Here is a 72,089-nt window from a genome sequence, read left to right as displayed (position 1 = left end):
TGAAGCCACCACTTTAACACTGCAACAACTCAAAAATGTATAGTTGTTATGTGAAAGGCACACAAGGAAAGGGGGCTAGAATGGAATGGAAATGTTTAAAAATAAAATTGTTATTCACACAACAGGGAATGCACGTAAACTCCTGCTACATAAAGGTATTTCCACTATCCAAGAAAATACAAACATTTATCTCTCTGCTCTAAGGCTACCTGTTTGAATGCACTAAATACCTACTTCTGCCTCCAGGCTACTGGCACAGAATCAGGTCAAGAGGTATGAGCACTTATAATTTTTTCCTTCCTGTTTAAAGAAAGTGCAGATATATTCAAAAAATCTCCCTCAGACTCCAGTTTTTTTCATCTAAACTTAGGTTAAACCTGAAAAACTGGTTTCCTGTCACATATTACTTTCTGCCCAAATGCTGGTTTACTACATCATGTAGGTGTTCAGATTTGAACTCTGAGGAGAGAATGTAATAGTCTCTAAAGTTTAGTCAAATAAAGTTTTCATGGGAAAAATTAGTGGAGGAAATATGAATATAATAAAAACAATTATGGGTAAAAATCTTTGTGACTTTGGAATGAAGAAGGACTTGTTAAGATCCAAAAAGACCAGTAGGGCAAAGATTAAACCAAAATTTAGAATTTCTGTTTGTCAAAATTACCATAGACTAATGGTTGACAGACCAGAAGGGTGGAAGAACTTTTCAAAACCAAGAGTTAATTAGGAATTAATATTAGCACCCCAAAAGAGTTTCTTACAAGAAGTCAAGGAAAAGACTGGAAGCCTGATAGAAAAAAAAAATGAGCAAAAGACAGGAAGAGGAATTCAGATTGGAATGCAAATAGCTGAACAAATATTGAAGAATTGCTCAACCTAATTACTAGAAAAAAGTTCAATTAAAATACCCCTTTATATCCATCAGAGTCACAAAAATTAGAAGTTGAGTAACACCAAGAGTTAGCCAAAATGTAGAAATGAAACTAGCACAGTCATTCTGGAGAACAATCTGGCAGTATTTAGTAAAAATCAGAGTGGTGTAACCAATGACCTAGTAATTCGTCTCCAGAGTATATCCAGAAAGAATCACTCACAAGGTTGCCTAAAAACACACAAGTAAAGTATAGTAAATGCATACCATAAAATATTATGCCTTGCTTAGAAGCAATGAACTAGAAATACAAATAAACATGGAAAGATCTTAAAAACATAGTTTAAGCAAAAGAAAAAAGGAAATAAAAGATCTAAACTATCATGCCATTTATACAAGTTAAAAATGCATAAACACATAAAATGCGGTGTATAAAAGAAAAAAGTGAAATCTATGGAAACAAATGAGTGGCTTTAAGAAAACTCCAGTACTTAAATATTGTAAATTTTAATTAAGGTTAAGCTCACATTTAATCTTAAAGCACTATAGTTATTATTATATTTTCTCATATTCCCTACTGTAGAGTAAATGTAGGGTGTTAAGCTGTATTCATTTATAGAGCACATTCTTTCTTTAGGGAGAGGTCACAGCTCTTCCAAGACCAGGATTTCTGGGGTCCCACCTTTTTCAATTCTGCTATAGGAAAGCAAAAGCTAGAGGCGATCTGAGTCAGGGACAGAGTTGAACAGAAGCTTTTACCCCTACTTTCTGTGAAAATTTATCACTCTGAAAATTTTTCTAAAAGTTAGTAAAACTTATTAAATGTCCATCATAAATAAAGTCTGTAAAATAGGGATTATGTCACTTTGTCAAAACTATCTCTGTTTTGACAAAAACAGAAAGTGTTTGGCACTACAAAAGTTTTTCACATCCAATATCCAAATATATAACAAAATTTTATTAAAATTTATTAAATTTATATTAAGTCAACAGTCTATATTGTAAGTAGACATGCCATAGAGTAGAAAGCTGAAATGCAATAAATAAAATTAAATACATAAAGACATAAAAGAGCCCACACAGAGAAAGCATTTAAGTGCAATATAGTCCAGTAATGCTTAGAATGCTGACTGCAATGCAATAAACCTCTTCTACAAATCAACTACATAGAAATAAAGCTGGTTTTATGACTCTATCCCATACTTTATGCACATCAACTCCAAAGAGGTATTTGAGCTTAAAGAAGTTTGAAGCAATATCCAAATTCATTCATATAAAGTGAGGTAAAAGGTGCTATATATTTGGAAAATAAGAAGTACAATAAAATTTAATAAGAAATTTCCCTTGAACATTGGTGCTTAAGGTAAATTAAATTAAATTTTTAATTATAAGAGGAAGAGACAGTAGAAGATGTCATTATAGATTCTGAAGAGGACTCAAGATATTTTAAGGTTGATGTCATTGCTTCCCTATATTGTCTAATTTCACTACAAAAGGTAAAACTTTAATTTTATTTAATGAAGACATATCATTAGCTCTATTCTTGTACTCACTTGACTTGACCGGGATCATATGGGATTCCCAACTAGCAAAAGGGAGAGAGAATAAAAGAGAGATGAAATTTTTCTGTGGCAATAACTGAGAAAAATCCAAAGGAAAAAATGGAGAGATTGAAAATGCTTAAGAAGTAACAGTGTTTTAGAAAGCAGGTCCCTAAGTTAAAGGGCCAACCCCATCCTGTCTCCCTTGCTTATTGATGATTAGAACTTCGGCAAATTATTTAGCCCCTAGTGCCTAGTCCTGCAGTAGCTGTTTCTAGAAGATGAAAATGCAGGCTGGGAGATACCTTTCTTTTTTCTTTTAAATTGTAACTAGATTGCAATTAGTGTGGCTGAATCTAAATATCTCATCCCCTTACAGAGTGTTAGATAATTTATTGATATTACATTTTCTGACTTACTGTACTTCTTAAACATAGTGATCATAGGTCATTTTTACATCAATATGCTATAAAATAAATTTATTTAAAATAAATACGAATAACTAAGAAAGAATAGGCAATCAGCAATTCAAAAGCAATTAGAACTTAATAATATTATAAAATATTTGGCAAGCATATACAATTGACTTGGAGGAGAGTACTTTTAGAAACTAGATTGTAATTAGTGTGGTAATTTTGTTGGTCACAATTTGGGCATAGGAAAGGAAAAACATGGTTGAGCAGTACTCAAAAACATGTACAGGACAGTGCTCTGTATAAGGCACTCGGCCAAGAAAACAGGGGAGCTGAGTGCAGCCCAGATTTCACTGGCCAAATTGCACATATCCCTCAAAGGTGCTTCATTTTCTAATTCATTCAAAGGTATCACAGAGTGCAATATATGCAGTACAATATATAGTACAGAAGTCCTGTTTCCAATTTAAATTCCAGAAGACAGTTTCTAAAATTCTCTTTTTCTTAAAGAGCTAGTAAACACTTAGCTAGAATATATCCTCCCTTGCAAAAGAAGGATATTCCCAGAACCTGATGGAAAAGTATACCAGCTGTGATCCCTTTTCCCCAGATTAAATGCATAAAAGTATACCACCTGGAGATCCTTTTCTCCCAGATTAAATGCGTAAAACTACAACACCTGAAGCCGTTTCCCCAATGTAGCATACACTCCACAACACAGGTGAGCTGGGTCACAGCGTGATTATTCTCTATAATTAGGCCACCTTGTTACTCAATCCTAACTCAATATTACCATCAAATCAATCATGTTACTTTCCATAGCAACAGGCATTAAATCTGAGTATGTAAATAGACTTTTTGTTCTACTGTAGTTACTGTTGAAAAATGACACAGTTTTCTTAGGCTCAAGGATGCCCCAGCCCATCAGATCTCTATCACATCAGCCTCAGTTTCACTGTTGTCTGAAGTCATTGAACTGTACCTTAGGCTCTTACTCTGCGAGAAAAGACAATAACCACTCCCAACCACTGGAAGATGCCATTCTGACAATGGGCCAGTTCAAAGTAATGGTACCTTTCGCACCCCAGCTTCTGGGAGTTATTCCCAAAAGTTTTATTAGTCATGATTTTGTTTGATAGCTGATAAAATTTCTCAAATGAATTTATAACTTTCTTCTCTCAATATTTTAACTACGTTTTGGAACTTGGCTCAATGTAAACTCTGAATCTGCCCTCCTCTTGATCCAAATAATGACTCCAAGCTCAGCAGTCTTCCAAATCAAACTAAAATAAATACTAAAGTTTCATTCTTTCCCATAAAGATGTAGAACTGTGTATTTTTATGTTATCATATTTCGATATCTCTACCAATGTATAATATATGTAATTATTTTAAACAGAATATTTAACCAATCCAAATATCCCATTCCCTCACAGAGTTTTAGATAATACACTGGTTTTATGTTTTCTGATTTATCTCATTTCTTTTCATTAAAGCTTTTGGTTTTTAAGGACCTATTTTTCCTTAGCTAATTCTCCAATATGGTCACAGTATGAAACACACTACAGATGATCAAGCAATGCATGACACAATGGCTGACAGCAGCAGATGCTTTGGAGCCAGAAAAACCTCTGTACTTAATAGTCTAGACTCATAATTGACTTAAATAAGCAAGTTAATTAAATTTTCTAAGCCTCAGTTTCCCTTTCTCTAAAATTGAAAACATAATACCTTGGAACAGGTCTTGGCACAGTTTGTAGCTGTTTTACCCCTAGAGACAAACACCCCATCTGGGCAACCGTGGCTATAAAGGGTACTGGCAGAAGTGGGAACAGTGGCGAAACCAAAAATTATTTTTAATCCTCAATAATTTGGAGAATAAGTCATTCAGTAAATTGATTTTTAGCAAATTAGTTTTAGGCAAATTGGTCATTTGGCAAATTGGCTTTCAGCAAAAGAGTTGTAAGCTAATTGGCTTTCTGTGAATTATTTTACGTAAATTGGTCTGTTTCCTCTCTAAAGTAATGTTTGAAATTAGTGGGCATTACTTCTCACAAAAGAAATATCAGTGACCTCAATAGGTTGAGGTTTAATAAAAATAGTATATGTCAATAGCGACAGCTCTCTAGGGATATCACAAAAGAATCCAGAAGTATATCTGTTTCCTTTGATTATCAGTAACAAATTTTGAGGGGAAGGTTCTCTCCTGCATTCCCGAATGCTTGAACCTGATGGAAAAGTATACCAGCTGTGATCCCTTTTCCCCAGATTAAATGCATAAAAGCGTACCACCTGGAGGTCCTTTTCTACCAGATTAAATGCGTAAAACTACAACACCTGAAGATCCCTTTCCCCAAAGTAGCATATTCTCCACAACACAGGTGAGCTGGGTCACAGCATGATTATTCTCTATATTTAGGCCACCTTGTTACTCAATCCTAACTCAATATTACCATTAAATCAATCATGTTACTTTCAGTAGCAATTATTAGGATGGTCAAAATAAATGATTTCCTCCATTTCTCCCTGGTAGAAATAGCCAGTCTATGTCCATTTTTATTCATTTGTTTTGCTCCTATTCTGTTGCCAAACTAGCTACTTTAAGCAATCAATTTCTGAATTTAAAGTACTTGGGGGAAACACAAAAGGGAATCAATCTTCAGGGGAACAAATATTTAGTCTCTATTGTAGTGAATTTTGGTTTTGCTTTCTGAAAAGTTATTAAAGATTTTCTCTTTTTTTGTCAACCAGCAAAATTCCTCAACCTTCCTCTTCTTTTTCTGGTCCCAGACCTTCTCCCATGTGTTTGGAACTGACCCTCAGCAGTGATTGTTCCAAGACATACGCCATGACAAGCAAAACTGACAGTACTGTCCTAGAATAAGTAAATGAAAACTGAGGCAAATAAACTTTTTACCAGGAGAGCTAAGAGAGACTATATAGAGAGTGCAACCAAGCAGAGAGCTGCAGAGATGGGAGATGAACGGAACAGGTAGTACTAGATCAGGTAGTACTGGATTCCTGGTTCCAGTCCTTACTGAATATTCGTCTTTGTATTAGTCCGTTTTCCTGTTGTTATGAGGAAATACCCGAGAATGGGCAATTTATAAAGGAAAGAGGTTTAATTGACTCACAGTTCAGCATGGCTGGAGAGGCCTCAGGAAACTTGGAATCATGGTGGAAGGGGAAGGAGAACGGGAAGGGGAAGCAAGTCACCTTCTTCACAAAGCAGCAGGAAAAAGGAGTGCCAAGCGAACGGGGAAGAGCCCCTTATAAAACCACCAGATCTCGTGAGAACTCACTCATTATCACGGGAACAGCATGGGGGAAACCGCCCCCATGATTCAATTACCTCCACCTGCACTGTCCCTTGATATGTGGGGATTATGGGGATTACAATTCAAGATGAGATTTGGGTGGGACACAAAGCCTAACTAACCATATCAGTCTTTGAAAGAACAACTATCTTAATATATTTCCTGGCTACATAAAACAATTCCTTCTTCCTTATTCTGGTTAAGTTGGGTGTCTATAAATGGCATTTAAAAGATTAATTAATACTATGTTTATCTATGAAGACAGAGCATACCCTGCACCCCCTCCAAAGCTGGTAAAAAACCTGATCACAGAAAAATCCCCATCTCCCATTGAGCAGAGTACACGAAGCACCTTCATCAGAGTGGAGCCTCAGAAAAGGGAGAAAGTTGGTGCAACGTGTCAAGTCCCATGGTTTGGAAGGGACCAAAGATGACTATGTTGCATAGCTATACAAACATTAGTCAAGATTTTAGTTGATCTGTCTTTAGTTGATCTTTTTCTGGCTGGAAAAAAAACAATTTTCCCTCCTCACTATGACAAAATCCCTCCTTTTTCTGCGCAGATAGCAAGAAATATGGGTATCTCACTGTGATACAGAAATGAAAGGATTTCCCACATGGGTCAAAAATATAAAACTCTTCTACATATGTGTACAAGGTGTATGTGTATGGAGGTTTGGGATGAGATTATTAAATGGTTCTCCTGTGGAGGCTGCAAGTCATGAGCCTGCTTCTGTGGAAGGTGAGTTCTATCCTGAGGGTTCCTCTGTCAATTAATCACCAAGAAAAAAGTCTTTAAACAAGAAACGTGAAAGCAAAAAGAGGCAACTTTATTTCTGCCTCTAGATTGTTCTGTTGACTTTGAGAGTTCTAGATGTTTGTAAAGGTGTTTCCATGAAGCAGTGGTCAAATATGTCTTCTGTCATTTAAGGACAGGCATATAGGGAGCTACAAAAGAGCTGTGGTATCCTTGTCAGAAAATACAAGCTGAAGTTATGTTCTTTCCCAGAAGCCAAATAGTCTAGTTTATGCTATTTAAAAAAAATTATTTCCACTTTGTTATCCTTTAATAAAGTTCTGTCTGACTGCCTGATTTCAACTGCACTGCAGGTTATAAAAGTAAAGATTACACATTCACAGTTGGATCAGAGTGGAATACCCAGAACAACACTACACCCTCTTCTCAGGACAAAATTCGGGTAAGGGTTAGAGTTAGGAGTAGAGTAGGGGTAAATATGGAAAAAATCCCCCAAACGAAGACCATAAAATCCACCTTCCGCTATTCAATAACTGGTCTACTTCTTTATACCAACCTTGAGAAAACTTGGTTTTCTTTTATGTAAAAGAGAAAAATGGGCCATTATTCTAAGTGAAGTAACTCAGGAATGGAAAACCAAATATTATATGTTCTCACTTATAAGTGGGAGCTAAGCTATGAGGACACAAAGGCATAAGAATGATATAATGAATTTTGGGGACTTGTCGAGGGGAGGGGAGCAGGGTAGTGAGGGATAAAAGACTACATATTGGGTACAGTGTACACTGCTCAGGTGACAGGTGCACCAAAATCTCAGATATCACCACTAAAAATCTTCTCCATGTAACCAAAAACCACTGTAGTCCAAAAACTTTGAAATAAAAAATTTAAAATCTATTAATTCTTGAGACACAATACCATGCAAGTTACTATATACTCCACAATACCATGCAAGTTACTATATACTCCACTACTATTTGTTAGACTATAAAGGACTAAGAAAAATACTGGCTAAAATTTTGTTTAAAACATTGTAATTATTTTAAACCATTGTAAAATAACAAATAAAAAGCCTTTTAATGAGTTCATTATGTTTGGGGGTACGTTAAGTGTTATTTTCCAATTATATGATTAGAATGAAAAAGTCAAGTTTCAATGCAGTTACTCCATTATTATAAATGAGAGCTAGAGTTGCCATTGGCTTTGGCTAAGGTCTCTTTAAGAAATAATCTTCTAATGCATCATAAATTACAGTAAATTCCTCTATAATTAATACTTGAGGATGAAAAATTGTATGCATTCATTAAATTTGAGTAAATTATGGTATATTATACATAAATTTCCCTTTCTGTTATTGTTTTTGAAAGGGAAGAAAAAACAGCTGAAATCTTGCTACACTGGGTTTTTAACTCTACCTGCTATGCAAACATGCACGGACATCTTTAAAAAAATGAAATGAAAACAAAACAGGCATTTTCTGGTCTAATGAGCCATTTCCTTCAAAATAAATTCCCCAAATGGAAGTATTACATGTCTCATGCTAAGCATAAAAATAATGCTTTATGTATTTTCACGGTCATTGCAATATCTCACTAATATACGAACTTTTGAGATTCAAGCATAAAGCCACAGCAAATGTTCTAACAACTGAATTCTTCACTTCTAATAATAATAGCCCTTTAAACAAGCAACGTGAATAAAAGCTTGGGGAAAAGAGAAGTTTAGCAACAGTGGAGTCTCTCACTGCTGGGAATAATAGGTATTTTCCATGGGTTGGGTTTTATTTGTTACATAATGTCTCAAATTTTGTTACTTCAGTAAGTTAGGAGACTTTCAGGTGGATTTTCTTTAGGTTACCCACAAAATACCTTGCCCAAATGTCATCATGAAAGCAGCAAAAGATGGTATTGAATAAAGTAATAGTGTTTACCTGATTGACTACCTGGCCCTACCAATCTCCCAGTGTTGTTGTAAGGATCAAATGAAGCAGCATATACTTACAGAGTTAGTAAACATTTCAGAAATGCAGTCAAAACCAGGGCCAGTGAGACATCAGGATGCTGTCGTTGGGGGTAGTCACTGGAAGGACACAGAAGAACATCTGAGATGCGCACAACATTTTATTCTTAATCGTGATGCTGATTACATGGGTATGTCTGGTTTGTAAAAATTCAATGAAGTGTACATTAATGTGTGCACACTTTATGTCTGTTATTCTTCATGAAATTTTTTAAAAACATGATTACTAACATGAGTTGATCTTGTCTTTCAATTGTGTCAAAGTTGAATGCCTACAGGGGCTAGTCAGGACAAGTGAATGAACATGTCCAGCTGGCCTCCTTTGAATGGATGAACAAATGTCCTATCTAAAGGAGCACTATGGCTCAGCTCCATCCTTTGTGGTCGTGTGGGACTCACGTTCCCTGTGGTGCTAGGCTTTCAAGAAAGGACCCAAATTCAGATTTTGCACTGTGAGCACCCAGGGACAAGGATGCTGGCTGCTCTTGACCTCAGTGTTGTCAGCACTAAGAATCAACCTCCATGGTATAAGTCATCAAGTGTGAAGTGGCAAAAAGGGAGAGTCATTGGCAATATCCCAACACTGATCAGTTAGCAGCCAGTGAATTTCCTGGAAGCTATCTACACAATCACTCGGACAATTGTTCTGGCAATATGATAAATGGAAAACCATTGTCCCTGGGCTTATGTACTACCACTGGACAAGAAGACAAGACAGGTAACACTAGATGATTTCTCATCCTACCCACACACACAAAAAATGTTTAAGTTGCTTTTGTAATGAATCTCCTATGATTCAGAAATATGCAAAGCAATATTGTACAAAGACATATTGTGAAGTAAGGCATCATTGTTCCAACAGTTCCTTTATTCTAATGGCACATGAATTTGATGTTTGAGATGATAAGGATGTGATATTGACAAATAAGAAAGAGAGGAAGAGGAGGAAGGAAGGAAAGGAAGGAAGAAAGAAGGAAGGAAGGAAAAGAAAGGAGGGAGGGAGAGAAGGAGGGAGGGAGAGTGAGAAAAGCTGACCCTAATCAAGTGTATTCAGAGTGTGGTTACAGAAAAGGGAATTAGTGTAATGCCAGGCTCTCAAACAGGGAAACCTCAGGAGCATGCTTGAAGAAAGTAGTATATCAGATTTTGGCCCATCACTTGTGAAGATAAGGAAAATATACAGTATTCGCTCCTTGTCCATGGGAGATACTTTCCAGCTACCCCCAGTGGATACCAGAAGCCCTAGATAATACCAAACCCTATATATAGTCTGTTTTTTTCCTATACACATATACGTATGATAAAGTTTATTTTACAAATTAGTCACAGTAATAGATTAACAACAATAACTAATAATAAAATAGAGCAGTTATAACAATATATTATAGTAAAAGTTATGTGAATATGGTCTCTCTCTCAAAATATCTTACTGTACTATGCTCACCTATTTTCAGACCACTTTTGATCACAGGTTACTGAAACTGCAGAAAGCAAAACCACAGATAATGGAGACTACTGTATTTTCTGTAGCTGTTGTCAAGTTCCACCCTTTCCTGCTCTACACCACCCAGGCTCTCTGCGTGCTTTGCTCAAGATGATGGAACTTTCTGCACTCGGGGCCAATTTTTAGTTAGATTAGTTTTCCCTAAAATCATTTTTGTAGCAAATAGTCACTTCCATGTTTTATTTATTTAAGGTGTGAGAGTTTGAACTTTTCAGCTATTAAAACAATCCTTTGAAGATAAGCCAAAATTTTTGTAAAGGATCCTGTGAAAGCCAAATAAAATAAACCTGCTTTGTTGATCTTAATTACTGTACTCTTTGAGAAGATGCAAACATTCCAGGCTCCCTTCTTAAGTTACACAATGCTCCTTTGCCCTATTCTTAATATAATGGGGAATGGTTGAAGGGGACTGTAGAGAAGCCATCAAGTGACCTCCCTTCCCTACTTTTAAGACTAAAGTGGTCATCACTGTATTTCACAAATATATACCTACTGTTGAACAAAAACTTGTTGAATACTTATGTCAATAACAAATATTAATATTTATGGCATCTTCCAACTCAGAGCTACCACATCACCCTACCAAGACGTTTTTATTTATGACAAATCTCTCATTTTGTTCTGTCTCACCTTCAACAAAAATTCTTAAAAATGACTGTATTTGGGTTTGTATGTTTATTTAAACCACAAGTAATGTATGGTGAAGAGTTGAAAACAGAAGAAATTAGGCATATCACCACAAATTTTGATGTATAGCCTTCTTTAGTTTAAGGAAGTATACAACGGGCACGGTTTTGCTATTTCCTGAAAAGAATTGACTCTGGTGGTTCTGCTCAGCAGCGTTTTTTTCCAGCTCAAAATAGAGGATTTCCTGAGGGAAGGGTGGATGAAAGTCTCTCCCATGCTGTAGAAACAGTAAAAGAAGGCTGTGTTGGCCACTGGAGCCTATGCAAATACCAAGTGGGTATGTGGCCATGAGAGAGCCAAAGTAGTCAAACGTGTGAAGGAGAAGCATCTACCATGGGATCCTGTTTGGGAAGAAAACAGAAAAACATATTTTAAAGTGAAAACAAATTCCACTAGAAAATAGTGATTCATCAGATTATAGGATTTGCAGAAAGGACAGTAAACCCTAGTAATAATAAGCAAATATTCAGTTATGGCTAAAGGAAGTCTGTAAGTCTCTGAAACATGCAAAGCAACACAGACTGAATCTTTCCCAAGAGAAGCAGCAGCGAAGTTAGAAGGAGAAACAATGACAGCACAAAGCACTGGAGAAGGTGACCAACCACAAACAAAGGGAGATTCAAGGTAGACTGAGACACACACCAAGCAAAGTTAGTAAAACATTACAATCCCCCAGCTAAGAAGATGCTGATTTTTAAAAAATCATTTTTACATTCACAATGTACGATCTTCCCATTTCCAAAAAGGACTTGGTGCCATTAAAATTCAACACATATTTATGAATTTTACCACAGTTATTTGTAATTTGTTGTATATTTTAAGCTGAGCTAAAAATCTTGTTGAAATTTTTATACATATTGAGATAGTTGTTGATAATTCATTTCATCTTAACGTCTTATAAATTGTTTGTAGGTGATGTACCTACCTTGAGCAGATTCTGAGCTTTATTCTGTTTGAAACATGATCAGATGAAGATTTAATGCTCATGTGCAATAGATATCAGACAATGACAAATATTCTAGCAAAATGTCTTGACTCAGTCCATAGCAAGTTGTGTGACAATGAATAGGTCACAATTTCCGAGACCTTGTTGCCTCATTGTTAAGATATCGATACCTTCATTGCTTGTCTCACAGTTGTGTTTTAGAATCAAAAGAGAAAAAAAATACAACAACACAGAAAGTACAAAATATACAAATACAAATATACAAACGTAATTAGTGTCCATTAATACAAATGTTATGTAATTAGTAACCGTTTTTCGAGGAGTCCCATCCTAAATGAACCCCTTGCTTTGTAGTTTATTGGGCAGGTATTGTTACCAGGCATTATTCTATGCTCTTTACAAGCATTATCATACTTAATTTCCTCCAGTGATATTCTGAAATAGCTGCTTTTATGATACAGAGGAAAAAACTAGACATAAAAAAGTTAGATAGCTTAACTATGGCTGGTAGTTAATAGAAACTGGGAACAAACTCAGGCTGGCCTGATATCTGTTTCGGCTAACCACTAATATTTGCTGCTTACAATATTGTAAATGCTCTATGAGTGCTTATATAATATTATAGCTATTAATTTGCCCATCAGAACTTCTTGTAGCCAAATGAAGTTTGCAATAGGTATGATTTTTAAGCCAAATAACTTGAATCCTGTTAACTTTCCATATCATATCAACAATCTAATCTATAAGCCATAACTGTTTTCCTAGTACTATTATTTTATTATATTTAACTTTGATAAGGAAATATATTTAATTTTAATAACAGGACAGAAGTAAGACTTATTAAATGTCAAAAAGTAATGGAAAGTAAATAAGATGCTACTCCAATAGGAGCTAGCTTAATTCTCCATGCTCTGCCCATCACTCAGAAGAGTGAGTGCTCAGTAAACAAGCATGGCACCAGACACCAAGATAGATGAGCAAGACAGGGCCCATACCCTGAGAACATCACAGCCTAGCTGCATAAAGAGACATGTAAACAAACAATGGTAACACAGTGGGATGCTTACCATAACAGAAATAGGCAATGGGAGAACCCTCAAGGAAAAGCACATACTTGCAGCCCAATGGGTGTGGTTAGCAAATGCTTTACAGAGAATACAACACTTGAGCTGGGCTCTAAAAGAGACAAATATTGACAGAGAGAGATGAGGAGGATATATCAGACAGAGGGAATTTCATGAACAATAGTACAGAGGCATAAATGTAGACAATGAGTTTGGAAAATACCAGGCAGTGGGAGAAAGTTTCTTATGGACATCCCTTTTCCGCATGTCTCATGAGCTAAGGGAGTTTAGATAGGGTTCATGGAGGTGAAAGAAAGCTAATATGACACTATGGGTGGGGCCATTTGGGCCAATTCAATGTTTTTCTTAACATCTGAATGCACAGTAGAAATTGATATGTTATATGCTTGTGCTTCATCCCAAAAGTGCCAGTGGAGATTCTTCTGATTAGGAAGAGCTGCATGTAGAGAAGTGCTGGCATCTTTGGAGCCCCACAAATCTCCTCATCCTTTTGAGCTTTAAGTTTCTGTGGCTAATGATTTAGCCAATGGGAGCCTCTGGCAAAGGGTAGCAACCTCCACCTACATCACCTTCCTGACATGACTAGCAAGTGCATCCTGTTGAAAACCATATAATACTTCATGCTAGGTTCTTACCTACATGGAGCACTTGATCCAAGAAGGCCTTGCAACTCCTTGACCTGAAATTGGGGTGGGTCAACTTGGGCTCAATAACTTGGCTTCAATAATAAAAGACAGAAAGGACCTAACAGGCCTTCCTTTTCAAATGGAAATGAAATAACCAAGAACAGAGCCAAGGTATCTCAGCTTTATATGAAACAGAGGCAGCCTTCCCTTTGGGGGAAACTTTTTCCCCACTCCAACACATTTGAGACAGAGTTGCTGACTCGATGGGGTTCTCGATCTACAGAGATCACCCTAAATGTCTAGGTCTGGGTCACAGATAGTTTGGCTAAACAGAATCACGATGTTTTCCACTGGGCTGCTGTGGCTGCCCAACCCAGAACCATCTACAATAGAACCAAAATAGATTTGGTCTTTCTGCTGAATGGGCAGAGCTCAAAGCTCTGGCCACTACTTTGCTTGATGAATCTTGGTATATTTTTTACAACTCCTGGGTTGTTGCCAATGGGCTAGATATTTGGTCTGCCACTTGGAAAACTGCAGACTAGCAGATTAAAGACACTGCTCTTCAGAATTGCAAACTGTGGAAAGCAACCATGGCTTTTGATTAAACTGTCTTGGTGACTCATGTACATGCCTTAGTGAGTGTCAGCTTTTGATGAGACCAACTGGAGTCAAGCAGCTGATACAGCCTGAACAACTGAGATTGCCATGATTGCTGCCTGAACCCCTTATCTTAATGGAAACACATCTACAATTGCAAGCCAACAACAAAGTAAACGACTCTATGTTGCCTACCACATGCCAGACTTGTGGCTCCTGCCAAAAGTTGACCTCTTTATCTCACAGTGAGAAAGGACATACTGAAAGCGGCATTGCTCCCTCTCACTCCTAGCAGATTAACTACATCAGACTTTTGAGCACCTTCTTGGGGCTGTTGGCCATATCTCACCACTGGAACGCAGGTTAGAGTGTTGATATACTTGTCACGTCCATTGACTCTGGCTATAACATTATGGTCCTTGACATTTTCTGTGTCATATATTTGGCTTTTCAAAAAATTTCCATATGACAACGTTTCAGCTCTTACTAGAAAAGCCACTCCATACTGGGCTTATAGATCAGATATTTGATAGACCTTCCATACATCCACAGGTATCTGATATTAATGAGCACTGGAAATACTTCCTCAAAAATTAAGCCAAAAATATTTCTGACTCTACCTTCCATACCTCCTCCTGGTCTGCAATGTTAGTAAGGTAGTTTGGTCATTGAAGGCAATTATGTCCAAAAAGAGATCTGTTCCTCTCACCTGCTCTATGGGTAATAGGCAGGTCAAAGACGTTGGGGAGTTATATAGATTTATTTTGAAAAACTGGCATTTTGCTCTGTCCATTCATGAACATGGTGTATCTTTCTTTCCCCTAACCATTACCTCAGGCAGGACTGGTTGCTATACTCTATGAACATCAGCATGGTTAAAAGGGGGCCTAGGGGACTCAAACTTAATTATGGGCAGTCACCTGGATTCTCTTATTGGATATATGTATATAGTCCCAGATTATGAGAATACTGAATATTTGCATAAGCATACTCTAAGCCAAGTGTGCTATGGTAGCCCACCTTGGCAAAAGTGGGCAATGTTATGTGTCTCTGTGAGTTTTATAAAAATGCACTGTTGTATAGTATTTGATACTTCCAAATGAAAGATCTGGATGCAAATAGAAGATGACTGAAAAACAAATGGCATAACTGCTATGTGAATGGGAAATGCTGATTTTGTGCCAGTGAAGGGAGAGCAACAACCTTAGCACTTGGATGGGGAATGAATAAAAATCTTAGGGGAGAGGTAGGGACATTGAGACACGCTGTTTGTCAGAGCCACTCTGGAGACATCCTCCTAAATGAAAACACCGTGATGCACATCTCCCAAACTGTTGCAAGAGCCTTATATTAAACTGACTTTCTGCGTCTGCCATTCCTACCAGACTGCTCCTACCATGATTTGATCATTATCCCCTCAAACATAGAGAGAAGTTCATCAGAAAGAGTACACAGAGTCCTAGCTTCTGCACCTCACATACAAATCATCTTTCAACACCCCCATTTATCAATTTGCCATTTACCATTTGTCAAGGCTTAATCATTGCATGGAGGAGACACATGTCACCAGGCGGATGACAAGACAAACAGAACAGATTAGACTGGCTCCCCCTCCAAACACAAAGACTAGTCTCAACCATTTGAACTAAGTTGGGAAAACTAATACTGACCAGCTGGCCTGGAGGCTCCATCAACCTGTACCCTCCAACTTGTGTAGGTCCCACTTGGGAGGCCCAATAATTGTAAATAGCATTATCTCCATGGCACTGTGACACCTTCAGGAATGGACTTCTTATATAAAAGCCAGTCATGAACTTATTTCCCTCCTGAAAACGCAGTGACATAAACCTTAGAGGTATTCATAAGAGACCTCCAAGTGTTTAAGGGAACAACACCAGTGGATCAAGAAAACCTCAGATAACTGTAGGAATCTCTTTAAAGCTAGACTACTCCGGGATGCTTCCAGGAGGAATGACTGTTTTACATCCTGTGGGCTGTTATCCCTAGATGGAAGTTATCCACATAGAATAGGTAATATAGAACTTGTCCTTGAGTTTAGCTGAAGTGATCAATGACACCACTGGAGTTGACGATGGAGTGTATTCCCCTGGGAAAAACTTGTCAGATGCCAAGACAGTGTAGAAACAAGGTGTGGATACTAATGGAACACAAGTCTTTATCAGTCCCATGGGAATCTGCTTATCCTGGAAGTAAAGGCACTGGTTGCCTTTGTTCTTTGAAGGATGTTTGTTTATCAAACAGCCTTGGAAGATAGAGATGGTATCTCCCTCCAGGAATAATTATTGTCCAGCAAAATAAACATAATGTCTCCCTCCAGAGCAAAGGCTGGCATGCCTAACATTATACAATACTAAGTACCCTAAGCTCAGGGGTTTTCTCCTGTATTGCAAACAAATGCATGTGCTAGTGTCATCTACTATCTTAGATCTAATTGCTCTTCCATGCCCTTCGTCCACAGCCTTCCTCCAGTCTTGGTATTTTTATTGTTTTCCATTCACATTGACAGTTGGCTCTGTCTTCATGGCCCTTCATGGCTCTTGACTCATCTTCTTTGAATGTCACCCTCATGTTGTTCTTCCTTGAGCTGCCCTACTTGGTTAGCTCTAGAACTCCTCTGTCTCATCACACTTTGAGAAAATTCTTCTGAATCTGACTTCTCTCACAAGAACAAAATACAATGTCCAGGAGGAAAAAAACAGTAACATCAAGACTGAGAAACTAGAAAGTGTTTTGATCAACATTTTCTTTTTAGGACTGTTTTGTATTTGATTGGGAAGTGTTAGAATGGCAACAGTGACAAATCCTGCGGCAAATCTTCTTGCAAAGGTAAGTGACGGCTATAAAAAAATAAAAAAAAATAAAAAAAAAAACTTAGAGTTAGGCTTCCAATGTGGCTCCATGAAGTCCACAATTTACATTTCAGGTAAGCAAGATCATTGACAGCAAAGCATTCTTCTATGGAAGCTGTGTCCCCAGTCTCCATGGTTTAAAGAGGTGCAATCTAGTTGCAATTAAAGTTAGGCTTTGGGTTCTGGCAGTCAAGGGTTCTATTACCAGCTCTGTCATTTACAAGCTGTGTAACCTTGGGCAAATTACTTAATCTCATTTAACCTCAGTGTTGTAACGTATAAAAAGAAATTATAATGGTGCCAATGCCAGGGGTCATTAAATAAAGTATGTAAACCATAATAGTTGACAACTGTATGTGCTTATTAAATGTTAGCAATTCTCATAAGTCTCATGTATAGGCAGAAAGCAAAGACGGGATTTGAACTCAGACTTTTGATTTAATGTTTACATTAAAATGGTCTATATGAAGTGATCCTAAATAAAAGATGATTTATTTGTATGACTATTGTAAGCTCAGAATGTCATAACAGTTGTAAAAGTACATTAAAATTGCTATAAAATATGACATTAAACATATAAGTAAACAAACAGATGTGGTTATTAATCTCAGACCAAGAGATTCTATTATTCAAAGCACTTTCAGAACACAAAGTTATATAATGTAAAAGATGAAATTACTTGGAAAGTGTTTGAGAAATTAGACATCTTTAAAAGCTCTCATTCTAATAGTACTATTTGGATGATAGATCATAAAGATTTCATAGCTATTTCTCCGTTAGAAAATGTTCTCATTCACAATATAATCTTTCACAACATATGTTACTTACCAGATACTTAGATTTTAATCTAATCTTGGAGTATTAATGTTTAAAATGAATATTACAAAAACCCTAATAAACAACTATCAAGCAGATAGAAACAACCAAAGTACCTGTAATAAAAGTCACATAAACTTCTGCAGTACAAATTGGGTTAGTATTTTATATCCTTTATAGGCAGTAAATGCTCTATTTTATCATGTAAATTCATTTCTAGCTACTCCATATAAATCAGAAACCTGATACAGTATATCATAACACTCTGCCCCATAAATACTTTTTGAGTCATACTTTGTCGACCTTACCATCATATGTGTTTATCAAACACATTCACAAAACCTACTTGTAAAATACATATTTATGGACACTTGTTGTCAAAATTTCATTAGCTCTGTTCTAAGCATTCCAGAGGTGTCAGAATTTCTCCACATAATCTATGTTCATATGAAGCCATGAAGTCATGAAATCAAACCTTTCACAAACAAATGTATTTTCCCCCAGCCTCCTTTGCATCTGAATTTTTTCCCAGAGACTTGAAATCTTTCACAGTCATTCCAGTGTGATGGTAACTGTACCAGAAAAGAATGTCACAGTGTTTAGGTGTTGTAGGGACAAAAGTACTATGAAAACAGTGGGATCCTAAAGCAAGGCATGATCAATAGGGTACCCTTTAAAAGTGATAGTCTCTAAATATTTCTTTTCCATGCATTTAGGATAGAGGCTAATAATTTCATTGTGAAAACGGGAAAGGGGCCACTGCTCTGCATGGTTAGACTAATACAGAGCTTCGTACCTCATCTTAGTCCAGGTTAATCAGCTTGGTCTTAAAAATCCACACAGTATTCAGCAAAGCCAAAGCCCCTCAGAGAACTACATCCACCACCTGAGAAGCCGCCATATTTTATTACACCCTCCAAGCTAAAACAAAATATTTCTTTCTGTTTCATAGAATATTTTTCCTGAGAGAAAATAAGGAAACACCATTTTCACCATCTTGTTATGTTTCCAGAGATATCTGATGCCGCGATAATGTTTTGACATACTTGAAAGACTACTTCTCTAGCCAACTTCCTGACTGACTCCTTTTTCATTCTGTTCTAGGTGCTAAGAATTCAGTGATGAAAACATGATGTATCCTAGGCATGGAAATAACATTCTAGTGATTTCTTCGTGACAATTAGATTATGTTGAATTTAGCAGCGATTTTTTTTTAACTTTTACTCTAGTAGTTTGTTGGACTCTTTTTCCCTATTTCCAATTTTTTTGAATTATGAGTTAATTTTTTTCCTTCTAATTCTCATCAGTTTTACTTTCCATATAATTTGCATTGTATTTCCATTTTAAAAACCAATAAAATAAAAATTATATAAATAATGAAGCATCAAAATTTCTCTCATTCCCAAACTCCCTTCATTTCTAGGTAAAATTGTAGCATACACTAACAAATGCTGTCCAGCCGAGAAACAGCAGTATTGGAATCCTCAGCCCAATTTTTCATTAGAAAAAGTATAGAACATCTTACCCATGCTCACTGTAATACTCATTTACCAAAACTGACAAAGGATTTATTTATTGCAGAAAATATGGAAAAATTCAGGGTATTTTCCCTACCAAAAAAAAAAAAAAGATCTTTTTTGGTGCCTATAAACCTTAATTTTTTTGTGCCTATTATTATGACCAATTTCTTTATAATTAAATAGTTAATCACCATCAGTATACTTGATAATCAGGTAGTGAATTATAGTGTAGAAAACACTGCTAGCACACCAATCAACTAAACTGAGTTTGTGTCTTTTTATATCAGACAAACTGAGTGAAAGGAGTTTGGCTTAAAACAAGGAAGTCCACAATTTAGTGGAAAAACGACTATATATATATATACACATATACATATACATCAAACTATTTGGTGTGTGTGTGTATGCTTGTGTGTATGTGTGTATGTATATAGATAGAGAAAGAGAGGAGTTGATCATATTGTCATCCCATAAAAACAATTTTAAGCAATTTTCTCCATTTTCAAATTTCCTGATGGCTTCCCTTCATTTTTGCTTTATCATTTCTATTTATTTTCAGGCCTTTGGTGTTTCTTTCATTTCATATATGTTACCTACTATGTGACAAGCACACTGTGCCAGGTTCCAAATATAAAAAGGTAAGGTAAGTCACGTGAGCACCTGTCTTCACTGAAATTATAGTGTAGTATGAAAACAAATATTAAAGAAATTGATGGTTTAAAAAATATATAATTTCAAATTAAGTGCTATAAAGGAAAAGAGCAAGCAAATATATTAAAAAAAACTGGGAGCACAGAATATAAATATTTTTCTTAGTAAATAGTTGGCACAGGTTAAATGTCCATCAAAGGATTTTATCTAGAAATAAATAAATAGACCGTAATTGATATATGAAGGAAATAAAACACCTTAATTTGCACATTAAAGAGCCAACCTTCAACAATAGGCAACCAGATGGTAAATAAAACAGAATGCCATTTATTGAATGCTTATTATGCTCCACATTTTATGCTAGACCCTTCACATATTTTATATTAGTTGAGTTTCATAACAACACTATAAGGTAAGCATTATTTTTCCCATTTTATAGATTTGGTATTAACTAATTCCTTTCTTTTCCTGCACATACATGCACACACACATAAATATAACCAAACAAGCAGAGTCAGCATATTTGGCTAAAACGTATTTATTCATTCAGAAAAAAAATATTTATCAAACATCTGCTGTGTGCCAGGCATTGTTCCAAACATTTGGCATAAATCAGTTAATAAAACAATCAAAGATCTCTGTGTTCATGGGGTTTACATCCTTGTGAACAGAAACATAGAATAAGTATACAAACAAAAGTAATAAAATATAAATTATACAGTGTGATTATGATATAATAAGAAAAAATATGTGGCTTTATTATGAAAATAAAAGTGGCTTAAGTTAAGGAGAATGGGAGCACAGTGGTGAGAGGTGCTTGCAATTCCAGGTAGGGCAAAAAGTAGGCACACATTTAAGCTGACATTTAATGAAGGTAACCTGAACAAGGCGAAGGAGTTGGCAGGAGTCTATCTGGAGCCATAGAGCTCCAGGCAGAGAGAACAGCAAGTGCAGAGTCCTCAATCTGTGGGCTTGTATGCTGTGTACCAGGAAAGACCAAAGAGGAGAGTGTGGCTAGAACCAAGTAAGCAGGGAAGAAAGAAGAAATAGAATCAGTAGGGAAAATAATTCCGTATGGTCCTATATAATTCCTTTCATTTAAATAATATTTAGCTCTTATTTATTACAGGAAACGAAAGTATTCATTGCAGACAACTCCTAGATATATATCCTCCATCCTCCATAAATGTATATATAATATGCACTTATACATATTATATTTTATATATTATATTTTTTATATATTACACATTTATTATATGTATATATAATATAATAAATAATATATAGTATATAATATATTGTATACATTATATATCTTTGTATTCTATAAATGATAACATTTATGTATTATGTATTATATATTTATATATACAAATATATATTTATATATTTTATATACATATTATATATATATAATATAGAAAGAGTATTTTGGTACCAAAAAAAGAATTATATTCTACCTAATATTTTCTAAATCAACATAATTTTTGTATACAACCAACCAAATTGTAGACATTTATATTATTCCAACTGTTACCCAATGTCTTAGCCATCTTAGGCTGCCTTAACAAAGTACCATAAACTGGATGGCTTAAATAACACAAACTTATTCCTCACAGTTCTGAAGTCTGAAAGTTTGAGATCAGGGTGCCTGCATGGTTGGGCTTTGGCAAGGGTTCACTTCCTGGCTTGCAGATAAGAGCTTTCTCCCTGTATCCTCACATGGTGGAGAGAGAGAGTGTGTGAGCATGTTTCTGGTATCTCTTCTAATAAGAGCACTAATTCCATCATGATGTCCTCACCTTCATGATCTTATCTAAACCTAATTACCTCCCAAAATCCTCATCCCCAATACTATCACACTGGGGATTAGGGCTTCAAAATATGAATTTTGGGGAGATAAAATTCAGTCCATAGCATTCTATTATTTCTAAACATTGAGACTTAATTGATTTTTTTAATGGTATAAATAACCCAGAGAAAAAATAAATAGTGGAAAATTAATTCGAAACTAAAAGAAACATTTAAAAAATAAGTCATAAAGGATTACAGAATTGCTATTTATTGGGAAAACAAAATCAATAACTTTTGAAAAATCAGATATTATGGATATTAATTTTTATAATAATAATTCTATTAAGTCTTAAAGCCAAACAAATTGCTTCAATTATACTTTTCTTGAATACACTGCTTTTTACAAAATTATTTTCAGTTGAACCACGTTATTTTTTTTGTTAATATGACCTAAGTCAATTGACGCCAAGTGAAATGGGGAATTGAGATGTATTTCCATGAAATTGCAGCTTTGATGACCTAAATGATTTCTCTGGATCAAATTAGGTAAATAAAGCTTATTATCACCTAAAATTCAGAAGGGACTCCACTAGGCCCATAATATATACTTAATAAACACTTGTTGATTGGTTGGTTAGCATAGACAAGAAGGCACGGAATTAAATGGAAATGACACTGTTTCCAGTCATTGATGAAAGTCTTCCTATACCTTGCAAGAAATATTGGCATTATATTCAGTGAAGGACAGCATGCAACAGCCCCAACCACACAAAACATGTCAACAAATTCAAGAAGTTCTAGGTATTCTCATTCTGGTCAGACTTATCAATAGGAAACTGACAATAACATTACTGCTATTTACATATTGGTGCCACACTGGCATGGATTTGCATAATGTATTGAGGCTCTATGCTCTAGAGAGTTGCATTGTAACATATTGGTGCTTAATGAACTCTGAAAAAATTGATTTTCCACAGAGTAAATTAAGGAATGCATTATAGCTGTTAAAGCAATCTTAAGGGAAATCCGAAGCTTCCACTGCAGCACCATGCTTAGTAAGTAATAAATTACATGTTATAGTTATTTGCCTTAATTCATGCTAATTTTCTCCAATTAATGTATCACAGTAATTCAGAAGCCTGTCACAGGAGAGCTAATTATTTATTGGATTTTTGTGTTCAGCTCCCTAGGAGTCTACTAGCAAACAAACTTGCGACTGTCTTTCTCTCAGGTCTACAGTGACATTCTTATGTCTCACTGTAGGGAAGCAAAATTTTTCCCTCTGTTTCCAGTTTTAAAGATAAATTTTGGGGTATCTAAGGCCTGTTCTTGGCTTTTTGATTGATGAAATAGTTTGACAGCCTGCTGCTCTGTTAGGACAAGACCTACTTTCTTCTGTATCAAACTATTTCATCTTATGAGTCTGTATATTTCAGAACTCTCATTAAGGAAAAAGACAGTTTTTAAAAAACTATGCACCCAAGGTGAATTGAAAAATTGCAGCAATTATCTGGATAATTCACACCAGAATTCCCCACTTATATTCCTTTTATTGTTTTTAGAGCACTCCAACAGATTGTCTAGATACTTGTATTCACCTCATCCGCACAGTCTTGGTTCTAAACCTAAAAAAGGCCACATGCTGTATGCTAAAATGTTGTTTGAAAAAAGATTGAATCTAACTCACAATGACAATTGATATCAGCTTCATAAAAGTAGATTTTTATTTTACTGTGGTTCCCTGCTAATTCACAGCCCCCCAAATGAATTATTTATGAGATTAATTTGTTCAATTCATACCTATAAATAATGTGGCAGTTGCTAAATAATTTGCACACTATGATAAGATGCAGACATCAGAGTCAAAGAGGCAGTGCTTCACCAGCTGAGAAATGTTCACTATCTTCTGGAATCCTGAAAGACCCAGGCATTTGCAGACAGTTATTTGTAGAGAGTAAGAAACGTTTGATCTCCTGTTTTGCTCCCTTCTATGAGTATCAGGAGACACTTGTCTGCTGATTGTCATCTTCCAGCCAAATGAAAAAGAGGTGACACCTCTTTAAATCCATGATGCAGTGATGTTTACCAGCAAGTCCTATCACAGTGATCCAAGCTGGCAGTAGGTAAAGCACACCACTGTTTGTGTCACACACAGAAAAACTTTACAACCCTCTTTAATTTGATGCGATGAGGAAATGACATCTTTGTACTCAACCACTTTATACTAGCTTGTTTGCCTTTAACCAATTGAGTATCTGAGAAGCAGCACACTTCTCCAAGCTACGTACAACTTTATACTTTAATGCATGATTACTTCAGAGGAAACTGCCACCACCTACTGTACAGTGTTATTTTTCCTTCCTCTCAGTTGTTTTTATTACCCATTCAAAACCTGAAATAAAAATTATTTTCTTACCAATTAGCTGTCTTCTCCATATGGCATTTAGGTTTCAGCCACTTCTTTCTTTCTGTTATTCTTTTTAAAACTATAATTTAAAAGGTTAAAGTGAACATGTCACTTCCTTGTTCCTTTCCTTATAGGACAGTGGTATTATGAATGATATTACTTGTTGGGAAAGTAAATTTGCAACCATAGCTTTAGCCTTGTTAATTTTGACAAGCTGAAATAAATAAAATAAAGTAAAATAAAATACCTGCCTTATTACTGAATAGAAATGCTCCATGGTAAATGCAGGTGTGGAAGACTCATGTTGATTATTTCATATGTATTCCTATTCCTTCTAAGGTCTAAACTCTCCTAACATACACCACCCCACTGCACAGTATTGAAGGCTTGCACTGTGTTAAGTGTCTTTTCTTTAGTGAAAGACTTAAACATTTTTTCCCTCTTGATTCATCCTTTGCATACATTTTCTTTCCATCAAATTTTATAGGACCATGACAATAAAATCTTGAGTCCTCACTGCATGCTAACTGAGATAATAAAAGTTCAACTTCAACTTCATCCACCCTGTGTATTTTAGATTAGTTAATTTTTTTTCTGGATTCCTAAAAATCTTAGTACATTAGTAAGTTAGTGATGCAGGACAGGTAAGTCTCAAACTGGGGCTTAGCCTGGGAGGGTTCTTGACTTTGCTCAAGAAAAAATTGAACACTGAGCTGGTGGTAGAAGAAAACAGCTTTATTGAGGCAGCAGTGTTACAGCTCCATGACTGCTCCTACAGAGCAGGGCTCCATAGTGTGCTGAGAGTAGCAGTTTAGAGGCAGTTCTGCAGTCATATTTATAACCACTTTAAATTACATGTAAATTAAGGGGGATTATGCAGAAATTTCTAGAAAAAGAGGAATAACTTCCAGGTCATCAAATTACTGCCATGGAAAGGGATGGTAACTTCTGAGTGTTGCCATGACAATGGTAAGCTGACATGGCACATTGGTGGGCATGTCTTAAGGAAAGCTGCTTCCACCTTGTCCTTGTTTTAGCTAGTCCTCAATCTGATCTAGTGTCTGGCCCCACCTCTGGAGTTGAGTCCTGCCTCCTACGCCAGTAGGACTAGCCGGGCCATAGCATCTATGCTTTGCTGATCCTTGAGAGCACAAAACCTGGCACGCAAGGTCTTCTCATTATAGGTCTCTTCAGCTCAGATAACTTAAGTGTTTGTCCTGTGTTTTACAGGTTCCTTTCCTTCTCAGTGTTCTGACTTTACCTCCCTGGACTTGTTTGGGAGACAATCACTCTGAGCCTTGTCAGGCAGGCAGGACAAGGCTGCAGGTGGACTGAGCAGAAACTGCCTTGGTCTATGGCTGGCTGCAGGACCCCTGGGCCTAAGCTGCTTCACCTTTAAAGCATGGCCAGCCAGAGCAGATAATCACTAAACTTCCGAGTATAATGTTTTGTTTTTCTCTAAAAGCACAGTGACAACAGGGCTTAACAAGTAATATCAAGATTCTTCCTGTCCTGCAGAGACAGACCCAGGCCCAGGAAGGGATAAAGAAAGTTATTCTCTCCCTCAACCTTTTTAAATAAGGAAAAAAGGATACTATTGGGTTTTTTTTGTTTTTGAGAAATTTAACTGAGTCTTGTTCTTTTTCTGAGGTGCCCACAGTCTAGGTTATCATTTGCTCCATTTTTAGTAGCATTTTAGGCTCTGGAACTGAAAAATTTTTGTGTCCCAAAGTCTAAGATAATGGTAACAAAGATCTGTTTGTCCACCTCCACTCGGCGGGTCTGAGAATTCTGCGCCTCAAGGAGGTGGGGCAAGGTCAAACTCAGCATCTCCCTGCAGGAATCAGAGGCAGCAGCACGGTGCTGAACTCTTCTCTCTCTCTCTCTTTTTTTTTTTTTTTTTTTTTTTTTCAGACAAGGTCTCCTTCTGCTACCCAGGCTGGAGTGCAGTGGCAAGTCACAGGCAAGATCATTACATACTATGGTCCTGAACTCCTGGGTTCAAACGACCCTCCTGCCTTAACATCCTGAGTAACTGGAGCTACAGGTGTTTGCCACTGCACCTGGCTTCTTCTTCTTCTTTTAATAGTATGGCTCACACTCCACAAAGTAAAATCAATTACTGAATGTTCCCAACACAAAGAAAGATAAATGTTTGAGATGATGGATACACTAATTACTCTGATCTGATCACTATACTTATCTGTATCACATCACTGCGTACCCCATATGTACAATTATTATGTCAATAAAGAAATTTTAAAACTTTTAAAAAGGAACACCAATTAGGAGACACAGAAAAGCCTAATTTAACTAACTTTATTTTTCAGTGAAAAAGAAAGAACGTATCATTGAAACTTTAAAAATAACACATCTATTTTAAGCAGGACCATTTGCTTTCTCTTCTTTGATGTAAACCTAAGCTTTTCATGCTATAATATGTTGTCAATATTTTCCCATCTTATTAAATCTGCTATGACAACAACACTTTAAGGATATTTAAATCATTTTCAATCTTTCTCCATTATAAACAATACTCTAATTACCATTCCTAAAATGTATCTGTGTTAGGAACTTAAGGCTATCTGTAAATGCCCTGGTCCCACACAGACTAGTGGAATCACAATCTTTGAGTATGGAACCCAGTACCTGTATTATTTAAAAGTGCCCCCAGGTGATTCTAATGAAAAACAGGTAAAGCATAGACTGTGAACGATGTTAATAATTTTTGATCTTAGGTTTTGCCTCTTTAAATGGTCAGGGACACATAATACTTCTATTTAGGATTTTTATTATTTTTACTTAGAAACAAAATTAATATTTTGTGCATGAGAATCCTAACTAACCTTTCTTTCTTCAGCAGTCCTCCTATCAACCACTTAAATATGAGATCAAGATGATGGAGGTGCTTTTATAATACTATTTGTTGCCCACTTTCCCTTTTCTGGGAAATATCTTAGAAGCACGTAATGCTAGTGGTTTAGAAGAGTCCTCCAACTTTTTGGCACTAGGGACTAGTTCTATGGAAGACAATTTTTCCATAGCCGGGGTGGGTAGGGGCAATGGTTTTGGGATGTTCCACCTCAGATCATCAGGCATTAGATTATCATAAAGAGCACGCAACCTAGTGTCCTCACATGCACAGTTCACAATAGGGTTCACATTCCTATAAAAATTTAATGTTGCCGCTGACCTGATAGGAGGTGGAACTCAGGCGATAATGCTCGCTTCTCCACCATTCACCTCCTGCTGTGCAGCTCGGTTCCTAAGAGGTCACAGACTGGTATTGGTAGACAGCCGGGGGTTTGGGGACCTCTGGTTTCGAATAAACAGGAAGAATTACAAGTGGTTTTTATGCAGTCTACTACTATTAAGAAATGAATGACTAATACATCCTATTTCCTGTGCCATAAAATATAGATACCTTTAAGTGGTGGTGGATGGTCAGCGGTCAGGATATCAGTGTTGTCCCCTTGCTCCTTCTGGGATAGGACAACAGAATTCTTCAATGGCTCCTCTTTAATACAGTGCAAAAAACAAACAAACAAACAAAAAAACATTAAAAGCTCGGCAACAAAACAAGCACATTTAAGAAGTAATTGTTAATGCAGCAAATATCCATCTATTTATAATTTAATTAAAATATTTATTGAGGAATATTAAGAATCACTCTCCTCTGTGCTGAAGCTACCATAGGATATCAGACAGTCAAGGTTCTAACTCTCATGAAACTTGAAATCTAGTAGGAAAGGTGGGCAGAAAGGAGGAAGTGAAGAAAGAATGGAAAGAGGGAAGAAATGTGAGATGGATCCCATGCTAAAAATTAGAGATGTTATGGAGGAAGTCCTAAACAGATTCTTTAGATTGTGTTGTCAGGAAAGCTTCTTGGTAGAAATGACAATTTAAGGTAAGATCTGAATGGCAGGAAAGAACACCAGTCATTCATGGGATAATCAGAGACTAAGAACATTTCTGGATAAGAAAAGAGTTACAGCAAAGAAAATTCTAAGATGAAAACATACTAACAAAAAATAAAATAAAATAAAACCTGAAAGAAGAACTAGTACATAGTCTATACAAAAGATCATAATTATCTCAATGTCTCTTAGAAATTAATAGGTCACATTTCCTAACAAATCCTTCATGGCTAGTATAAGCATTACGCTCCCTAGTAACAAACCACAAGTGACAGCTGACATCTACATCATTGTTGGGGTTCAATTCCTACAACTCTTCATTGGTCCTAATCTGCTGATGTTCAGACTCCCCTCCTACTATCCACATTCTTGGCTCTGTGCCTCAGTTTTGCACTCTCCTTGTCCCACCACTAGGCTTTTTGCTTTCCCTCTAGGCAGCTCCAGTCTCAATTTCCCTGCTTAAATTTTGGCTTTGTCCATTAACCAAGGCAGGTTCACCGAGTGCTTTGCATTAGCCCCAGCCCTGATTATATTTTCCCACCGTTTTGACTGACATTCCAAAGCAGTCTACTCCCTCCTTCACCCCATTCCTGTGCTCCACCTGCAGCAAAGAGAGGCAAATTATATATTAAAATGTAAGGAAATTCTGCAATCGTGACTGTACTGCTATAAACACAATTCTTTTTGAAACATGCACATGTACAGAACCCAGCAAGAATTTCTTTGTAGCAATGGTTCCATTCAATGAATGGCAGAAAAGAAGAGTAAGACTACATAAATACCACGATCTATTATGAGTCATTTGGTTTGTTAGGTAGAGTCTGATAATTATAACTATCAAGAATGAGCTTAGTAAATTGAGAAGGCTTTTCTTGTTTCTGCATTTAAGAAGTTTTGATTTCATTAGAAGTCAAAATTGTACGGAAAAAAATATCTTTCACTTCCAGTTACAGAGAGGGTATTAGGCTGTGTAGATCCAATTTTCTACCTTCTGGAGTTCCACTGAACTGCTTAACCAGATGTCCAGCATTAGGCATGCTTACTCTACCACACTTGACGTTAAAGTGCCATGCTCACATCAACTGCATTGTAAAGACAAAAGATAAATGACATTTTGATAATGAGCATAACCCACTTGAGTCCATGATTTTAGCATGTTAAGGGTTAGACCTATGTAAATTTATTTCATATTTCTATGAGCATGTATTTTCATTTTTTGAAGTTTATTGAGTGTGCCAATAGGAAGACTAACTCTAAAAGTCATTTTTTTAAAAAATGCAGTTGTCAACACAGTACAATTTGGCACTTTCTGCACAAAAGTACTGTTTATTTAAATTGCTTCCTCCTGGTATGGGGCAATGAGCACTGGATTTGGAGTATTGTATTTGATAGTGACTTCCAAGTTTTGTTCTCCTGCATAGATCTTGCTACTGATCTAGAGGCATATATGTTACTCTACTCACATCTGTGTATTCCTTTAGGTACTTCATACTTCACTTGTCTAAAAGAGAAGCCAGTATTTCTCACTACTGTACACACACACACATAGTCACACAGACATATGCTACTTTTCATTATCGTAGTTACTGAACATGCCTCAAGGAGTTTACGCCTGCTGTTCTTTCTGCCTGGAATGCCCTTCTCCCAGATTTCTACATAGCCCACTCTCTCCTCTCCTTCCATCTATGATCTCTTCTAAGTGAAACCTTCCCTGACCACCTATTTAAAAACGTAATTTGTTCACAGTATTCTCTATCCTCCCTTTTTCTTTTGTTTTTTGATAACCCTTAAAACTATCTGATATACTATATATTTCAGGTATTTATGTAATAAATAGATAATTGTATAAATAAATAATTATTATTTATTTTGTCTAGCAATCTGCCTTCAGAAAGGGAGTAAATTTTTTGTCTGGGTGATATTAAGTAAATTAAATTCAAGAAGCCCAGATTCCTTATCTGTAAAATGCCAATAATAATAATTAGAGCTATGTCATAGGATGTTATGAACATTAGATAGGTAGTACAGTGTATGTAAAACACTTCATACAATGTTCATACCTTACGTGTAGTCCAATACAATTTAACTAATTCTCTTTATTTTCTTAATCTGTAAAGTGAAGACAGTGCTGCAGTGGGTTGAATGACCCCTAAAAGATCTGTCCACATCCTAATCCTGGGAACCTGTGAATGTTACCTTAATTGAGAACAGGGTCTTCGCAGATGTAATTAAGCTACAGGTCTTGAGATGAAAAGATCATCCTCAAATATGTGTGTGGGCCCCAAATTCAATGACAAGTGTCCTTATAAAAGATACACAGAGGAGACAAAGACAAGAGGGGAGGTGGCAATGTGACCATGCAGACAGAGATTAGAATGATGCAGCCACAAGTCAAGGAATGCAACAGTCACCAGAAGTGGGAATGGATTTTCCCCAAGAGACCCCAGGGGTAGTGCAGCTTTGCTAGATTTTGGAGTTCTAGTCTCCAGAACTGGGGAGAATACATTTCTGTTGTTTTAAGCCTCCGAATGTGTGGTGGTTATTACGGCATGCCTAGGAAACGAATACACCATCTCATAGAATCCTTGTGAGGTTAAAGAAGTTAATGTGTGATGAGTGCTTAGTGCCTGTAAATAACACATTAAATGAACATCAATTGTTTTTAGTTACCAGCCAAATTGTAACTCAGTTATATATCGGGAGTCCTCTGACTTTGAATGCATTGTGAAATGAAATAAAGAAAGCCCCCATGGTTGATTTCTTCAATCTAAACTTTAAGCTGATTTGTTTCGTCTCCATCTGTCTACAATAATTCCTTTAGGAAATCTGTTGCTCTGTTGTTAATTTTAACTGTATTTGCCGTTAAGTTCTCTAGGATTGCAGAACAAAGGGCACTGTGGCAATGTGAGAATGTATTGTATTGTTCTCTGTTATATTCTAAAGGGATGTATTAATGGTGGAGTTTTAAGCTAAACTTATAATTTCTAGGATTTTATTGTGTTCAATCTCCAGTGTATCTGCCCTTTTAAAAGAATTGTTTTTTTCCCCCAAAATTTGAATCCAGTTCAACACTAATATTTTGGAAGTATTCCATTTAAACTTTCACTCATACATTATATCTGGGTAATAAAATAAACACAGGAATGTCATCATTTAACACTTTATCTCTGAAATGGCAAAGTCAGATGACATTAGGTTTTTCTATTTTCCAGGATGTATACTGAGCATGACACTGCTCTGCATTTTTCTTCAAATAATTTAGGTTATCCTTATACAAATCACCATTTTACCCTTTCAATTCAGGACTGTGATTTGCCATTTAAGTTAAACGCCCAATTAATTCATTAAAAAGAATAAATTGTTTGACTGGCTGATCCAACAATCCAGCCACGGTGAACTGCAGGTGTATGCACCTGGAGAAAAGTGCTAGGTCAAGCACTGCCCAGTCCCCCAGTCACAAAGCACCACTGTTCTCTCTTCATCCAATAAGTTCCTATCTGGGAAGAACGGAAGGAGCGGGAGACAGAGAGCAAATCACTGACCTCCAAATTCCCAAGAGGCCAGGATTACAGTAAAGGCGAAAATAAATGGGTGTGTTTTCCTATTTCTATTTCCTTATTAGAAAAGGACCACACAGAGTGAGCATCAGTAACAAAATAAAACTGTAAAAACAAGATTTTGGCAGGAAAGGGAGGTGTAAGGAGGAAGGTGAGAAGGACATATTTGGAAGTATTCCACCTCATTTTCCCTCAGAATAGTCAGTGAGCCAATAACATAAATCAAGAAAATACTTTAAAACATAAATTGTCTTTGAAGACCATTTATTATATATGTACAAGGTCAGCTTGGTGATCTATGGAAGCACAAGCAAATGTGTAATAAGTGTACTTGAATTGTTAAGAAATGAAATAATATGTTTAAAACCCCATTTGAATACATGAAATCCTAGAAAGCTTTTGTGCTTCCTTGAGCACTTTAAAACCAAGGATAGGAGAATATTATTTCTGGATACACCATTAAACTTTATTTAGAAAACAAAACTTGTTTTCTATTTAAATTATGGTAGCATTCCCCCAGCAATGTAGAATTATCCACATAGCTACACAAATGCAGGGTACTATAGGTGTATGCTAATTTATTTCTTATCAGTATATTCCAGTGATCTGTTTCATAATCACATTTGATACAGAATTCAGTGAAAGTAATGGTAGTGAATACCTATGTAACATGGACAAAATATTGCTTCTAAAGTGGTAAATGAAAACTTCTAAAATATCAGATTTTAGATGAAAGTCATATCTATGGGGAAAGGTAAACATTAGTTTTGGAAGAACAGATGAAATGTTTCTTAACAGGGTTGGCAAGATATGTGGAAAGTATTCCTCATGCACATTTTTTTTTTCCGCCTGAACAAGGGATAGTTTGTGAAGAGAGAAATTAGAGTAGGCAAAACAAGTTGGGATAGATTGTAGGCAACAGTTTAATGAGTAAACCATCCACAAATTCCCAGAAACTATTAGGCACTGAGAAGAATTGTCACTAAATACATGGTAGTGATTACCCTTAAAACCTCATTCAACTCAGAAACATGTATTTAATTATTCCTGTTATTTTTCTGAGTATTTTTGCATGTGAACAAAATTTGCCCAGAACCTGGAGACTGTAATTTTTCTCCATAAAATACGTGGATTATCAGTGTGTTTGACTTTTACAAACATGGTTAGCATCCATGATTCAGACAGACACACGTTTAAAATGGCAGAAAATTACAATTATTCAGCAGAACAAATTGATAACAGGAACTTAAGGATTTATCACATGCCTGACATTAGACTAGATGGAAATATTGAGAAATATGACATGGCTACTGTTCTCAAGAACTTTACCCATTTCACTGAAGAAAAAGAAATAACACACAAGAACTAAGTAATAAATGGGTACATGTCATATACAAGCATCATAGGAGTTCAAAGAAGAGAGAGTAAAAGTGACATCAGGGAAGGCTAAGATTATGCTGACTGCAGAGAAATGCATGAATTAACTACGTCCGTCATTTTCAAGGGAGGAAGGATATCCACTAAGTGGAAAGAAAGGTTGTTACTTGGAAAGAAATGCATATTCAATATTACAACAATTTTATATATTTTTTAAAAAACAAACCAATAACTTCTGCTTTTATAACACAAATCAAGGGAAGCAAAGCTTTACAAACCCCTGTCTGGTAGGATAAGCAAAAAGCTATGATTCTTTAATGGAATAAAGGAATGAGGAACAAATCGGAATCCCCAAAGGCAGCCAAAATAATGGTTTCCCACAGTTGAGAAACACTGGAGGAGGGATCCAAGGTGATGTGAACACACTCTAGATGGGAGATGAGGCAGCTTGGGGAGGAAGTGAGAGAAACCTTGAGATATGAGGAATAAAGTGAAGATATGAGAGTGAAGGAGGGTGTTGGTGGATAGGGATAAAGTGCCAAGCTAAGGAACTGGACTTGCTTTGATAGACAACAAAAAGCCATCTCTGATTCTTAAGCAGAGAATTGTTAAAATGAGTTTAGGAAAGCTAGTCTATCTGATATCAGCATATAGGGTGGGAAGGGAAGATTTAGAGAGGAGAAAATGGAAGAACATAGATGAGTTAGAAATATATTAGAAAAACAGCCATGATGAGCCAGAGCTGGAGAGAAAGTGAGATTAGTAGACTTTCTTCTGTCCCAAAGGAGAAGGAAAGCTATGACTTCAAGTCTGGGAACATAAAATTGTTTGTTTGTTTGTTTGTTTGTTTTTTGAGACGGAGTTTCACTCTTGTTGCCCAGGCTAGAGTGCAAGACACGATCTTGGCTCACTGCAACCTCTGCCTCCCGGGTTCAAGTGATTTTCCTGACTCAGCCTCCCGAGTAGCTGGGATTACAGGTGCCCTCCACCACACCCGGATAATTTTTGTATTTTAGTAGAGACGGGGTTTCACCATGTTGGCCAGGCTGGTCTCAAACTCCTGACCTCAGGTGATCCACCCGCCTTGGCCTCCCAACATAAAACAGATTTGTTGTAACCATGCCCACTCTCCCAACTTTCCCTCCCCAGTGTATGCAGGCAGGTATGCTCTTCTCATGCAGTTAAAGGTAGTTAGTTGGAAAACACACCATAAGTAGGTGTAGGACCCGGTATTAAGGGCTCAATATATCCCATGACTTGGTGTAACTTCTCCTTCTGCATTGGTAGTCTAATTATAAAAACAAGACTTAATTCCTTCTTCCAGTTATGTACATGACAATCAGGCAAGCTCAAGAATAGTTAAATTATGTGCTTTTTCTACAAGTATAAAGAATGCAGTTAAATGTGTGTGTTTTGTTTTTCACTTGTGTGTCTCTTCCAGCATATGTTCTAACTTGGCTATTAGTGAAATGGGGATTATACTTCAAAATCTCCAGTCAAGTGGTATTGAATGATTCCTTCCCGATTGTGGGTCCCCATGTTTCTTTTGTGGCTCTGAAAGTCATGCAAAAGTCTGTGTTACCTGGCCTCTGGAGATGTTAGCAACTGCAGATCCAAAATTGTCTACTTGCAGAAGACGTAAAGTGAAGTGAGAATTTTTATGCCTGGCCAGCTCATAGATTGAGTGGCTGTATTCTGTGGTGTTGGAATGAGAGAACTAGGTAGAAGAACTTAAAAAATGTGTGGTTTCTACCTCACTCTGTTTTCCACAGTACTCTTAATCAAACTCAGATCTGTTGTCCCAAGCTATTTTTACCTTGACATGGTGAGGTATGATTTTAAGTGCCAGTAATATGATTGTTTCCACAATACTGTGACATTTGCTTCCTTAAAAATAATACATGTGGGCCACCCCAAGGACTCTACTGTCAGTGTCATTTTTAGTGATGTCAAAAAAGCCACTGCCAGATTTGACAAAGAAGACAAGCCTACAAATATAATCACCACTGCTGCCCAAGTCACTGGAGAATATGGTAGTGTTTGGAAGAGCTAGAAGTAAATTATTTAGTGCTTATTGTGCCTTTGCGTTCAACATACCACCACCTGGATAATGTGGTTTAACTCTATAGAAAGCAGCAAGACAATTAATGAGGAAATGTACACATAATTTCCGGCTATTAATGATTTTGCTGAATTTGAATAGAGTTTCAATTAAATCTGATATTTTGATGGAAGCAATGATAAATAGGAGAAAACAGCAGATAAACAAACAAAAAAAGAGAAAAGAAGAGGGTGGAAGGTATGGTGACAATATCTGATGATGTCTTTAACAATTTAATTTCCACACCCCTCAAATCAAGACAATATCAGAAAAAGGAAAAGTCAACCCCATATGTACAGTAGTTTGACGTAATAACCTCCTCAGCAAGTTGCTAGAACTAACAATTTGTAACAAGTAATAGCTCATATGTAACTCATAGTATAGACAGCAAAGTGGAAATTGCTTACGTTGAACATTCTTTCCAAGGACTTCAGTAAAATAGCATAAGGAACAATGATCAAGGCTAAATAGCAGCAGGAGAGGGAAACTGACCTTTTAAAAAAAGAAGCCAATACAAGTATTTGGAAAACTACCAGAGAAAGGGTAAATAAAGGCCAGTTCACATGGGAAGGGAATGGCCACAACCTTTCACAAGGTCAAGTCCTCATCAGAGTGCTAAGGGCAAGGGTGCAGGTCTCTGTGTGTGTGCACCCGGAATCTGCTCTGAAGCATGAGAACATTGTTCCTTCATTTCCTTCATCACTGACCCCAGAGATAGCACCACTTAAAGGTGGTAGAAAGAGACAGGAGAGAAGTGAGAAGGCCTGAAAAATGCCCGAGAGGCAGACAACATTCCCTCCTGCACAGCTTCTGCCTCTTCTAGGAAGAAGAGAGGAGAATCACTTTGCATTGCATATAAAAGTTAAATTTTAAATATAAAGGGCAAATTCTTGAACACAAGAATTAGCCTTTTCTAATTGCCAAAAATAGCGGAAAAGTTAGGAAATATGGCTAAAATCCTGTTAAGGGAAGAAAAGACAGAGGGGGCTCAATATAGAACAGTTGAAATTTATTTAAAAATAATAAAATCTTTTCATATTTACCAATACTTCTCACTAAAGCAGTTATATCTTCTTGCTAGTGAGTAAAGAGGCATTTTCTTATATCTTTCTTATCAATTAGCAACATGACACTCTGCTTTTGTTGTCTGTTTGATCCTGATGTTTCACACACATAAAACTGGACCCAGTGCTAAAACTTACTCTCCATGTCTACACTCACCACACTTCCATTTTTATTTGATTTTCAAAACAGCTTTATTGAGATAGAATTCACATACTACGCAATTCATCCATTGAAAATATATAAGTTGTAATACAGGTTCTTAGTACAATACAGAGCTGTGCAACCCTTACCACAATCTTATAACATTTTTATCATTCAGAAACTCCGCAGTTTTTCATTGTAATTTCCCCTTCCAGCCCTAAGCAACCACTAATTAATTTCTGTCTATTTAGGTTTCCCTATTCTGAATATTTTATACATGGTCTTATGCTGCTTAACAGTTTTGGTGAACAACAGACCATATATACAACAGTGATCCCATAGGATTATAACGGAGCTGGAAAATCATTACTGCCTAGGGACATCATAGCAGTCTTAATGTCATAGTGGAACACACTATTCACATGTTTGTGGGGATGCTGCTGTAAACAAACCTACTGCACTGATAGTCATATAAAAGTCTAGCACATACAATTATGTATGCTACATAACACTTGATCATAAATGACTACATTATACATTATTGCCTTATGTGCTTACTATACCATAGCTTTTTATTTTAGAGTATATTCCCTCTCTCTCTCTCTCTCTTTCTATATATATATATGTTCTAAAGTCCACTGTAAAACAGCCATAGGCAGGTCCTTCAGGAGGTATTTCAGAAGAAGGCATTGTTATCATAGAAGATGGCAGCTCTGTGCATGCTATCACCCCTGAAAATCTCAGTGGGACAAGATGTATAGGTGGGAGACAGTGATATTGATGCGCCTGACCCCGTGTAGGCCTAGGCTAATGTGTGTTTTTGCCTCTGTTTTTTAACAAAGAAGTTTAAAAGTAAAAAAATAGAATAAAAAAATTTTAAAAACTAAAAGGCATACAGAATAGGGATATTAAAAAAAAAATTTTGTACAGCTGTACAATGTATTTGCGTTTTAACCTAAGTATTATTACAAAAGAGTCAAAAAGTCAAAAAAATCAAGAGGTTATTACGTAAAAAAGTTATAGTAAGCTAAGGTTGTTATTGAAGAAAGAAATGTTTTAAATAAATTTAGTGTGGCTTAAGTGTACAGTGTTTATAAAGACTACAGAATGCACAATAATGTCCTAGGCCTTCACATTCATTCACCACTCACTACCTCACCCAAAGAAACTTCCAGTCCTGAAAAGCCCATTCAAAATAGGTGCTCTATACAGATGTACTTTTCTTTTAATCTTTTATTCCAAATTTTTACTGTACCTTTTCTATGCTTAGACATGTTTGGACACACAAATACCATTGTGTTACAACTGCCCACACTGTTCAGTACAGTAACATGTTGTACAGGTATTTGGCCTAGGAGCAATAGACCGTATCATACTGTAGTAGGCTATATACCATCTAGGTTTGTGAAGTACAATCTATAATGTTTGCACGAGGAGAAAATGGCTTAATGATGAACTTCTTAGAACATATCTCTGTTGTTAAGCAATGCATAACTGTATAAGGAATCATACAATATGTGACTGATTTTTAGCATAATGTTAGAAGGTTCATTCATATTGTAGAATAAATCAGAACTTCATTCCTTTTTGTAGTCCAATAATATTGTATGACAAAGATATACCAAATTTTGTTCATTCATCCTTTAGTTGATAAACATTTGAATGGTTTCCACCTTTTGGCTGTTATGTATGATGCTACTATGAATACTGTTCCACAAGTTTTATGTGGACGCATGTTTTATTTCTCACAGGTATATATCTAGAGGTGAAACTACTGGGTTGTGAGGAAGCTCTGTTTAACCTTTTTAAAAAATGCCAGACTGTTTCCAGAGCGACTGTACCTTCTACAATTTCTTTCCATTCTCACCAACACTTACTATTACCTTTCTTTTTATCATAGTCATTCCAGTTCGTATCAGTGGTATGTAATCATGGTTTTGATTTGCATTTCAGTGATGGTTAATTATAGGGACATCTTTTCATCTGTCTAATGCCATTTGTATCTCTTCTTTGGAGAAACGTCTAGTTGAATCCTTTGCCTCTATTTTAATTCTATGAGTTTTTTTATCCACTTTCTTGATGGTGTCCTTCAAACTACAAAACATTTTTAATTTTTGTCTCATTTATCTGTTAGGCTGTTGTCATTGCTTGTACTTTTACTGATGTATCTAAGAGATTATTACCTAACAAATATTTATGAGATTCTGCCTATGTTTTCTTCTAAGAGTTTAATAAGTCAGCTGTTATATTTAGGTCTTTGAGCCATTTTGAATTAATTTTTATATATGATGTGATATAAGAGACCAACTTTATTTATTTGAACACAGATATGCAGTTGTCCCAATACCATTTGTTGACAAGACTCTTCTTTTCCCCAGTGAATTAATGCATTGACACCAACTAGATTTTAATGTAACTTCTTTGCTGAATTTTTCTCTCCATAATATGCTTTTGGCCTTGGCTCCAAGTTCTTGAGCCCAGATTATTTCTTATAACGAAATTTGGCACCCTAACTTTTTTGAGTAAATTTCTCTCTTCTCTGGCTGACCTGAAAACTTAAGCTACTAATCAGCAATAGCTAGTTGTTTTTCCCTCAATTCCTACAGCACTACCCACAGAAACCATCATAGCTTTGCTATGGTGCAACCTTTAAGGTACAGTTGAGCTTACTCCTGGTCTGGCCCACAGCCAGTGATTAACGATCCAATTTCTTCAAAAGTCACTTCTGTAAAATCACTCATACATGTAGTTGACTCTTGAACAACACGAGTTTGAACTGCATGGATACACTTATATGTGAATTTTTAAAAAAATAAATGTATTAGAAAATTGGAAATCTGTGACAATTTGAAAAAACTTGCAGATGAGTCATGTAATTTAAAATATTTTTAAAAAATAAAAAGAAGTTGGCAGGGTGCGGTGGCTAACGCCTGTAATCCCAGCACTTTGGGAGGCTGAGGCAGGTGGATCACAAGGTCGGGAGATCAAGACCATCCTGGCTAACATGGTGAAACCCCATGCCTACTAAAAATACAAAAAAAATTAGCCGGGCGTGGTGGCAGGCACCTGTAGTCCCAGCTACTCGGGAGGCTGAGGCAGGAGAATGGCCTGAACCCAGGAGGCGGAGCTTGCAGTGAGCCGAGATCGCGCCACTGCACTTCAGCCTGGGTGACAGAGTGAGACTCTGTCTCAAAAAATAAATAAATAAATAAATAAATAAAAAAAAAGAAGTTTAGGTATGTTACAAATACATAAAATATATTAGAGATTAGATATGAGTCTCTTTTATCATATATTACTATAAAATACATACGAATTTATTGTAAAATGTTAAAATTTATCAAAGCTTATGACCACAAACACAGACCATACATGGCACCATTCACAGTCAGATAAACGTAAACAAAAGTAAAGATGCAGCATTAAATCATAATTGCATAAAATTCACTTTAGTACATACTGCACTACTATAACAATATGGTAGCTACTTCCTGTTGCTATTGCAGTGAGCTCAAGTGTTGCAACTATCCACTTAAATCGCCTGTGATGCTAATGTCTCCATGTAAGTGGGTGTATCTAGTAAATTTTGTATTGCATTAAAAAGCAATTTCAAAGTTCCAGAGTATTTTTCATCTGGAACTTTTGTTTAGTGCAATATCATAATCTTGAGTAACACCGTGAGGCCCACACAAGGGGCCACCAGTGATGCTGGGAAGTGCTCCCAAATAGCAAGTCATGACATTACAAGAAAAAGTTAAATTGCTTGATATGTATCATAGATTGAGTTCTGCCACTGTGGGCACCCGCCATTTCAGAGAATTTGTCTTTTAAACAGGTGATATAAACTTACAGTATTGATAAATATAGTACAGTAATATAAATGTATTTTCTCTTTCTTATTTTCTTCATAACATTTTCTTTTCTCTCCATTGGTTTATTATAAGAATACAGTATATGATATATATATCATGAAAAATATGTGTTAATCAACTGTTCATGTTATTGTTGAGGTTTCTGGTCAACAGTAGGCTATTAGTAAAGTTTTTGAGGAGTCAAAAATTATACTCAGATTTTTGACTGCACAAGGAGTCGGCTCCCTCATAACCCCTCTGTTGTTTAAGGGTCAGCTGTAAATCTTTAATCTCAGCCCCTCTCTCAGGCTCTAACCAGAAATTTCTAATCTCCGGCTGGTATCTCCAGATAGATGTACCATTACTACCACAAAGTCAAATAAATAAAGCAATGTGTTACCCATAAAACTTGTTTCAACTCCAGAGTTCTGTTTTCCAGTGAGGAGAATTATCATTTTTTCTAATCAATAGGCCTGAAACTTCAAATTCATTTCTAATATTCTTCGCTACCTTGTCTCAGTGTAGCAATTTTGTTTGTTTATTTGTTTGTTTGATCAGTGGACAAATCAGAACTACCTTCCTGGGAATTTGGATCTTAAGCAAAGACTGTATAATTTTTCTAAGACTGCAATAACAAACTACTACAAAGTGGGTGGCTTAAACAACAGAACTCATTGTCTTACCATTCTGAAGGCTACAATCAAGGTGATGGTAGAGTCAGTCTAACCTTCTGAGTATTCTGAGGGAGAAATCTGATCCACTCCTGTCTCCTAGCTTCTGGTGGTTTGCTGTCAGTCCTGGGTGTTTCTTGGCTTCTGCTACAATACCCTTATTTCTACCTTCATTTTCACATGGTAGTGTGTGTGTGTGTGTGTGTGTGTGTATTCACATTTTCTCTCTATGTTAGAACACTGGTCATATTGGATTAGGGGCCCACCCTACTCCAGGATAACTTCATCTTAACTAATTATGCCTGCAATGACCCTATTTCCAAACAAAGTAACATTCTGAAGTTCTGGGGGTTAAAACTTCAACATACAAATTTTGAAGGACACAATTCAACCAATAGCAAAGACACAGAAGACAAAAGGAGTTTAGGAAACCCTAGTAGAGAAATTCTACTTTTCTGCTGTTGAAAACACCAGAGCTTATTTGATTAGCACACTTTCTAAAAGTGCATTGTTTCCACAGGTCAGAATTATCCAGGAAACAGGCTCTGAGAATGAGATCTGCATGTGGGAAGCTTACTGAGGGATTGAAAAGATTTCCCATATAGAGATATTTAAAGGACACATAGACCTGATAGAGCATACTTATGTAACACTTTTATTTAAAGACAAAAGATACAGTGCCATTAAAAAAAAAAAAAGCAAGTACAGGCAAACATTATGGTCAGAAAGATATCCATACACTAGCTCCCATGGGCCTCATATGTGTAAGGGTTGTACTTCATAGCTGGATTCAACCAAGAACTATGTGAGAAAGTTTGGCTTTGGGAGAGCTCAAAGCAGAAGCTCCAATAAAATTTTTATGCCTCTCTGGTCATGCTGTCAAACCAGGCTGTTTAACCAGTTAAAACATTTGGAAACCATCAGTAAAAACATAAAATAAAATTGGGGTTTGGCAGGGAAGTTTCAGACTTTTAACAGTATGTGATAAATCCTACTACCCTGGTCTTTTCCAAGAGTCAAAGTCATACTTTCAAGTATCTCTAGAGCTAATGGTAGAGTTATCTCATTAAAGCAATAAATCAGCTCCATCCTCTGTAAGATTGATCTTGGGATCAAAACCTTCCTCTAAGGCAGTGAAATGAAACATATTGGGAAGTAGGAGACGTTGGGATGTGGTGCAGTTGCAATGGAGTCTTCAGCCAATCCTATGGAGAACTCTGGAGCTAGGATGGCTCTTCAGAGGTGTCCCAAATTGAGGCAAGGAGTCAAAGAGAAAAAGGTATATTCCCCCATCAAACATCCCCCATTCATGGGATGGAAATTGAATAAGGCTGAACAGAGTGGGGCTTTAATCAAGGTAACACCCCTGGGAAGTCAGCTCTCTTTAGCCAAGGTAAATTCCCATAGAGGGAGTGGGTTGGCAGTGGTGAACTTCCAAAACATTCTGAAGCTGGAGAATGAGGACCTCAGTACTCAAAGATTAAGAGCCAAAGTATTACAGCTCTTTTTTTCATTCTACGTATGGCTCCAATGTTCCTCCAACAAGTTCCACCTTCACTTAAATTTTTAAAGTTGATTTATGTTGCTTACCATCAGTGAAATTTAACTGATACAACATCAATATAAAATTAGTTCCCAACATTTTCTAGTTTCTCCATTTTTGTTCTCTTTAATGACATAATTGGCATGAATCCCACTTCCAATCTCTCATAATCTACCCTTCCACAAGCAAGTCTATATTTAAATTTATACTCCAAATTATGTCTGCCACATTGTTGTTGAACATAGGAATGTCCTTAGTAAAATTTGGCCCTCTGGTGAGCAGAATAATGGTCCTTCCAAGGGTACATAGGCCATGAGTAGAGCATGGGAGTAATATTAGATATATACTGATCTGAAATGGAAGGGCAAGAATTAACGAAATAACTACCTGAAGAGTCTTGCTCCAGAAATATAGGTAGTTATAAAATTTTCAAAGATCTGGAGGTACAGAAGCATGTGCCAACATTAAGAAAGCAGCCAGTATCTTAGGTCTCTGATGAGACAGCAGATTGCCATCAAGTTTATAGATTTCGACAGCAAAGGAAACCAGGATGCATAGTGCTTCAACAGGTGACCAGTCAGGCAGCAAGCAATATTTATGTTCAGTGGGGACAGGCCTCAGCCTCTGTGTTACTCTTTAAATACATAACTTTGGTGTAAGAGCAGAAGACTACTGAGTTTATGGAAGGATGTCAAGCTCTTAGTTGGGGTTATAGGGCAGAATTCTAGCACTGAACATAAAAGGTAACTGGAATAAATTTGGGAGTAAAGTCAAAACAAAAACTCAGTATCAATGGATTAAGCCAGAATGGTGGAGGAGGAAATAATTATCGCTTTGAAGCAACATGAGTTTCTACTCCCTGAGATTGAAGGAGCTGACTCCTGGATATTGGCAGTGAGGGGAATGCAGGAGCAATCAATACTATAGGTAAAACTCTATGGTTTGCCCAGGACAGTCCTGGTTTTGCCCCTTATACCAGAGTCCTTCTTCATTCAGAATTTGCACTAGAGGAAATGCCCAAGTTTAGTTGACATATATGTGATCACTCTACTAGCCACATGATCTGGAGAAGGGGAAGGCCAAATGATAATGAGACCTAATATTTACCGCCCCTGCCAGATAAGCTTAAATGCTGCAGTGGAGACAATGAGAGCAGAAGGTAGACAGAACCAGCAGAGGTACATAGACTGGTAGAATGAGGCAACAAAGGAAAAAGTGATCAAAGACCACCTACCCAGGCAGAGAAGCAAATGCACTCTGATATCCAAATATAGCTTTCTTTTGGTATGTGAGTTAAAAAAAATAATATTAATGCCTTAGTTAATTATATAATGCTTCCCCCACAGAACTACAATTTCTTTCTACACTTTAACTTTTTTGTTTTCTCATTGTCAAGTGACCCTATTGTTTCCCAAATGAATCAGTTGGATTTGGCTTGGATTAATTTAATTGAAACAACCACTATCATGATGGAAAAAAAAATGTGTATCCAGTTAATATAATAGAACTGATTACATGACTGTGGTCCGAAAAACAAAAAAGAAAAAAATATGCAATCATATATATCTAAATCTCTACCAAAGCAAACTCCACAAATCCAGTAAAATTATGCATTTTACTAATTTGCTTTAATTCAAGTCAATTCTATAGCTTAAATTTAACGTTCCCACTCCTGGGAAGCCAAATTCTTTAGAGATTGAATATCTTAAATCCTTAGGCCAAGATAGAGCCTTTAATTGAAAAATGATCTTATTCTTTCTTTCTGTGTTAAGGGGTAAAAAATTAAAATCACTGTATTTTTTCCCCTTCTGGTCCTAAGAGAGGTTTCCCCATTCATGACATAATTGAAAGTTTTCAAACCTAAAACACTTTTACAGCAGGAACAAATCAGGCTAAATAGAATCCCTCTCTCAGCTTTTTGGAGAAGAGGCTCCACGAAGCTCTCAGAGGGCTCAAAGTAGGACAGTGTAGTAAGAAATGAGGCTACAAATAAGGGCAGGGTACCAATGGGGAAAGGGGGCTTAGCAAATAATTGCCTAAGAAAACATTCACCAAAAGTTGGAAATCTTATAACCAGGGTGGCCAACAACATTAAGTAAGAGTTTATTTATATTGATATATAAACAAATGACTAAGAAGACATAAATTCTCTAAAATACTGTTTTCTATATTTAATCAATTTCAAAGCAGTACAGTGCAGTGGTCAAGAGTATAACCTTGAGTATCAGTCTACCTGGTCCCTGCTCTTAGCTCAATCTCCTACAATGTAGGAGATGTAACTAACCCCAGATACATTATATAACCATTAATTCTCAGTTTCATCATCAGTAAAACAGGGTTGGTCATAGTAGTATGTCACAGAGTTATGAGAATATATCCAATTAATGTATGCTCTAAAAACATTTAATATCATTTTTTCTAATTCTTTATCATTCTGCCAGTGAAAGTCAGCAGAAATTTTAATGACTTCTTATCTGGGAACTGGATGGTTTCCACTGAGTGAGATGGTTTTGTTCATTCAGGTTTCTCTTTATAATCATCTCTGAGGCTCTCTTTCAACTCTCCCTGGATCAAACAATTGTCAGCATTTGCACATATGGGGATATTTAACCACATAGTTTGGACAACAAATTTGCTTCTGAAGACTAGTGATTCTGTTTCTAGTGTAGTTTAGAATCCAAAACATGTTCTTCATCCTGAGATATACTCATACCACATGGCTTGTACTAAAGGAAATAAAGTCACTTGCAAAGTACATTGAGGACAAAGAGATAAAATAATGAATTTCATTACTGCTTTAAAACCTAAGTTTTAGAACAGTCCCTCAAACAATTTTAGCCCATATGTATGTGGGCTATATACTTTTGATAAGTATAAATATAATGAAACATTCATAGGTATTATTAAGTAATATGTGGAATTCATAGGTATTAATAAGTAATATTTGGAATATGCAGATAAACACTGCATACTAGGACTACATGAAGAGTACATTGAAGGTCTTATTGTACAGGTGCATACAGAGACATTAATTCTCATGTTGGCCCAGAAGGACATACTTACTTTACCAAAGGAAAGAACTTTTATTAGCTTCCTTCACTGCTCTAAGGTTGTTTTCTTGTGGGAATAAAATAGGTATAAATTTGCCTATATTTGGCAGTTATAATGAGGATTAAATAAAATCATGTATATATAGTATATATAGCACAGGGCCTGATATAGGGCAAGTACTCAATACGTGATATCATTAGCCCTATTAGTGTGTTAGAGCATATTTTCACACTATGTACAAAATTCTTAAAATTTATAATGTAGAAGTCAGGGAATTAGAAAAATAAATTGAATATAAAAGCTACTGATTAAGTATCAGTGTATTTTTTTTCCAGGATTTATATTCCTTGTGCATTTCCAATTTTTTTTTACTTTGTAATCGTCTTTCAAGTTCTTTCCTCATTTTGAAAAATTCAAAGATAAATAATAAAAACACATCCTAAGAAGGCTATGATATTAGAAAGAAAGCTTACAGCCAGGTGTGTTCTTTAATCTCTGTGAAACTTAATAGGAATTCTATTTTCTTCTTCTGACTTGAATAACATTTTCTTTTGAAGTAATTTAAAACATATAGCTATCAATATTATATATATTCAATAAGAAAATTCCAATAAGCAAGGAAAAGAAAATACAAATTACTTTTGGTAATTATCTGCTTCAACCATAACAGAGGAACTGGTACTAAACAAATTCTGCCACCAAAAACAATTATAAAACTGGAAAAATATGTAATGCAACTCTTTTAAGCATTGGGCAGTAGGCAGCACAAGAGCATAATCTCTGAAAGAAGGGAAACTCACAAGGTGAATCACAAGTTTGTTCTAGCTCTCTGCCTAGAGATAATTTCCTAGTTCCCAGCCTAGGGAGCTTGAGTTCAAGTGGAGCATGGTGGTCCTCCTCAGATGTGAAAGCAGACATACACGTTTGAGGCCACCAAAGTGACTGGAATCTGTGGGGCAGGAAACTGAAAAGATGGGAGCTACACAGGGATTGGGAGTGGGAAAGGCAGAAGCCCATTTAGGGATTCTCTATGAATCTTTGGCTGAGGACTGGTTTGCACATGCTTGGAACCAGACTATATAAGGCTTAACAATGAGTAGCGACTATAGGTCTGAGAGAGAAACAGAAATACTAGAGATCAAACAGTGCTGGGAAGTAGAGTTTCAGCCCAATTCCAACACAGACATCTAACTGAAAATCAGAAAGGACACAACCTGAGGACTAAAGATCACACCCTAGAGTAGACCTATTCTAGACATGCTCTAACGAAGCCTGAATAACAAAAGTCAAAAATTCTTTAAATAAGTTCAGGGGATGTAGTACTTGGGAGCTCAGATCCTTCCAATTTAGAGGGGCTTAAGAAGCAAGTTGGGCTTTTCACAGAACTACCATAAAAAAGCATAAAAACAGACACATGTTCACTGCAATCAGCCAGTTATTGGCCTGCCTGCAAGAACAAAAATCAATGTTCTTTAGAGGTGGATAGCAGAATCTAGAATCACAACAATGTATTACCCTAACATCTGGTATATAATAAATATCAGTGTACATGCAAACAGGAAAATGTGGCCCATATTCAAGAAACAAAAGCAGTCAATAACTGACTCTGAAAAGGTTCAGATGTTGGATTTAGCAGGAAAAAATTCAAAGAAGTTATTACAAGTAATTTTAAATATATAAAGGAAAATATGGTCATTTTGAGTGAACAGATAGGGAATCTGAGCAGATAAATGGAAAACAAGAACCAAATGAAAGTGGAAACAATAAATGAATTTTTTAAAAATTCCGACAGGTTTAACAACAGATTAGAGATGACAGAAGGCAGAATCAGTAAACTTGAAGCTAGAGCAAAAATAATTATACAATCTGAAAGCCAGGCAAAAGTATTACATTCAAAACTTGGGAAGATACAGTGAAAGATATACATAGAGAGAAACAGTGGCATTAAATGTATCTCTAAAACAACAAACACACACTAAAAATGAATAAGAAGCCACCTGATGACCCACATACATAAGGTCAAACTAAACCTAAATGAAAGAGATAATATATATAAGAAAATAATTTTTTTTAAAAATAGAAAATAAATGCCCCAAAGGGGATCAACAAAGCCAAAGTCTGGTTCTTCGAAAAAAATTGAAAGATATATATCCAGTACTTAATTTTCCACATATGTCCAAATGTTTTATATATGAATATATATGTAGCTATTCATGTAATGAATATGTCATATCTAATATATAAAATGATTTAGCTATATTAATACTAAACAGCTTATTTTCTTGGTATTTATGATTAATGATAGTCATATCTTAATTTTGAATTACTTTATTCAAAAGATAAAGTGACTTTTGCGTTCCATTTAACATATTGTACTTTTAACATAATATCAACTCATGTTCTGTTGTTGATTATGCTTGCCTTGTTGATTTTAAGTATTAAGTTACTTTGAATTTGTGTGTAGGTTTTAACATGTGTCAAAAACAACAAGTAATTGAATTGAATTTTTAAAATTTCATCTTATAATCTCTGTGGTAAATCCAATCCAATTTGTTTTATAATTTAAGAGACTATACCTTTACTTATGTTAATCATTTATATTCTCAATTTTTAAAGTTATTTGTTGCTCATAATTTCTCTTGTTTTATATAAGGCTTGTATTCCCTTTTATTTTTCGAAATTTTCTTCAATCTTTAGAGAATGCGTCCTAATTTTAATCATTCCAAAAGATATAAGAATTCTCAAAAGCATCTTAAAATATATTTATTTGATTGTCATCATCAAAAATATGTTTGGGTCTTCCTTCTTTAATTAGGAAAATTTACTCTCTTCCCAATAACTCCCCACACATACACACTACTCGGACTTTGATGATATTACTAATATTTCTGGTACTGATTACAGGTATTACATATTTTCAAATAACATGAATTTTCATTAAAGAGTAATTACTGTATTACATTTAGTTTTAAACCCGGATTTATAATCTAATAATTTTGATCTTTAATTGCTTCTAGTGCTTATTACTTTTTTTTAAATTATTATTATAAACTTTAAGTTTTAGGGTACATGTGCACAATGTGCAGGTTAGTTACATATGTATACATGTGCCATGCTGGTGTGCTGCACCCATTAACTTGCCATTTAGCATTAGGTATATCTCCTAATGCTATCCCTCCCCCCTCACCCCACCCCACAACAGTCCCCAGAGTGTGATGTTCCCCTTCCTGTGTCCATGTGTTCTCATTGTTCAATTCCCATCTATGAGTGAGAACATGCGGTGTTTGATTTTTTGTCCTTGCGATAGTTTACTGAGAATGATGATTTCCAATTTCATCCATGTCCCTACAAAGGACATGAACTCATCCTTTTTTATGGCTGCATAGTATTCCATGGTGTATATGTGCCACATTTTCTTTTTTTTTTTTTTTTGTACTTAAAGCTCACATTATTTTAGCTTTCATTTTTTTTCTTTTTTTTATTATTATTATTATTATTATTATTATACTTTAGGCTCTATGGTACATGTGCGCAACATGCAGGTAAGTTACATATGTATACATGTGCCGTGCTGGTGCGCTGCACCTACCAACTCGTCATCTAGCATTAGGTATATCTCCCAATGCTATCCCTCCCCACTCCCCCCTCTCCCCACCCCACAACAGTCCCCGAAGTGTGATGTTCCCCTTCCTGTGTCCATGTGTTCCCATTGTTCAATTCCCACCTATGAGTGAGAATATGCGGTGTTTGGTTTTTTGTTCTTGCGATAGTTTACTGAGAATGATGATTTCCAATTTCATCCATGTCCCTACAAAGGACGTGAACTCATCATTTTTTATGGCTGCATAGTATTCCATGGTGTATATGTGCCACATTTTCCTAATCCAGTCTATCATTGTTGGACATTTGGGTTGGTTCCAAGTCTTTGCTATTGTGAATAATGCCGCAATAAACATACGTGTGCATGTGTCTTTATAGCAGCATGATTTATAGTCCTTTGGGTATATACCCAGTAATGGGATGGCTGGGTCAAATGGAATTTCTAGTTCTAGATCCCTGAGGAATCGCCACACTGACTTTGATATTGGCTGTGGGTTTGTCATAAATAGCTCTTATTATTTTGAGATATGACCCATCAATACCTAATTTATTGAGAGTTTTTAGCACGAAGGGTTGTTGAATTTTGTCAAAGGCCTTTTCTGCATCTTTTGAGATAATCATGTGGTTTTTGACTTTGGTTCTGTTTATATGCTGGATTACATTTATTGATTTGCGTATATTGAACCAGTCTTGCATCCCAGGGATGAAGCCCACTTGATCATGGTGGATAAGCTTTTTGATGTGCTGCTGGATTCTGTTTGCCAGTATTTTATTGAGGATTTTTGCATCAATGTTCATCAAGGATATTGGTCTAAAATTCTCTTTTTTTGTTGTGTCTCTGCCAGGCTTTGGCATCAGGATGATGCTGGCCTCATAAAATGAGTTAGGGAGGATTCCCTCTTTTTCTATTGATTGGAATAGTTTCAGAAGGAATGGTACCAGCTCCTCCTTGTACCTCTGGTAGAATTCAGCTGTGAACCCATCTGGTCCTGGACTTTTTTTGGTTGGTAAGCTATTGATTATTGCCACAATTTCAGCTCCTGTTATTGGTCTATTCAGAGATTCAACTTCTTCCTGGTTTAGTCTTGGAAGGGTGTATGTGCTGAGGAATTTATCCATTTCTTCTAGATTTTCTAGTTTATTTGCGTAGAGGTGTTTGTAATATTCTCTGATGGTAGTTTGTATTTCTGTGGGATTGGTGGTGATATCCCCTTTATCATTTTTTATTGCATCTATTTGATTCTTCTCTCTTTTTTTCTTTATTAATCTTGCTAGCGGTCTATCAATTTTGTTGATCCTTTCAAAAAACCAGCTCCTGGATTCATTGATTTTTTGAAGGGTTTTTTGTGTCTCTATTTCCTTCAGTTCTGCTCTGATTTTAGTTATTTCTTGCCTTCTGCTAGCTTTTGAATGTGTTTGCTCTTGCTTTTCTAGTTCTTTTAATTGTGATGTTAGGGTGTCAATTTTGGATCTTTCCTGCTTTCTCTTGTGGGCATTTAGTGCTATAAATTTCCCTCTACACACTGCTTTGAATGCATCCCAGAGATTCTGGTATGTTGTGTCTTGGTTCTCATTGGTTTCAAAGAACATCTTTATTTCTGCCTTCATTTCGTTATGTACCCAGTAGTCATTCAGAAGCAGGTTGTTCAGTTTCCACGTAGTTGAGCGGTTTTGAGTGAGATTCTTAATCCTGAGTTCTAGCTAGATTGCACTGTGATCTGAGAGACAGTTTGTTACAATTTCTGTTCTTTTACATCTATTGAGGAGAGCTTTACTTCCAAGTATATGGTCAATTTTGGAATAGGTGTGGTGTGGTGCTGAAAAAAATGTATATTCTGTTGATTTGGGGTGGAGAGTTCTGTAGATGTCTATTAGGTCTGCTTGGTGCAGAGCTGAGTTCAATTCCTGGGTATCCTTGTTGACTTTCTGTCTCGTTGATCTGTCTAATGTTGACAGTGGGGTGTTAAAATCTCCCATGATTAATGTGTGGGAGTCTAAGTCTCTTTGTAGGTCACTCAGGACTTGCTTTATGAATCTGGGTGCTCCTGTATTGGGTGCATATATATTTAGGATAGTTAGCTCTTCTTGTTGAATTAATCCCTTTACCATTATGTAATGGCCTTCTTTGTCTCTTTTGATCTTTGTTGGTTTAAAGTCTGTTTTATCAGAGACTAGGATTGCAACCCCTGCCTTTTTTTGCTTTCCATTTGCTTGGTAGATCTTCCTCCATCCTTTTATTTTGAGCCTATGTGTGTCTCTGCACGTGAGATGGGTTTCCTGAATACAGCACACTGATGGGTCTTGAGTCTTTATCCAATTTGCCAGTCTGTGTCTTTTGATTGGAGCATTTAGTCCATTTACATTTAAAGTTAATATTGTTATGTGTGAATCTGATCCTGTCATTATGATGTTAGCTGGTTATTTTGCTCGTTAGTTGATGCAGTTTCTTCCTAGTCTTGATGGTCTTTACATTTCGGTATGATTTTGCAGTGGCTGGTACCGGTTGTGCCTTTCCATGTTTAGCGCTTCCTTCAGGAGCTCTTTTAGGGCAGGCCTGGTGGTGACAAAATCTCTCAGCATTTGCTTGTCTGTAAAGTATTTTATTTCTCCTTCACTTATGAAGCTTAGTTTGGCAGGATATGAAATTCTGGGTTGAAAATTCTTTTCTTTAAGAATGTTGAATATTGGCCCCCACTCTCTTCTGGCTTGTAGGGTTTCTGCCGAGAGATCCGCTGTTAGTCTGATGGGCTTCCCTTTGATGGTAACCCGACCTTTCTCTCTGGCTGCCCTTAACATTTTTTCCTTCATTTCAACTTTGGTGAATCTAACAATTATGTGTCTTGGAGTTGCTCTTCTCGAGGAGTATCTTTGTGGCGTTCTCTGTATTTCCTGAATCTGAATGTTGGCCTGCCTTGCTAGATTGGGGTAGTTCTCCTGGCTAATATCCTGCAGAGTGTTTTCCAACTTGTTTCCATTCTCCCCATCACTTTCAGGTACACCAATCAGACGTAGATTTGGTCTTTTCACATAGTCCCACATTTCTTGGAGGCTTTGCTCATTTCTTTTTATTCTTTTTTCTCTAAACTTCCCTTCTCGCTTCATTTCATTCATTTCATCTTCCAGGGCTGATACCCTTTCTTCCATTTTATCGCATCGGCTCCTGAGGCTTCTGCATTCTTCACGTAGTTCTCGAGCCTTGGTTTTCAGCTCCATCAGCTCCTTTAAGCACTTCTCTGTATTGGTTATTCTAGTTATACATTCTTCTAAATTTTTTCAAAGTTTTCAACTTCTTTGCCTTTGGTTTGAATATCCTCCCGTAGCTCGGAGTAATTTGATCGTCTGAAGCCTTCTTCTCTCAGCTCGTCAAAGTCATTCTCCGTCCAGCTTTGTTCCGTTGCTGGTGAGGAACTGCGTTCCTTTGGAGGAGGAGAGGTGCTCTGCTTTTTAGAGTTTCCAGTTTTTCTGCTCTGTTTTTTCCCCATCTTTGTGGTTTTATCTACTTTTGGTCTTTGATGATGGTGATGTACAGATGGGTTTTTGGTGTGGATGTCCTTTCTGTTAGTTTTCCTTCTAACAGACAGGACCCTCAGCTGCAGGTCTGTTGGAGTACCTGGCCGGCCGTGTGAGGTGTCAGTCTGCCCCTGCTGGGGGGTGCCTCCCAGTTAGGCTGCTCGGGGGTCAGGGGTCAGGGACCCACTTGAGGAGGCAGTCAGCCCGTTCTCAGATCTCCAGTTGCGTGCTGGGAGAACCACTGCTCTCCTCAAAGCTGTCAGCCAGGGACATTTAAGTCTGCAGAGGTTACTGCTGTCTTTTTGTTTGTCTGTGCCCTGCCCCCAGAGGTGGAGCCTACAGAGGCAGGCAGGCTTCCTTGAGCTGTGGTGGGCTCCACCCAGTTCAAGCTTCCAGGCTGCTTTGTTTACCTAAGCGAGCCTGGGCAATGGCGGGTGCCCCTCCCCCAGCCTCGCTGCCGCCTTGCAGTTTGATCTCAGACTGCTGTGCTAGCAATCAGCGAGACTCCGTGGGCGTAGGACCCTCTGAGCCAGCTGCGGGTTATACTCTCCTGAGGCACCGTTTCCTAAGCCCGTCGGAAAAGCACAGTATTCGGGTGGGAGTGGCCCGATTTTCCAGGTGCCGTCTGTCACCCCTGGAAAGGGAACTCCCTGACCCCTTGCGCTTCCCGAGTGAGGCAATGCCTCGCCCCTGCTTCGGCTGGCGCACGGTGCACTCACCCACTGACCTGCGCCCACTGTCTGGCACTCCCTAGTGAGATGAACACGGTACCTCACATGGAAATGCAGAAATCACCCGTCTTCTGCGTCGCTCGCGCTGGGAGCTGTAGACCGGAGCTGTTCTTATTCAGCCATCTTGGCTCCTCCCCGTGCCACATTTTCTTAATCCAGTCTATCATTGTTGGACATTTGGGTTGGTTCCAAGTCTTTGCTATTGTGAATAGTGCCGCAATAAACATACGTGTGCATGTGTCTTTATAGCAGCATGATTTATAGTCCTTTGGGTATATACCCAGTAATGGGATGGCTGGGTCAAATGGTATTTCTAGTTCTAGATCCCTGAGGAATCGCCACACTGACTTCCACAATGGTTGAACTAGTTTACAGTCCCACCAACAGTGTAAAAGTGTTCCTATTTCTCCACATCCTCTCCAGCTCTAGTGCTTATTACTAATTTCAACTTCTAGTCAATGCCATTGCCGTGTCCCTTCCTAGATAGTGTTTTGCCATTTGAAGCTAACATCTCTAAATTAGCAGAACTCAAAACTGGAAAACTGGAAGCAAAAACTCCACAAGTGTGTTTGAAGGTTTAATAAGGGGAAGCTCCACTTCCATGTTCACTTCCCTTGATTCCTGGATCCTCATGTTATTCCTTGAGAACAGCAGTCCAAATGGTGTTTGTTTCTAAGTATATACTGTATCCTCTAAGATCAATCTCTCACATTATCAGGTTACTACCATCCCATTTGTGCCATAATTTAATCTTTGGGAGACCATTTTATTAAACTAGTCAGTTGCTTTTGAGTGAAGAAGCTTTTGGTAATTACTGGTGAATTCCATATACATGAGTCATTGCCACATGTATTTTCCTATGAAATGAGTTCCCTGACCAGGGTCAATGTTGCTTGTATCATGGTAAATAATAAGGCATTCATAAGTCTGTGGATAATAGTGTTTGTAGAAACTTTGTGGGCAAGGAAAAAAAACGCATATCCAAAATAAGTGTGTATTCTAATGAGGAACAAATCTCTGCCTCAGCCAAGACAGAAGGAGGACAATGTAAGCAATCTGAGACCAAATAGCCCCCTCATCTCTCTCAGAAGGATCAGGACGGCTCTCTCAGAAGTCTGGCTCTAAACCAAAATCCTGTGTGTGTGCATCTTTCAAGCCCAACCATTGATATTTACAAAGGCTCTGTACTACGGCGCTTTTTGGGGATACTGCCCCTCACACACTGGGCTCAGTAGAAAGCCTGTGCATTAACTTTTTGGAGGAAGTTTTAGTCAAGGCATCTGGCTCCCTATGCTCATGTGTGTGTCTGCATTCCTCTCCCAGGGACCACCACTCAGAGGCCTCCTCATTGGCAAGGTGGGGTGAGGTTTGATGGTCTTGACTGAGGCACTTTCAGCACCAAATTCAAGATCAAAGATAAGATAAACTAATCCCATTCTAACATTATCCCATGTATTACATTAGTCAGAGTTCAATCAGAAACTTGGAAACAATACTAGTTATTTTAACTAAGAGAATTTAACATAAGAAAAGCAGTTAGGCACTGGAGGACTAAATAAGCAAAGGAAAACACTGAGCCACCACAAGTTAGTAACTGCAGGAAACAGCAACCAACCTTAAGCCAGGAAAACAAAAGATAAATGTTGCTAATATCTGCACCTGCAGAGCTCTGAGAAGATGGCATCTCTGACTGCTACTAATGCTCCATTTGCTCAGAGGAGGAATCCCCTGCAAGTCTTGTATTCAGACATTTAAGAAGGGCTTTCTAGGTAGCACAATGAGGCAGATCTGAGAATGTGGAAAGAAGCTGGCAACTGGAACCAACTCCGCTTTCTGAGGCGAAGAAATGTTTCCTAGAGGTGCTGACAGGAACAATATGGAAACAGAAAGAAGCAAGTTATTTCTCTGTGTTCTGCCTCCCAGCCTCCTCTGGCACCTCCTATTGGTATTCTTGGCCAGGGAGAGCCACTTGGCAAAGAAGACATGTAATTTGCATTGTACCAGCCCCAGAATCACAAAGCAGATTACACAAAGTTGGGTTTAGGGATAAGAAATAAGCTTAACAATTGATACACCATGTCTTCATTATTTTAAAGGTTTTAATTTTTATTCACCTCTTGGTCAATTGGAGTGAATCGACATAATTTCAGTGCCATATTTTTTTTTTACTTTTTTGTGCATTTGGAATCTGAGAATATTATTCTTTTGCCTTTGTTAATAAATGACAACTTATTTTTTTACAAAAGTCCTGTGTTATAATTCTTTTTATGCTCAAAATTTCTTAGATATTATTTCATAATACTCAGGAATTTAATGTTGTCGAGGAGAGTTTAGATGCTATATTGTTTTGTTATGTTGCAGGTAATTGTTCTCCTCGAGTTATAATTGAATTATTTTTATTCTTAACACACAGAACATTAAGCTCAGTCTAGGTATATCTTCATTTGCTTGATTTGGAATACAGTGACCCTATTTCGATCTGTATCATGGTCTGCCTTTGGCTGGGATATTTGCTCTCATTTTTTATGATTGAATAGTGCATCTTTCTCATTTGTTCCAATTTCTTCTTTAGATATAGAATTATCAATATGTTGGCTTTCCAGTTTTGTTCTTAGATATATATTATTTCTTATTATCATATATATTTTTCCTTTCCTTTGATGACTAGGAGAGCTATTCAAATATATTCTTTACATCATGGATTCAATTTTCTGCAATATCACTTCTGCTTAGAATGGCTATTACATTTTCATTTCTTGCAATTCTTCCTTATCGCATCTTATCTTTCACTCTAATCCTGTTGCCTTTTAATGTTATTCAGGTTTTCCTTTATGAATCCTATAACAGCTGTTCATAAATGCCATGGCTTCTTGTAATCTATTGCAGATGCTGAATTTTTTTTGAAATTTTCTTCTCAACCATTCATTAGATAATTTTTAGAAGTATTTTCTGCATGTAAGTCTTCAAATGCCATTCTCATTATCTCTTTCTTCAGTTCACGTTATTGGGATTTCTTTCTTTTAGGAGATCTCCTAAAATGGTGTCCTATATTCAAATTCAATGTCTCCTTTCAGATATGGTGTGAATTGTTTTGTGTCTTATTTTCTTCTTCTGTGGCAAATATCTTTCTTCAAGCTACACCTCAGGAGCAAATTTGTGTGCTCAGTTCCCAGTATAAGTTTGTTTCCAAGAACTTTCAAATAAATTGTCTTGTGAGATGAAATCTTTTAGTATTCATACTCTCTTGTTTCTGTCATTCTGAAAATAAGGCATACATGAAAACTTAGAACTTCCATCATGCTCTTCTTTCAGAGTTATTCATGTTTTCTCTTACATCTTTACAGGTTTACTTATGTTGATTATTCATCTTCAATATCATGTGCTGCTGACAGCACTTCTCGCCCTCTTACCCACTGCCACTTCTGCCCAGGCATCTTTGTGGCTTTGCTCTCTCTCTTCCTCTCTCTCTCAGGAAGATGTATAGTCAAAGTGGATACTAATTCTGCCTACTTGCCATGTAAGCAGAGCATTTGCCTATTTTTCCAGTGAATACATTTTCTGAAAATTTGAATCTGGATGTAGGGGTACCTGTTTTTTTTTAATGCTTTATTATATGAAGACAGGAGTATCTAATTAGGAGTGAATGATTGTGTTTTTCTCAATCCGGATTCATGTGTGTTTGATACCAGATTCCCGAAAAATTAGAGCTTGAGGCAAGGACTATTTAGACTGTATCAACCCAGGACAACTAGAGTGAGGTATAAAAAAGTTAGGTGAAGAAGAATACAAAACTGCAAAGTGATGCATTGCAGCATCAACTACCACTTCACACAGGAGTCCCTCCACAGGTCCCTCTGCAGGTATCTCTGCTAGACATTCTGGGAATATCAGGAGAACTGTATGAAGAAACATTCTTGGAGTAGTGCAGATGATACAGGAAAAAGGTGGAATTTATTTGCATGCCTTTTCTGGACTCTTGCTTCCCAGGGGACACAGTTTACTCATGAGTGAGTTACCCCTATCACATTTCCAGGTTGCGTCATCTGGATCCTTTGGTAGCTGTTCAGGATGCCAAATCCTATGACCTATAGTATGTGTTTTATTTGGGTCCAGGAGTGTCAGGGGAGACCAAAAGTCTAGGTATGTAAGACTGGTCAGCCTGGTTGCAAAGAAGTGGCCTAGAGAGAGGGCCTGCCACTCTCAAGGCCAATGAGTTGTTGGCTGCTTCAGGTGGAGTCAAAATGGTAGAGAAAAGGAGCGCCATGGCAATCTGGAGTGATTAATACAATTTACATGACACAGTGTGCCTTATCATTATGAATTTCTGCAGATTATTGCATTAGAGCACCCATCGGATGTTATTGCAAGTGTTTTTATCACTTTTTGGCAACTGAGCTCATGTTTTGATAGTGGGAGTTTTTTAGTGGAAGTCTAGTGGGAAGTTGACATTGAGTGGTGATGGCCAGATAGATGTGAGAGCAACTTTCGAGATTTGCATGAATGCTTTAGAGATAGTAAGTTTTCTCTCTCTACCTACATTAACATATAACTTATAATTATCAGTATGCAATTTGTCAAATTATTCTAGCTGATTTATTTTTAATGAAAGGTGAACTCTAATTTATTAGTTGACATTGTTTAATTCCTTGTTCAAATTAAAAAGGATTCATTCTCTGCTGGAATGTCTAATATTTGACATGTCACATTTTCTGTTTATATTTTATTTTGAAGGAGTTGGCTGATTTTGATGAAATAAAGATAACTAATAAGAGGTATCAAGACAAACTATAAAATTATTTTGTGGTCCTGGCTGCCTTCTTTCAAAAATGAATCAAAAATTCACATTAACATATCACCTGTGATTATACAAGTCATGCTTTAGAATTTAAGGAACTAGATAAACTACAATATGTGCTCTATTAAAATATTTGAATATATAATGGTAATAAGTTACTACCATTTGGAGAAATATAGGTCAAAAAATTACATAATTTTTTCTCTTTACTGATTGTATGTCATCTTGCACAAAAATAGCAGTGGAACTAATCTACCAAGAATGGGGAAACTGTTCTGAGTTAGTTTTCTAGTGACTAGAAAGTGAATTTTACAAATTAAGTTTTATACCATCACACATGTAATCATTTGAAGCATGTACTTATGATCTAAAGAAATTATAGTTTGTTTGTTTTTTCAATATTCCAACGGAGCAAAACAAACCTATATATGTGCACTTCATCCTCAAACATAAATGGGTCAGTTCTTCTCTGGATTTAAGACAGTGGCCGAGCACGGTGGCTTATGCCTGTAATCCCAGCACTTTGGAAGGCTGAGGCAGGCGGATCATGAGGTCAGGAGATTGAGACCATCCTGGCTAACCCGATGAAACCCCGTCTGTACTAAAAATACAAAAAATTAGCCAGGCGTGGTGGCACGTGCCTGTAGTCCCAGCTAATCTGATGGCTGAGGCAGGAGAATCGCTTGAACCCAGGAGGCAGAGGTTGCAGTGAGCCAAGATCATGCCACTGCACTCCAGCCTGGGAAACAGAGCCAGACTCCGTCTCAAAAAAAAAAAAAAAAAAAAAAAGACGGTAAAGATAATTTATTACTTGGAAAGTATATGTCTCTTACAGAAAAAGATCAAATAGAAATCTAGTTTTTCCTAGCCAGTTTTAACTTTGTCTTTATTTAGGTAGTTAGGGGGGAAAAAGGATGGAAGAAAAGTAGAGAGGAAAACATGGCCAAGGGGAAGAGGAAAATGAATAGTGAACGGAGAGATAATTGAGAAAGGTACATTAAATTTATCTGTCAGGTGTTGGAAATCAGTATTAAAAATTTAAAGCACCCAAACCAGAACATCATTACCAACTGCAAACAAAGAGAATGACTTTACTGCACTGTTTTTAAGGGTTTTTTTAGTCAACATATTCAAAATTCATTTTTTCCAGATAGTTATTCATATTTTAATGATCATCAAATTAAGTAACTTGCCCTAAGTTCCTGGACAACACCATTTTTTACTAAAAACAAAAACAATTTTTATCAAAGATGTTTATACCTAAGCAATATAAAATCTAGCTAGCAAAGTTCCACTGAGTGAACCAGAGAATATATGAAGTTATTCTGTGTATTTCCTCTCAGAATTTGACTGTACAATGTGACCTTTAGTGAAAGCTGGCATTATATACAGATATTTTGATGTCTCAATTGCATGAAAACATTTCTTAACAAATCAAAATCAGTGAACTGTCTCTGCTCATATATATGTATATATATATAAAAAATATATGTGTGCGTTTATATATATGTGTATATATATACACATTGAACCCAGGAGGTGGAGTTCATATATATATGTGTATATATGTATATATATGTGTATATATGTATATATGTGTATATATGTATATATGTATGTGTATACTATATATGTGTATGTGTGTGTCTGTGTATATATATATACACTTTTTTTATATATATACACACACACATATATGCTCTGGTCTAATATTTATACTTATGTATATACACACATATATATCTGTAAAATAGAAAGTACAGTCTTTTGAGCTAAGGGGAGAACGTGGAAGAGGGGTTACTAAATAATGTTAGAATAGCTTCATTGAAAAGCAGTGTAAACAGCTTCATTGAAAAGTAATGCTAGAGGGAAGCAATAAACCCTCTCATTCTGTAATTAAGAATTTTAATAGATAAGATAAAAACAATAACTTCATTTCTCAAATAAGATAAAAACAATAACTTCATTTCTCAAATTTGAATTTTTCTTCAAAAAGTGCTTTAGTTGCACTTCATTTCACATACCATATTTGCCTTCCAGCATCAGGACAACTGACATGAAAAATGTATATTCCTACAAAGAAACTTTAAAAAAGAAAAACTAAACGACTTGTTTCACTTTTATTTTAAAAAAACTAACAGGTTTTTCCAATTTTTTAATATTTCTGCTAGTAGAAAAAGGTTTTCCGTTACTCGACATATACACCTTATCTCATACTGCAATTCTCTCAGGCAATGCATACACATTTTGTGTCCTTTCATAGTGCAGTTCACTTGGAGACAAAAGCAAGAAGAATTTGTTTCACTTGAGCTATTCCTTTTTAACATATGCTTTCCAGCTGACTAACGTTATGTTTAAAATTGTAACAGTCAAAAGGGCATCAGCCATAACCATCAAAATTGTTATAGTTTTTTTAGCATGATAATGCTCAATGAAGGGACTAGAAATTTGTTATAATTTTTCATTAATGTTCTAGCATTCATAGTATGTCACGTATATAGATAGCCCTATAATTACCTACAAATTAACTATATTAAAAGATATCTCGATTTAAAATATCATGTTCAAAAACTACCTCCTATGAAATATTACCACTGGAGAAAAAATTCTTATGTTACCATTCTAAATAAGAATATCTCATTGGCCTTGCTGTTAAAAGAACAATAGAAGACTAATTAGCTCAACTATGTATTAGTCCCAGCGAGGGAACCCCAAAGCCCACAGTAATTTTGACATAGATGTATGCCACATGATACCTTTATTATATGTTAATGATATTTGACCAGGAAACATAATAAAACTTTTTTAAAAATTCAGTCAGAGGCCGGATGCAGCGGCTCCCGCCTGTAATGCCAGCATTTTGGGAGGCCGAGGTGGCTGGATCACGAAGTCAGGAGTTCAAGACCAGCCTGGCCAACATGGTGAAACCCCATCTCTACTAAAGAAACAAAAAATTAGCTGGGCGTATTGGCGTGCACTTGTAATCCCAGCTACTCCGGAGGCTGAGGCAGGAGAATTGCTTGAACCTGGGAGGCAGAGGTTGCAGTGAGCCGAGATCACGCCACTACACTCCAGCCTGGGTGACAGGACGAGACTCTGCCTCGAAAAAAAAAAAAAAAGAACGATTTTATTATAATTCTAAATAAAAAAACTTTATGTTTACTATAAGTTCTTTTAACATATTTGCTAATTCAGTTATGTTCTGTGCATCTCTGTTTTACAATCAATCTAGTATATTTTTTAGCTGAAATAACTAGTTTATCATCTCTAAATGTCCACTGATAATATGTTGAAGGATATAGAACTGTATACAGTCAGCTAACAATGGATTTGGGGTTTCATTCATTTTTTTGTCCATGATTGTTGCTGCATTGAATATGGTACATTATACCTTCCCTTCTTTTCTGAAGAATTTCATCAGGAGATATGAATATATTTAATGTATTAGACAGAAGGAGACTTTTTGGGTGTTGGTGATGCTGGGTGGTTTTTAAACAATATCAGAAATATAGCTTGGAAATTTTAAAATATGCATCTTGGATCACAAATGTTGAAAATTAGCTGATGACACCCTCTGTTTTTTTTCTATTCTGCTACACTGAAATTCTGTGAGGTCAGAGCTATTTCTAGTTTGTTTACCTCTGTATCTTTAGCATTCTGCACAGCATCTAGCCTTTGATCAATATTTACCGAATATGTTTATTATTGAATAAAGGAAGAAGCAAATGCTAAAATTCTAGATTGCAAGGAGCAACAAAACAGATATTCATTTTAAGAAATTTTCTTGTCATCTACCTTCCAAAATTAAACATCAATAAAATTATGTGTTGCTGTTGTTGGAAAATGATGATGATCGTGTAAAGCATTTCACTCAGCCTTGGCTTTATTTGGGAATCACCTGGGGAGTTTTAAAAAATACTGTTGTCTGAGTCCCATCCCCAGTGATTTCATTTTAATTGGCTTGGAGTGTGGCCTGGGATTGGGATTTTTCCACTAGAATCTCTCAGAGTTTCTAGTGTGCAACTAAGATTGAGAACCACTGTTATATATGATGACGTAAAGACGACTATGAAGAAGGGACATTTCAGAACACCTAGCTTACAATCTTAATTTATGAAAATACAAAGGAGCTTTATTTTTAAAGCCAATTTTATATAACACAATAAATCGATTCCATTTCTGGGTGACATACCAGCACACATATATAGAAATAAATCCTTAAACACCTTCTTTTGTTCTTTTCCTTTTTTGTAGTTCAAAGAGAAACAAAGTATAAAAACACACTCATCAAAAGAGCTAAATTTGGCCTACTCCTTGAATAATAACAACATATTTATATGTAAAGGTAAAAAGCTTGAGAAGGGGAGAAACGAGTGGAGAGGGGATACTGTTCCTAAACCTACAGTTGGAAATGACCTATTTCCCACAGTACCAAAGAATCAGAAAATGTAAACACACTCATGTGCTTTTCTGCTCAGCTATCTGCTTGCTGGCCTGACTCTTCTAACTCTTGGCTTTGATTACTTAACTCCTCCTACCTGTTCATCCAACAACTCTGGAACCAATCTCGTCACAAATCTGGAATTTAAGAAGCCTAATCTTATAACTCAGAAGCTCAACCCTTTGCTATTCCAATCTGATTTGGGGCTCTGGTTCCTGTAAGTGGATTCCTATCTTGTATCCTCATGTGTAAGTGTAAGTCCCTGCTGTCAAAGACTTTTACCTGATTATGCACCAGTCCCTTCAGCAGGGTTCTTTTGTTCTTTTTTTTTTTTTTTTTTTTTTTAGAAACAGTATAACTTTGGGACCAAGATTACCAAGCAGCAGAATTGATAGCCACCTACACAGCGTAACATATGGAACTACAAATAGCCCCCACAAAACATACCCCAAAATATCTGCTGAAGTACCTCTGCTAAAAATGGATGCACTTCTGTTCAACAAATTCATTGAGTATGCTAGGGCTATTATTATGAAAGTTGTTTTCCAAATGGATAATTGGGATGCATCTTGAGAGTAACTAGCACTAGGAGAGGGTATCTCATGCCAAGTTCAGTAAATCCAGAAGTAACTAACCATTTTTCCTAAAGTATTCTTTTTGGTCATTCATACACTAGTCCTTGAGGTTTTTCTTGCTCCAAATCCTGGAAGTCTTACTGCATTTCAGTACAAGGAAGAGTGATCTAAGTCCTGACGCCAGAAATGTTTACAGGAAAAAATAGCTATGGAAAGTGTTCAGGCAAAGGGTAGTAATTCAAACACAGTATTTAATCTTTTAATCTGTAATCTTTCCATTTATTGGCTGTATGAAAAGGAGGAGAATTTTTTTTCCACATAATTATTTTATCATCTGTAAATAATAATTCCTATTTGACAGAATTGTTATGAGAATCAGATTAGATAATGCACCCAAGACAGTGCCCAGAAAATTAGGTACTAAAATACAATTCCTATCATAATAATTAATACTGTTGCTAAGAATAGAAATTACCTTCCATACGTCTTCAAAAGCACATAAAAGTTTGTTTCATCATTTCACAAAGACTCTTAATCTGTGAAGTCTAAAATTCTCTAAGTCTAAAATTCTCTACCAATAGTTAAATATTGGTGAAAATGTAGATTACTACTTTTGCAGCTAATCCCCTCCCAAGATGATACCTCAGCTAAAAATGTAACAGATAATATTAATTTCTGAGAGAGAAAGGAGAGCTAATAGGAGGATGTTTCCAACTATTTAAAGCTTTTTTTTTTTTTTTTTTTTTTTGACACGGAGTCTGGCTCTGTCGCCCAGGATGGATGGAGTGCAGGGGCGTGATCTCGGCCCACTGCAAGCTCCACCTCCTGGGTTCATGCCATTCTCCTGCCTCAGCCTCTGGAGTAGCTGGGACTACAGGCGCCTGCCACTACGCCCCGCTAATTTTTTGTATTTTTAGTAGAGATGGGGTTTCACTGTGTTAGCCAGGGTGGTCTCGATCTCCTGACCTCATGATCCTCCCCCCCTCGGCTTCCCAAAGTGCTGGGATTACAGGCGTGAGCCACCGCGCCTGGCCCAAAAGCACATAAAAGTTTGTTTCATCATTTCTCAAAGACTCTTAATCTGTGAAGTCTAAAATTCTCTACCAATAGTTAAACATTGGTGAAAATGTAGATTACCACTTTTGCAGCTAACCCCCTCCCAAGATGATGCCCCAGCTAAAAATGTAACAGATAATATTAATTTCTGAAAGAGAAAGGAGAGCTAACAAGATGTTGTTTCCAACCCTTATATCCACAGCAGGATTGCTTCAATTCCAACAGCTCTTCATATGCAGCTACCAGGCAGGTTAAGAGTTTAGTGCATTGTTATTATGACATGGTCTTTTGACAAGAGCAATCAGCTATTGTTGGTAAGTGAAAGTTGAAAAGATTGAATTGGTCAAATAAAAGCACTTTCTGCTGGGAATGCAATTGAGAAAGGCAACAGTCAAAACACTGCCAAGGTGATTCACGATGTTGGAATGTTATCTGGAGTGGGTCAGAGGAAATGTTCCAATGGTGTCATGGTTTACAGCTCAACTTCAAATTTAGGTTCTGATAATCTTTTAGCTGAAAGTCCCCAATCATGCTCAAAACACAGTAAAGACCATAAAGTCTTGTTGAATGTTTATCATTTATAAAAGGGAACAGCAAAGCTGCATAATGGTTCTGCTTTAAATTCTCTATTGTCAAGGATAAATAAGTGCTATGCCTATGTTATCATAAAATAATTTGTCTGCTTTATTTTTGATGTACTGAGGTTTTTAAAAATTTGTTTCTATTTGGCAATCCCAAGTTCTTACTGAAAGTAATTGTTTTGTGATAAATGTGGGTGATTTATTTGGAACTATAGGAAAGTTATTAATACATCATGTAACTGTAGCATTTAAAGAAATCGGCAAACCCAGCATCTGGTAAGCTCTAGTAAAGCAAGCTAGCTGGAGACAGTTTATCAAGTAGCTAAGGTCCTTTGATTATGGAAGAAACTGCTTGCTGGGTCCATGCTAAGAGGAAAGGAAACAGGGAGCATGAGAAGATGATTTCCTTATTCAATTCTATCAGATTAGTATTATTAATGGATTGCTTATGACTTTCAGAAAATTCGGCCAGAAAATCAGAAAAGCTCCCTTTAAGTGTTTTCTCTCAAGCTACCCTGAAATATTGGAAGTGATCAACACCTGTCATTTATTTATTCATCCAGTAAATTCATCCAATGTCAGTCATTCATTTATAGCATCCAGTATATTAAATGGTAAGCAACACACCCCATGAGTGGAGGATGTCAGAAAGAGATCAAATTAATAACTAATTTGCTGAAGAAAGTTTGTATCATGGCTTAGGACTGTGGCCAAAATTAGCCTTCCCACTCCACTTTCCCAATATTTGACCTTGGCTTCCACCCAACAGGTAAAATAGGATTTGCAAAGTGATACCAACCTGGCCTGTGACACATGCTTTTCCATGCTTGAACTCATGGAACTCAGAGAACTGGGATATAGAAAGACAGCCTTCTAGATTTGCTTTGCAAAGGCAGGCCCTTGATCCTGACCCAGATGTGATTTTTGTTTGTGTGAAGCCATAAAGAGCAGCAGAAACCATGCATACACCAGACAAGTAGATCCTAAACTAAACTAAACATTTCCATAAAGGCTAGGACAGGCTTGTTCATGGCTGTGTATCAATCTATTTTCCTTATGGAACAGGAGGGATTAAAAATGTTCTTAATCAATATTGCTTCCTCCTGGTAGGTGCAGAGGATGCTCCCTTTCCTTTCTATGGAAATGTGAGATGTGAGTTTATAATCATCTCTCAACAATATTTTTGCTAAGTTTGAATGATGAGCAGGAGTTCATCAAGAACATGACAAAGAGAAAAGCTGATAGACGTTATAAGTAGAGCACTAAGGCTTCCAAGACTGGATCCTAGGATGTGAAGAGGGATGGGGGTAGAAGAGGGGAGGAAGATGATATGGAAGAGTAAGAAGTGACGCTTAGATTCCTCATCCATCGCTCCAGAAATTCTGATTCAGTGTGCCTAGACAGTGGGGTTTGAGGATTAATTTCAAGTGCCCACTTGACTGGGTTAAGGAATACCCAAATAGCTGGAAAAGCATCATTTCTTGAGATGTCTTTGATGGTTTTTCTTGAAGAGATTAGCACTTATGTCAGTGGACCAAAGTAAGAAAGATCAGCTTTCACCAGTGTGAGTGACCATCATTCCATCTGTTGAGGGCCCTCATAAAACGAAAAGGCAGAGGAAAGATGAATTCTCTCTCTGTTCAAAGGTGGGACATGCATCTTCTCCTGCCCTCAGACATCAGAACTCCAGGTTCTCAGGCCTTCAGACTCTGGGGCTTGCACTAGTGGCCCCAGGCTCTCAGGCCCTTGGCCTTAGACTGAGAGCTGTACTTTTTGGCTGCCTGGTTCTCCCAGGCTTTTAGATTCAGACTAAATTAACCCCTGGTTTTTCCGGTTCTTCAGCTTGCAGACAGAATATGGTGGGGCTTCTCAGCCTCCATAATCATGTCAGTCAATTCCCATAATAAATCCCTTCATGCCTGTATATATCCAGTTGGGTCTGTTTCTCTGAAGAACCCTGATGAATACATAGGACCATGGAAATGTAATTGTTTGTTTGTTTTTTAAACAGTGATCAACTAATTCTAAACAGGTAAACCCCAGGTTGAGAATCTCTCTTCTAGGTTGTGAAGAGATTTTAAAGAATTTAAACCAAGGATTAAAGTGGGAGAGAAAGGAAGGGTAAATATCAAAGAGAAAGGTTCTGTCTAGAGTGACTGAGCAGATTGTTGGGCTATTAACCTAGACTAGACACATATCTTGAGAAAACTTTACATTCTAAAATAAAATATTCAGTTTAAGTTTAAAGTTATCTACTCACTCCTGGATGAAGTCAGAGTTCAGTTATGTTGTAATTTATAAATAATAAGAATGAGTAAATAGTTAATTTACCCAGGCTCATTAACTTATTGAAGAAAAGTGTATCGAACCAGGTAATGGGAGGAGTCCCTATTCTTACCTTTGACAAAAGACAATGAAGATAAAATTTGGCCTTTCTGTCAAATGGGGTCATCTGTGCTACTCTTGGTCTTTGGGCTAGCCAGTCTACAGATAACCAAGAGTTACTCAGCCAAGTTCTCACGGGAGTGAGTATATGTCCATGTTCATCCTGTTTCTAACAGGACATTGTCATACCCATCACTGCTTCACCAAGTTTCCATAACCAAACATTGGTCTAGTTGAAGAATACGAAGTTCTTTATTTTTTATTTTTTATTTATTTTTTATTTTTATTATTATACTTTAAGTTCTAGGGTACTTGTGCACAATGTGCAGGTTTGTTACATATGTATACATGTGCCATATTGGTGTGCTGCACCCATTAACTCGTCATTTACATTAGGTATATCTCCTAATGTTATCCCTCCCCCCTCCCCCCACCCCACAACAGGCCCCGGTGTGTGATGTCCCCCTTCCTGCGTCCAAGTGTTCTCATTGTTCAATTCCCGCCTATAAGTGAGAACATGCGATGTTTGGTTTTTTGTCCTTGCAATAGTTTGCTAAGAATGATGGTTTCCAGCTTTATCCGTGTCCCTACAAAGGACATGAACTCATCATTTTTATGGCTGCATAGTACTCCACGGTGTACATGTGCCACATTTTCTTAATCCAGTTTATCATTGCTGGACATTTGGGTTGGTTCCAGGTCTTTGCTATTGTGAATAGTGCTGCAATAAACATACGTGTGCATGTGTCTTTATAGCAGCATGATTTATAATCCTTTGGGTATATACCCAGTAATGGGATGGCTGGGTCAAATGAGAATACGAAGTTCTTTTATAGCAGGGTAGAGCAAAATTCACCAGAGTGGCCAAATGTGGGAGTTATTTCTGGCCTCTCTGGCTAACGACAAGGGCCTTCTAGAAAAGACTGATATATCCTCTCCTGCCTCCCTCCCTCCTCACTAATGGCCTCAATCCTTTACATAGTCTCCTCTTCACCGTTGCCCCACATTTAGTGTCAGATTCCCTTTTCTTCCCTGTAATTGAAGGCTGTAGCAAGTCCCTATCTCAACCCTTGAGAAACTCAAGCTCTGACTAGAAGCTCTAATAGGGTCTTCTGAAATAGAAAGTTGGCTACTGAGCAGTGGGAGAGTAGGTGTTCATTGAAATTCACTTTCTCTAAGAGTAAAATTTCTCACTAGGTACATAGGAAACAAGCAAGACCAACACATGTAGTTGTGCAAGTTGGAAAGGCTGTGCTCTGCACAAATGCCCAAATGAAGGAACACACAGAGGCTGAACTTCAGCCCACACTTTGTTCCTCTAGCCATTTGTCCTGACATAAGTTTGCATCTACCTAGAGACATCTATTTTGCTTTTTGGCTCAAAAATCCATCTGGCCCAGAAATGGCCCTAGAACAAGTCTCATCAAGATTAGCCTTTATTTACTGTGAAAGGCTTGACTCATTCCAGACCCTACCCTGCACTAAAACACTTACATCAACTGTAAATTGCTTTCCTCTAGTCTTCAGCATCAGTTTATGTTAGATACGATAATTGACAAGAGTAATTTGTTATTTTCTGCTCCAAATAAGTAAAACATGATTCTATTGCTATAGGAGTGTACCATCTAGCAAGTTAGAAAACATGTACACAAATAACTAATCAAAACAGTGACATATAAAAAGCACAAAGTCTTTCATGAGTTTGGAAAGTTTCTTCTAACAGAGGAAGTTTTCCAGGAAACAGTATCATTTAAGCAGCCATTGGGAGGTGGACAAAATTTTAATAGCAGATGGGACTGCACTGTGTGCAGAACAAGCTCAGCCCAAAGGCAAGATTGTCAACAAGCATGGAGACTAGGGAAACTGTAGTACTTTCAGGGAGGCTGCAAATCATTCAAGAGTGAGTGAAAGTAAGGGAAAATATTACTACAGTGATCAAAAGAGAAGGTCCGGAAGACTGCACACAATTTCGCCCTGTGATTTGAAGCCATGCAGCCCAGAACTTCCTGCCTGACCACTTTGGCTTCTTCTACCAGAAAAGCTTCCCTTTATCTGTTATACATACCAGTGGTCAGAAGCCAAAAAGAAAAAAAAATGTGAAATCCACTTGTCTAATCTGACTTCATCTTTCAGTTGGAGATACAGGAAAAGATACAAGAGTCCTAGCCAGCATCACATAACTAGTTAATAGCAGGCCAGGACTAGAACTCAAGGCTTTAGGTATTTTCACTTCCTAGCTACTCATACTAGAATACAAATATTCTCTGGTACATAAGACAGTGTACTAGAAAATAGGTTAAGCTAAAAAGAGTTTACACGGCACATTTCCTGGAGCATGGATTTACTTTGATGGCAAATAAGTAAAAGTATTTTTTCTATTAAAATAAAATGCACAAATTTTTAAGATAAAAGTATTATTGGTTATATTAGGTATTCCAGATTCCTGGGATATATTATGATTATTGCTTGCAATAGAGGTATTTGGATGGAACATTTTATGAGGCAATTTGTTATAAGGTTGGAAAAATAGTTTGTTGCCAAATTATTGAGGGCCTTAAATATCACGCTCAAGGGTTGAATGCAGTTTACATAACATGACATTTCTAAAACTCTGAAATGAAATTATTGTACCTAATTTATGTTTTAATTGCCCTACTTATATTTCCGTATTGCTTATTTCTTTTATATAAGGTGTGAGCGTTGTCTTTGCCTTTGTTTCTACTGTTGTTGACTTGGAGGCAAATAATTTCATTAGCTGGGATTTGTTTTTCTTTTTCCCATTCTCGTTTTGTTTTTCGTAATTTACAGGTTCTTTGAACTTCTTTTGGATTTGAGGTGAGACCCAAGCTTAAGAGTAGCACAATTCTTCCAAAGATTCCTTTCTGCTGAGTATAAGAAACTAAAAAAAAATCTGATGGCTGAGGGAGACACTCCTGTTAAAAAAGCCTTTTTAAGATTCCACCTCCTGTATTAGGGGAGGTTTGTAGAGTCAAAAGTTCCTGAGAATAGATGACCCTGATTTGCCTTCGAAGGTTTGATCATGGAAGATTCTGTGGCTGCAATTGCTCTGTCCAGCACTGTGTGCACGCTTTGGAATTTAAATTTAGACATCATTTAGTCTCTGCAACTATGTCTGGGGAAACTTCCAAATCAATAGTCTGCTTTCTTTCAAAGGCTAGACAAGAATTTGCAAAATATCATCCAGTTTTCTCTTTATAGGTTGAATAAGGTAAAAATGCACACTAGCTCAACGAAGCAAAATTCAAAGCTGCCCTAATTACAGTGAAGCAGTCCCTTAGCCTCCTGGATGATGTATCTTATATATTTTCTCAGGAAACAAGGATCAAGAAACTCCATCTGGATTGAAACTGGTTTTTCTGGATATTTTTAAAATGTTTATATCATTTTAATATATCACCGTAAAATATTAGCTCAGACTCTCAAAAGGACGAAGTAGCTTTTATGGTTAAGTTGATGTTTACTTCAAAAGTAATATTATTATATGATTAAAAGAAAATATAAAAATGTACTGCATAGAATCAGTTTCTGACATTTTTACTGTCTAAAAAGTTTAAAATTTGTGAGAGCTCATACAAATGCAATTCAAGGGTAGTAATTAGAATGCCAAAACCCAAGAGTTCTTTCACTCCCATAAATTGTTTCTTAAAAGGCAGAATTTAACGACAGCTTCATGTAGGATGTTCTGTTGCATTACTAAGGAAAACTTTAGTCAATAAATATATTTTCTAACTTTACTGAAAAATTCTAAATTCCTGTTTCTCTTACTTTTCAAATGTCATGTATTTTGTGGTGTTTTCTTATTAATGCTATTGTTTAAAAATGAGGCCCAGAGAGTCCTGATCTCAGCAAATATCTTGGTGAATATACTTTTGCTTTGGGGCAAGTACAACTTAATATTCATAACTCTTAGAATTGCAGAAGCAGAAAGTGAAAAGAATCATTGTGATTCCCAAGCTTTAGGTATTGGGGCTAAATAACTGATGTGAACAACTTATCAGGGGATTGGCAACATTATTAAAGTATCATGTAAAAGCCATGATTACTCTGAGTTTCAAAAATCCAGGGAAAGGAAAACTCGAGTACTAGTTGACATTTCAATAAAATATGGCTAAGAAGAAAATGCCTTGTATCAAGAGATCCTCAATGGACTAGTTTTGAGCAAAACAATAAAGCAGAGACAAAGCAGTAAAATGAAAGTATATTCCAGTGATGACACTTGCAATCTGAAAATCAATTAAGGCAATTTTGGAACAATATGGAATTAAGTAATTTTATGAGAAGTTTAAATGAGAACCAAGTAAATGAGGTACCTGTGCGCGGTGGCACTTCTGCTCACAAAGTGTTATTGCTCTCTCCCCACAGGGTTCACCAAAGTCATTCCAGACACTAGCGAATTTTTGAAGTTGGTTTTTCTACTCCATGAAATTAATGTTATGCAGTATATATCACAGTGGACAGCATAACTAAGAACTGTAAGGAATTCTTAGGGTTTTAGGGATGTGGGTAAATTTTTTTCTGGAGAAGACCACAATTAGCTCTTTACTTTTAAGAAAGACTATTTCATTGAAAATCAAGAAATATGAAAGGATATCACATATATGTATTTCTGTCTCTGTTCATCTATTTTAATATTTTTTAATATTTCAAACAATGACCATGCACCATTTATATTCCTATAAGTTCATGTATCATT

The 72,089-nt window shown here is 36.7% G+C and overlaps 1 long non-coding RNA gene across 1 annotated transcript; it reads right to left on the bottom strand.

Annotated features, from left to right (window-relative positions):
- Positions 1–20,870: 20,870 nt before the first annotated feature.
- Positions 20,871–53,671, bottom strand: LOC134739883 (uncharacterized). Its single transcript, XR_010126972.1, has 5 exons — positions 53,583–53,671; positions 27,852–27,944; positions 27,621–27,742; positions 24,437–24,506; positions 20,871–21,237 (listed from the first exon to the last, which is right to left on the bottom strand). It is a non-coding gene; the product is annotated as an uncharacterized LOC134739883 (long non-coding RNA).
- Between the last annotated feature and the right edge of the window lie 18,418 nt (positions 53,672–72,089).

Source organism: Pongo pygmaeus, chromosome 6 (assembly GCF_028885625.2).
Source record: "Pongo pygmaeus isolate AG05252 chromosome 6, NHGRI_mPonPyg2-v2.0_pri, whole genome shotgun sequence".
NCBI lineage: Eukaryota > Metazoa > Chordata > Mammalia > Primates > Hominidae > Pongo > Pongo pygmaeus.
This window is presented reverse-complemented; position numbering and strand designations above follow the sequence as displayed.